General features: G+C 38.5%; 3 protein-coding genes across 8 annotated transcripts in view; 2 read left to right on the forward strand and 1 right to left on the reverse strand.

Moving 5' to 3' along the window:
• LOC137620459 (myelin transcription factor 1-like) overlaps positions 1 to 6,860 on the forward strand; it is a 131,823-nt gene extending 124,963 nt beyond the window's left edge. Inside the window, 1 exon segment of the mRNA XM_068350617.1 lies at positions 3,387 to 6,860. Within this exon segment, the coding sequence (XP_068206718.1) occupies positions 3,387 to 3,656 (270 nt within the window). The 3' untranslated portion in view covers positions 3,657 to 6,860.
• A 17,729-nt stretch (positions 6,861 to 24,589) lies between these two features.
• On the reverse strand, positions 24,590 to 60,406 carry LOC137620506 (glucoside xylosyltransferase 1-like). The gene is made up of 7 exons (XM_068350690.1): positions 59,949 to 60,406; positions 55,408 to 55,549; positions 51,991 to 52,125; positions 46,396 to 46,588; positions 45,590 to 45,739; positions 38,457 to 38,629; positions 24,590 to 31,292 (listed from the first exon to the last, which is right to left on the reverse strand). The coding sequence occupies exons 1-7, from the start codon at positions 60,314 to 60,316 to the stop codon at positions 31,155 to 31,157; spliced, it is 1,299 nt and encodes a 432-aa protein (XP_068206791.1). The 5' UTR covers positions 60,317 to 60,406; the 3' UTR covers positions 24,590 to 31,154.
• Positions 38,847 to 45,273, forward strand: LOC137620504 (uncharacterized). Of its 6 annotated transcripts, XR_011040068.1 has the most exons (6): positions 38,847 to 39,471; positions 39,577 to 39,655; positions 39,751 to 44,610; positions 44,781 to 44,842; positions 44,948 to 45,026; positions 45,122 to 45,272. XR_011040068.1 is itself a non-coding variant. In XM_068350688.1 (4 exons), the coding sequence occupies exon 4, from the start codon at positions 40,158 to 40,160 to the stop codon at positions 44,058 to 44,060; it is 3,903 nt and encodes a 1,300-aa protein (XP_068206789.1). In that variant the 5' UTR covers positions 38,847 to 39,239; positions 39,410 to 39,471; positions 39,577 to 39,655; positions 39,751 to 40,157; the 3' UTR covers positions 44,061 to 44,934. The 6 variants fall into 6 exon arrangements, 3 of the variants coding, with proteins under 3 accessions (XP_068206789.1, XP_068206788.1, XP_068206790.1); XR_011040067.1 differs by having other exon boundaries at positions 39,751 to 44,842; positions 45,122 to 45,273; XR_011040069.1 differs by lacking the exons at positions 44,781 to 44,842; positions 44,948 to 45,026.
• Positions 60,407 to 62,606: the final 2,200 nt, after the last annotated feature.

Consider the following 62,606-nt stretch of genomic DNA (forward strand, 5'->3'; position numbering starts at 1 on the left):
TACCTCATCTGATAATAGGGCAAACCTTGGGCAATATTGGAATGTAGACCTTTAACATTAATGGTGTGTGAAAGGGGAAGAGCGTGGTAATCGTCCCAAACAACTTAGCCAACCCATTCCCTGCTCCGTGTCAGTGTTGCATGCTCAACGTCTTGACCAGCATACTTCCACTCGTGGCAGCTGTTGGAAGGTAATGACAACTTTAGCTGCACCCTTTCCCTTTCCTTCCCAACTCTGTAGAGGAATTACCAATGGATTGAAGATCTGACTACTCAAAAGGCAGAATTGCTCATCACTTCTATCCCCTCAGAGAATGGAGAAGTACAAGGTGCTTCAGTTTCTGATGGGGAAACAAAAGAGCCGGGCACTGAGACAAGGCATGTGAAGTCCTGGTGTTGTTAAGGAGTTTTGCTCATGATAGAGCAAATATAATGTTGCGTTTTGATAATCCCAAACGTATAGCATTCATAGGAGTTACGGCTAAAACTTCTTGTGACGACGAGTAGTTGCTCATGTCGTGTACTGTACTTGTTTCGGTGCATTAAAGGATCTTGTGATGTGAACCAGCCTTGGAGTGTAGAAAGATCTTGATGCATGGAAGGATCTCTGTGTATAAGATCTTGATAAGTATCTAAGTGTTAAGAAGTAGCAGGTGACAGGTATCCTGTGATTTATGCGCTATGATAACAAAATAGTTGGCGAGAGGAGTCCAATAATGTTGTTCAAACATGAGAAGACCAATCACACAGCGATGGTACACATAGGAGACCAGAAGTGAGAACAATTGGCTTCTCTTATTCCTCTTGATGCATAACTCATGAGCGACACATTTATTTGTGATAGGCAATACTTGTGGAGAGCTGAGACGCTGGGGAGGTGGTCTGCTTATGTCTTCACGCTGCTTGCATGAGGTAGGATCTTGGTGAACATGACCGTATGAGTGCTCAGTCTCATACGATGTAGCGTGGTGTAAGTGAAGTCGGCATTCTGTCAATGGGTGGTCTGCGTGTTACGTCCAGCTGCAATCTGCAAACCAGAGGTGCTGGTAGCAGGTGCATGAATATCTTTACCGCATACTGATCAGTGCTAGGTGCATTCTAGGTATGCTAGGTTTGTACAGCTCTTGGAACGTACCATTCTCATGTATGCAGGGAGATATTGACTGAAGATACACAGCTATGTTGATCAGATAAGTAGTGGCATTGGGGCAAGGGCATTGCATTCAGTACACGACCAGGAATTGTGCATACCAACATTAAATCCCGCTACAGGATCATTTTTGGTACACAGTCCTTCCTGTACGAGACTGAACACAGGTAGCAGGAGCAGCAGGTACTAGTATTTTTTTTCTTCTCATTAAGGGACAAGTCTCGTCATGTACTATCAAACACTCTTCAGAGAGCAAGAAATGGTCCATGAAGGGGGAAATGCAGGCGGTACTTTCGTCCTAACCAGCAGTGCGTGTCGATGTTTCTTTCTACTTTGAAACAACTCTTGATACTTTCTCCTCCCGGTATAAGACTGAACACTGGTAATATCAAGTACCTAGATGCCTCCTCAGAGTTGAGAGTGCCTATATTTATTCCCACTATGGGACCACTTGGTACACACTACTGAAAAGGAGATTCCTGCTACCTCACCGTCCCTCCGACAGGGAGAGAAACAAAAAGAGTTGCACATATATACAAGTGCACTCAGTCTGTCTTCCTAGACTTCTTCGATGACATCATCTTTTTGATTTCTTCTAGAAGGTGCACTTGAGACTCGAGTGGTAAGACAAAGGAGAAGGAGCATTTGCCTTCTATAAGGTCGTACAGGCTGACTGTGACACTCGCAAGTTAACAGACCATAGGAATTATGCCATTGGAAAGAGCAAGCAGTGCAGGTGAGAAGTGAACAACCACCAGTTATGTAAGCAGCCAGTAACAATGAAGGGTCACTTAACCTGGCAGACCAGATGCTGTAGGCGAACCGCAGAAATCTCAAATAAAATAATGTTCTCTCTCCTTGCCTTCCCCAATTCTCATAGTGTAGTGAATCCACTGAATGATAACCAAGCCCAGTAGGTGTTGTAACTTCTGGCAGTGAATAGCACTGAGCTTTACTGATGCTCCACAAGTCAAAACCTGTAATGTTTGCTTAACATACACAAAGTAAAATACCACTTGAAACTTGTATCTAAATGATAATGGCAGCAAATTAAAGCATTAAACAAGTGGCATATAAATGGAATATAAGCAAAAAGCTTTTGCTTATATTATTGGAAAAAGGAAGAAAATATTGGATGCCAGAAAAGAATGGATATACAGTACTCAATAGTAAACTAAAATAATCTTACAGGAAAAGGGGTTTCTCTATAACATATTCATATTTGATACTCTTAAAACTATAAATTAAGGAGAACTGAAGTTCAAAATGTATAGAGATAAACACCAATAATATATAAATAATGCACTTCAAAAATAGACAAGGTAAATTTCATCATACAGTTCAAAAGAATATACAGTACAGAAAATTCCCACCATGCAAACCAGATGAGATCCAAGAGTATTTGGAAGCTGGAAAGTTCACTAGTATAACATCAAAAGGGTTAGGCATCTAACAACCCACCCTGCAACTTCCAACCTTTCACTTTTTCCATCAGCTGATCCTGCTTTCACTAGCTGACTAGGCTATGAACATGAAATTATTTCCTGCAATTAGATAGTAATTAAATTAATTATTTCCTGCAATTAGATAGTAATTAAATTAGTATTCTATATTCTATTTATTTTTTCAATTATATATTTCAAGTTTTCAATCAGCAGATTGCCTTTACATAGTAAACAAGAGGCATATCAAGAATTCCTCCAGGTATTTGTTCTTTGTACGTAGAATTATTTTATAAAAGGATTAATTTACACTGAATTACATTTCCCTTACCGTACTTTTACTATTCAAAAGGCTTTCCTTGCATTTTTAAAGTTTGTTTCAGTGGAGGTTCGTAAGTTCGATATTTGTATGTATAGGGGTTACTATATAAGGTGAGGATGCAGTCATTGGTGAGAAAAAAACCTGCAAATAGAGGCAGTTATTAATATATCTGGAAAAAATTCAAAATAGTTGATGAAAGACTTAAAATATAAATACATAAAGCCATATGAAAATATGTAAAGCCATAAAAAAAGTTAGTTATTTACTACTGATGAGTTAAAGGTACCTGTGCAAGAACAATCTTTTCTTAGCTATACTACAAATGAAGGCACTATATGATTGATGGATTTGCAATAACTTTTAAATGTACAATGTTAAGTCATGGTTTCTACAACCTGCCTTTGGAATATCATCAAATTTATAGCTTATATAATTTGTATACTTTATTTATTATATTTTTTTTTTCTATTCAGGAGGCGGCTGGTGCTGGTGAGAGGGGAGCGCAGCTAACCGAATACTATGAATCCTTGAGGAACAATGTAATGTCATTGCTAGAGCATGTGAAGCTGCCTGGAGGTGGAGGCACAGTGAATAATGACCGCATCGGTCCAGATAACTTTGATTCATATCTTTCAAAGATACATTCTTTGTGCACAGATAATTACTGTGAAGATAACAGACCCCTTTACGACAGTGTACGGTCTGCTCTCCATGATTTCACTGTGCCACCTACGCCCATCTGACATGACTAGGGGTACGCCGGGGCGGGTACAGCTCCCTCCATGGCTGCACCCACTGTCCCGCCCACCCATTCGTATTTTCCAACCTCCTTTACAACACCATTCTTTGGTGTTCCACCAGTGAATACCACCATGCCAAATAGCGCACATGTGGGTAACAATATGAGCAGTAACATCAGCAGCAGTAATGCTGCCACTTATACCACTTCCAGCAATAGTCATCATAACAGTGGTGGTCATCATACTAATGGATCTGTGGGTAGCAGTAGGTGACGGGTGCAGTTTCCTCCCCAGATTTCAACTGAATAGACTACAAACACTCTAGAATGTTACAAAAGGGAGAAGAATTATTAGCCTTGCTAAATAACCTTTCATACAAAAAAGCTTGTTGGCCCCAGATGGGTATTGATCAGTTTCCCAATGCCCTAGTACCCCTAAATGTGGCCTGATATTTACTGTCAGACCTCATGTCCCATGCTTGGCTCTATGGTCCCAGGCATTGCTCACCTTCTAGTGTTGCCATTCCCATCACGAGCTTTAAAGTCTGCGATGTTATTGTACATAATCTCCGAAGCATTCTGTAAAAGAAATGTTTCTTTAGGGCTAGTCATTTGTTGGTGTATTTATTATTATGTATAGGCAATTAGCTTGCAGTACATTGTCGATTCATAGTATTGTGTGTATCCAGAATATCGACATTCTTACAAGGTAATTGCCTATTGGGCCAAGCCAGTGTGATGACATAAGTGTTAGAGTAGAAGGCTTTTATTTCTTTGTATACATCTTTACTTTACTGTGAGAAGTGGTGTTCTCAGGTTAGGTTTGAATGGTAACTTATTGCATTGATGGTTTAGCAGCCATTAAGAAATTACAGTATTCAGATTCTTTTTTTTTTTAAGCAAGAATATTGTATTGTTCGTAAAAAAATGTTCTAGTCATCTAAGCTTTAACACATACATTTTATATATTATTTTGATTATCTTACTAAAACTTTCTTAATCAGTTGATAAAAAATCAACAATAATTGGGTCTATGTACATAAACTATTAATTTATGTTATTTAATTTTAGGTCACAATATTTTTTACTCACAGTTTTCAGCTGTAATCTGAAAAAGCAAGTCACATTAAACGAAAAGAATTTGGCCCATATTTTTACCCTTTATTGTTGGACAATCAAAATAACCAAACAAATATCCAGCTTCATTGTAAATCTTCTTGTAAGTTTGGATTTTGTAAAGGAATTCTGGATATATGAAATGTGGGAATTTTTCCATATTAAGTCCTGTCTTACACATAACTTGCATATTTATAGTACAGTAGACTGAATTATCGAGTGCTGGAAAAGGCATTTCAACAGGTAGGACAAGAAAGTTTATTTTATACTGTGAGTTACCTATTGTTATAAATAGATATTTTATATGTATGTTATGTTAATACTGAAGGAGCTCATGACAAGAATTACTGCCCTTTTTCATGAACAGTATTTTATTGTTAATCAATCACCCAAGCTTATATGGGATATAGGCTAAACACTTTTTTAGAAGTCTATTTTGATAGTACAGTACAAGTATTGTAAAATATTTTTTATTAAATTACATAATAAAATCCCAGATCTTCCCTTTGTATATTTTGCCATTCTAAGTAGCAAATTTGTTGAATGTTTTCAGTTAGTCAGTTTCAAGGGAAGGTTCCATGTTGTGAGCTCTTTGGGTTGTGTTATAAGTGGATGTTGTATATCCACATACCAGTGAAGCATTACAGGGAAATTTTATTGTGTTATATTGTTAGCTATGTTTGCTGCAATTAAGAATTAAGGCAGCGGAAATAATTATAATTAATGCCCTGATTACCTTTGTTAAATCAATTTATAAGTATCCAAAATTTTTTTTTACTCTGAACCTAAACACAAAAGAAGGTGAAACTTCTTGGACTTAGTGTGAACTCTACTTCAGAATAAAAATGAAAAGGATGTGGAGGGCAAGGAATCTATCAAGGAGTGTAACCCTCCTAAATCCTATGTGATAGAATATAAAAAAAAATGAAAAAAAAAAAACAATAGCATCCCGGTGTCTGTATATATGGTAATACCCCCCTTACACCTATCGCATAAACTTCTAAAGACCCTTTGCTAACCTTTCATTGGTTTATTTCCTTAGTCCCTCCACTACCATATACATTTAAAGTGAAAGAGACAAAAATTTGTCCTATAGATAGTAATCAGCTGGTTAGATTAAAGAATCTGATGGCATTAGTGTGGTGCAGTTCTTATTATTGAAAAACAAATGCGTAGGTCCCATACCTTTTGACTGAAAATACAAAAGGATCGGATAATTATTAGTGGTGCATTATTTACAAGATACAAAAAATATCTTGGCATGATTTTGTGCTGATTTTTTTTTTAATTTTATCTTCCGCATAATAAGTGGCACAAGCAAGGTTTGACTTGGGAAGCTAGAAAAAGCACAAATGCTTAGTTTTGACTGTGGAAATCCTGTGTCTGTGGGAAGAAACATTGACTGGATGTTTAAAAGGAAAATGTGTGTCAAGTTGTGTATTTTTGTAGATGGCCATGGAATGACCAAATTTTATAATATGTGTTGTCAATACATACTGCTGTGGTTGGACATCTTCAAGTCATGCTTTCTATCAGTGAATATTATGGTTTTCACGTACTAGATGTGATATATATACTTGGAGATTTCTAAAATCCTAAAATACTCAAAAAACACTAAGTGCAGTACAGTATATTTTATTTTCGAAAATGAAGAAAAGATTTTAAGTGAGTTATTGGTTTTGTTCTTGATATTCCAATTCAGTGTAAATTGGAGAAATCTTCAAGGATACACAAAAGTTTCTGCAAGGCAGTGGCATTAGATTTATTATTCTCAATCATGTTTTCTCATGAAAAATTAAAATGCTATACAGTACTTGATTGTTTCAAAAGTTCTGTAAATAGTAGTAAGGTTATTTTTTTCTTATAAATTTTGTTGAATTAGGCAAAATTGTTCATGGTTATTAGGTTTTGCCTGGTTTCTAAAGAATTTATGTCCATTGCCAGCAGTTAAAAAGATACTCAGTCAGTGGATGAAGCCGAACTATTTTGCGGCAGCTGTTTTAACTTGTGCCCATAATGTCAACTCTGCACCCTTGGGCCATATTTTTTGTATAAATGTACCTTATCACTGAATGTATTAAAATTGTCATTTTGAAAAAAAGAAGCATTGTAAATACCCTTGAATGTAATTTCTAAACATGTCGCATAGATACAGAATATACAAACCATAGTCTTACATGCAAGTTTGTACCATACATCATTCAAACATTAGTAATTTTCAAAGTAATTTGTATTTTCCCTAGATATAAAAATCAATAACTTGTAGAGGTGTAATTTTAGCATTAAAGCTGTAACATGGTCATTGAAGCTTGGTAACAGTTTTGTTGGTAATAAACTTGATTTTGCCCTAACTGCCTAATGTGACCCAGCACTTTTTCTTCAAGCATCAGAAGCACTTGGTGGTTAAGGATGAATTTGGCAAGATTCTGGTAAGTATATTCAGGCCATTTGATATAAAAAAAGGCTGGAAAATAGCTCTACTAGCACCCCCTTCTCAAATAAAAAACACAGGAAATCTACTTTTCTTACATAGCTCGCCTGTCCCCTACAACAACACATACTCACTACTAGCTGCTACCCCAATAAGGAAAAACAAAGTCCCACTCTACTCTATACAAGATGGTTCTACACCCAATGAGAGCTTTGGTTGTCCCACATGTTTTCCAGCCACAATAGTTCCTTAACTAGATATTCAAGAACTTCGAGGCCAACATCCCATAGGTAGGATGAGGTAAAGGAGGTCTGTTGATCCCCCGACCCTTACTCTAATTATGTAAGCAACAAAATTTCCTCCTAAATGGCCAGACTTTGTGAGCTCTTGCCTGGACAATGTACTTGACCTCATCACAGGATGACACATGAAGCCACAAACATATGGTGTTCTGGACATCACTTTCTTATGCTTGCTAGCACTAATTAAAAGATGTCAGATTCAATCCAGATAGTACCAATAGCTCCCTCTGAACATAGACAGGATCAGCCTAGTAAGCTTGGAAAAGGATCCTTGGGAGTAAAAGGAGCAACATTTCCCTGTACAATAAAGCTCTATGGTCTTCCTACTATTCTTACCCAACCTTTCCCATTTTCCACGTGCTAAAAGAAGAGAATTTGGGAGGGTCAATATTCTATAGACTGTATCACAGCCTATTAACAATCTTATTAATCAGCATCCAAAATTAAAGTCCACAATCTTCCTGAATTGTAAAGCTAAAATAAATTAGTTTATTCCTACGCAGATACAAACTCTAGTCATTTATATGGGGTTACTTCTAGTTTCATTTTCTACAGCGTGACAATAAAAAAGAAATGTTTGATTATGCCATCCTGCGTTGCTAGGCAACTGCTGCTCATGACGCTTAAGCTTGTTTCAAGCGCTTACTCACAACGCTTCTGGCTGGGAAGGAGGTCGGACGTGCCTTCCTTCTCTGCTATCAGACAACCGTATCGCCTACTCGATACCCTTATAGTGTGCTTAGTGCTTGTGTCTTTGACATTCTTAGTCACTTGCATGCTTTCATTTTTTATGAGTTATGAGAGTGTGCCTTTGGACATTATGTTGAATTTGATGCGTTCCTGCCCTGGCCAAGATGGTTGCCCCCGCGGTACATTTATGAGCTATGAAGTATTGGATCCACACCCGGTTTGTCCTTCATGTAGCGGTAAATGACCTATCAACAACCCCTCAAGTCTTCACCAAGATCTTTGTCCTTATCTCAGCCTGGGCACATGCCATGGACGCCTGGCTTCTCTTAGCAGAATCCCGATTTCTCCCGCTGAAACACAAAGACCTATTGCTGGATCTGAACAAGGAGTTAGAAATACAACTGAACCTGCGGAACTCCACCCTCATCCCTAAAATGTCCATTGAGTAACTAGGCATGGACATGAACTTAGTTCAAGCCAAAGCCTTTCCTCCAGCAGACAGAATAGCAAGGTTCAGGATATTAGCAACAACCTTTCTGAAAGGGGAGCTCCTTGCTTCTATGACTTGGCAGAAGCTGCTAGACCATCTCTCCTCATTAGAGAAACTTGTCCCTCTGGGGAAGTTGCATCTGTACTCGGTGCAGTGAGTTCTGAAGAACCAATGGTCACAGGCTTCAGACCACCCTGCAACCCTGCTGCAAGTACCTCTTAAAATGATAAAGGACCTCCTGTGGTGACTGGATGAGAATAACCTGTTAGCGGGAACCCCCTTTCAGGCTCCTCCTCCACCGCTCATGCTGCTCTCAGATGCATCTCGCCAGACGTGGGGTGCTTAACAGACGAAGAAGCAAATCATGGCCCTATGGTCAGAAGAAGACATAACCTTTCATATGAACTTCCTGTAAATAAAACCAGCACAACTAGCATTACTCTACTTCACAAAGATTGAAAGATCACTCCACGGTGTTGATGGACAACATCATCACAGTAGTGACATCTCCGAACAAGGCGGTGCAACCTCTCTCCTGCTATGCAATATAGCAGTAGAGATAATCAAGTGGACACAGTCTCAGGGGATCTCTCTCGGTGAGGTTTATTCCCGGGAAGAGGAACATCATTGCAGACCATCTGAGCCGTCGAGGGACAACATTGGTTCAGAATAGTCTTTACTTCCTTTAAACGGCGAGGACACAAGTTCTTTAGAGGCAAAGAGCCTTGAGACTTTGTGGGGTTCCCTATCTTCGGACATGTTCACAACCCACCTGAATCACAAACTCCATCACTGTGTTGGAAGATCCATTTCAACACCTGACTTTTACGTCTTCCTACCATTTTGTCTGATTCGTCAGACACTAAACAGGGTCAGAACATCCAAGGGAGTGAAAGAACACTAGTGGGCCCAGAAGTGGCCAGCAGCAGAGTGGTATTCAGAATTTCAGACCTGCTGGAACTTCTAGCGAAAGTACCAAGAGAACCTCAAGAATGGCCAAAGCTACTACGCCAACCCCACATCCGCTCAGCCTTGAGCCAAGTATTTAAACTGATAGGACTGGATCTCTCCAACTCTTAGGAACTCTCAGCTCTGGTTAGGAGTTTCAAGCAGTCTTGTCCACATTGAGAACTAAAACCCCCTTCCTGGGAAGTGACCAAGACCTTATAGACCCTGAAGGAAGCCCTGTGCGAACCTCTGCATAAAGCCTTAGACAGCGACCTCACCTCAAAGACTAGCTTCCTTATGAGAGCCTTTATATCCTCCACAGAAGTGTCTCCAAGGGCCCACATCGAGATATGATAAACGTGGGCTTGCTACAACCCTAGCGTTCCACAAGCAACATTCTGTAGCACAAGTTCTAAAAGCTGGAGTTTGGAAGAGACAAACCACTTTCATGGACCATTACCATAAGAGATTGCGCACAAAAGTCTTTGGACACCTTTTCTATAGGCCTCATGGTTGCTGCACAACAAATAGTTCACAAATAATTCACTTTGATCTCTTTCTATTACTATAGTAATTGTATCTTGCGAGAGTTGCAGACCTCCTATCTTCACCGAGACTTCCTCCCACCGAAGGAAGATTCCCCCATTTAAATGACTCATTAATTTGTATCCGCGTAAGAATAAACTACAAATTTCATAAAATTTACATTTTTCCTACCTATACAAACCCCGAGTCATTTACCAAAGGTCCCGCCTCTAAATCTTTGACCAGAAGAGCGTTGTGAGTAAGTGCTTGAAAAGCGTAGCGCAGCAGTTGCCTAACAACGCATCATGACGTAATCAAACCGATTTCTTTTTGATTGTCTGGCCGTAGAAAACTAAACTATAAGTAACCCCATATAAATGACTCTGGTTTTTATAGCTAGGAAAAACATAAATTATATAAAATTTGTAGTTTTCAAGTTAACAATGTGAGGCCGAGCATCAGAAGATGCAGTATATCACTCTCAATGGCGCCCAAAAGAAAAAGTGCGAAATGATACTGCACAAGTAGATGGAACCGACCACTACATCTGGCTGATTACCACTGACTACCTTGTTACCTAGCTTCAATGACAGTATTCCAGTTTTCACAAGGATTGCTCCCCCAATAAAAGGTGATGGTTTGTATTTTAAAGGAAGAAATATTTAAAATATTCTATAAAATTATTTCAATACTTGCCAAAGTTTGTTGCTGTTTTTTCTGTGGAAGGAATATACTTAACCGCCTATTCGGAATAAAGAATCCTTATTAAGTACAACTCTTACTTGCGGCCATTGTCTCTGACTAGTGGTAACTTGGTTAAACATATGACTCCCTTTGAACTTGTCTGTGAATTGTACAAGGAATGATAATGAACTTCAGCAAGTATTGGAAAAAAAATTATGAAAACTGTTTTTCAATTATTCATCCCTTAGTTCATCATTTAGTCACACACATCTAGAAGATGGGCTGGCGATGACATGATAATCAAGCAAATCTAACACAAAAACATCGCGTGTTGTTTTACTAAACATAAAAATATCCTAAAATGCATGTCTTGGCAATAAGAAACACCATTAGCATTTCTTTTGAAACCTCATCCCTTCACTAGGGTTCAAACGTAAACACTGTTTGGAAGGAGCCTCATGTGGGGTGGATGCTTTCAGTATAATGCTGTTAATTTCCTACTCTGATGAAAAAAATTGCACAAAGCGTGGTGAAAACCACTGCATTTCAAATTGGACACTATCCTTATCCTTTTCAAATGGCAAAATGACTGGAAAAGTAGCTGTGTTAGAACACTGGCAAATTAATAGGTCCGTGAATGGTCCGTGAATGCCTGAAGTAGTTGTGAACTAGTCCGTGATAATGCGACTTCAGACTTTTCCAAGGGGGACATTATCCCCAGAAGGGACTTCCAACTGTGAATTGAGAGTGCATTTACCTCCCTGAAACCATTGGTGATTTTCAAGAAGAATTTAACACTCTTGCTGGACAGGGATACCAGAAAAGAACAGAGGATCTAATCATTCCAAAAAATTGGATTCTATTGAAAACCAATGGTTCAGATTACGTAACACATTCAGCAGTAATTGTTGAGACCTCATAAGGTCTCTTACATGAGCTCAGAATTAGCCATTCCTCCAGATACAACATGACTGATACTTGAACAGTATAACTATCTGGCAACTGGAGCCATGAATCTGCAAAACAGTGATTAAGCAGAGGGACCTAAACTGAAATAATACTACCCTCACACGCGAATCTTACAAATTTCCATGGATTCGGGTGTAGAGGAACTTGAAATTACACATTGATAAGTTGATTGAGTTCATCAAGACTGTAGCTAAAACCCATGATGGGGTTTCCATCAAGAACCTTGTCACAACCATGAACTTGAACCTCAAAACATCAAGCCACAGGCACCAACCTCTTGAAGACTTGGGGACAAGGGACAGACGATGGTAGAAACCCAGGGATGAACCTTTGATTTGTTAGTAATTCTAGGGTCTTGTCATGGCTGCCTCAACAGGACTGTAACAGGATCAGAAAACTGGATAAGGAAGCAAGGACCTGAATGGTAAAAGGTACCCTTGCCACAAGACTTGCAGAACCTAAAGATCAAACTGAAGCAGGGTCCGACTGTGTAAGAAAGGAGAGCCAGCCCCTACTGGAAGATGGGAGTCAATACCATTACTTGTAGAACTTGCTAACTGAAGGTCTACCATGATATCCTAGTTTAAAGGCTGCTCATGAATGGCAGAGCCAAGGAACAGTGACATAGCCCTAGAGACTGACCTTATATACATATGATCAATGCCCAACCCCCTCTCCACCCAAACTAGGACCAAGGGGGCCCAGGCAATGGCTGCTGATAACTCAGCAGATAGACCTATAGGCTTCCCCAAATCCCCCATCCTTAGATCACATGGATGGTGAGATTGCAACGACCAAAGAAAGTAATGAGTTTGGCGAGATTTGAACCTGTATAGCAATCCCAGGCAAGGACATTACCAACAAGCCACCACTATGTACTAATCTGCCTAAATAATCCAGGCTATCCCATCGGTTGTGGATGTAAATGGAGCCAACGTAAAAGGCCTATTTGCTTGAAAAGCACATGGATATCATGTTTAACTAGTTCTATGATAATACCTGCTCTGTCACCTTAGCTAGCTTATGCATCTCAAGTAGGGAGCCTAACACCAGAAAGATCATGAGAACATGGTTTGGCATCCCTAAGACAAAATTAATACTGTATATTAAAAAACAAAGAGCATTCACGGTCCCTTCCCTTCAAGATGCAATAACCACAGACTTTTGCCAATTCTGCAGTATACAACAAGGCAAGACCTATGACCTTAAGATACTATAACAGACAGGTAATATCAAAGTCATTCTCAAACTGTTGCCTCTGTTGCCTCGATTCCTCCAAGGCCAAGGTAAGGTAGACAATTTTGAGGACTGAATCTGTAAATTGATCTACAAAGCTCACCCCAGACCAACGGCTAAAGCTTCGAACTCCTTTCAGGCATATAGATAGATGTACCATCCTCCTAGAAGGGTTCAACTACATATCCAAGTAGGAATTCTAATTTTCATCCATATTAAAATCAAAGATTCCCTGTTTGATACACTGCAAACCTCTTCAACATGACAGATAACAAAAAAAAAGGAAGGAGGGGGAATTACCCTTTTCCAACATTGTCTCCACATTCTTCATAGTCACCAGTGACATTTTAGGCCGAAACACACTCTTGAGCAAAGCTACCCGAGCCATATCCATAAATAGGGACGACATCAACTGATGTCTCTATACCTCATTTCAAAATCTCTACAATTTTTCTAAAAATGGCCTGAAAGTGGATTCCAACTTTCTTTCATCTTCTTAATTACTCTACTGATCTTGCTAGGTGCTCTTACTGCCATTGTCCACACCTATATCAAGCCAAATTCAGTCTTCATTACTCTACTTCCTGAAAGAATTCTGACTATGGTGTGGAGGATGGACTGGCCTTACCCATGTTCTTTATAAAGTCATGCATTACTTTTAACATACTGGGCATAATCTGACAACTAGCATCTCGGTGCTCACCATTGCTAGTTCCTCCTATGGCAATCTGATTCACCGTGTGCAAAATGCCAGGTATCAACCATTACATAATGCCCCTCAAAAGTGCCTTGACCTCTAATGAGCCTGTCAGGGTTTGCCAACTGCATGTAGTGTGCAAAAATGTTTTAGGTTGCATGGCAGAACCTGGTATGAGAGCGGGAATGTCTGTTGTATGATGAGCATGAAGAATCCTTGTCCCCAACTCCAAAATATTACTGGCTATATGTCATGTGAGCTATAGTTTGAGACTTCCATGTTACTCCTCTTGTTCACTTCCAGATGGAAAGCCACATTCAAAACATGATCACTTACACTGATATCCCCAAAAGAATTTCCATAAGCTCCCTGGTTTGAATGACCTAGGATTTCTAAGACTTCTCCCAACTCAGATTGGGCAGATTTACAAATATTATGGACTATGAAATTGGCTTCTAACTTAATCAATAAACTGTCTACCCTAGTATCCACTAAAATGGTCACATCACTCCTTATTTTCTCCTTAATACTATCCACAACCATCATCAAGGCAGGATTTAATTTCTACTAATTTGCAAGCCTTTCTTAACTCCACAGAAACTTTCAGGGATGACCAATGGAAGTTACTAGACTTTTCTACACTAGGAGATGCCTTGCCCATCCTCTTACACTTAACATCACTAACTATTTCTTGATTCAACATATGTTAAATAGTACACCTCGTATAAGGATCAAATTCAATCTTTTTCATATTGTATTCTGTGCAAATACATGCTTTATCGAAAGTAGGAGACTTCTGACCATTCAGCAGAGAAACTGCAATACCATACCAAAAAATGTAAGGAAAAATCCAATATTAACAGGACACAAACTAAGGTGTGTTTGATGGCTTAGACCGGAAAAGAATTACTAGGATAAAGGAAGCCATAAAGGTAAGGGTGGGAGCACGAGGGAATACTGAAGTATCGTTAGAGGGGAAGGAAAAATAATTACCTTTTTCTTTTAGAATAGGAGGTTAAATTTATTACTTACAGAAAAGCAACAGCGATGAAGTTTAGAAAGATTACTTACAATAATACAGTATACTGGTATATGAAATCCACAGTAATAAAACAAAATTAAGATGATCTTTAGTTTACCAAACATGATATACAGTACTTTTATATTTTCAAATTGGGTGGCTATTTGAAAGAGTGTACTGTATTAAAACAAATACGTCTAGCAATCTTACAGACTTAATAAAATAAACAATCTAAATACTTGGACTATTTTATAAAACATATACATTACTAAAAACATTTTTGAACTATAAAAGTTGTTATAGTTTCTACTTGCATTCACTTATGAGAAGGAGCCATAAATAGTTTTAATATATAGTTCAAGTCGAGACAGCATTTTTAGCTTGTCTTGAATGTAACATTGTCTTAGAGAGAGGAAATCATAAATGGCAATCCCCTTATGTTAGAAATATTTAAGTGATAAGTGAAATAAATTGACATGGCAACCACTTACTTCAGATTCAAACGAGATCCGTAATTGACACCAAGAAGAAATTCTTATAACGAGCTCCCCCTTCCACAAGTCGAAGACACTGTTGGAGTCTGGACTCTGGTCAGTATTTGTTTAAGAAAAAAAAGCAATCTTATCCTAAACCATGAGCTGTTTGATTGCCAAGAACTTGCACAAGCTACAGTATAATATCTTCCTCAGGCTAGGCAATACGTTAAGTCTAGAGATGTAACTGAAAGGATGATTTAATATTATTCCTACAAGTTAGAGAGATGGTCATTTCTAATATAAAATATGTTGTAAATAGTACATTACTATAGTTCATTTCTTTTAGCGAGTCATATTTGCACCGACTCCCAGCGGTGCCCTTTTAGCTCGGAAAAGTTTCCTGATGGCTGATTGGTTGGACAAGATAATTCTAACCAATCAGCGACCAGGAAACTTTTCCGAGCTAAATGGGCACCGTTGCGAGTCGGTGCAAATATGACTCGCTAAAAGAAATGGACTATAGATACCCTACTTCTGATATGGATATATCTTCATATAAACATCATCAATTAACAAGAATATACAAGATAATGGAGCTCATAGTATCGAATTAAATTTGCAAAATGAATTGTCAAACTGACTCTATACAGTACACAAAAATACACTTTTATTAAAAGATAGAACAAATTTTAAAAGTAATTTGTATCCAAGTTACGCAAACCAGAGCTCTTTGAAATAAGGATAAATCTTCAGCAGTGCTGGAACAGCCATTGCATCACTTTCAAAAGGGTTGGTTACAACAGGCGGTTGTCACAGACAGCATAGCCACTTCTGTCCTGAGACCTATGAATAAGAAGGGTGATTGAGGGGGAAAATGTTTGTCTTTTAGAATAGGGAGACTAATTGATGGGAGAGTTCCCTACACCCAAACTGAAAGCTTCTTTCTACTCTGTAAATGTCATCCTTCCGAGGCAAGGAAAGTGACAAACCACATTCTAACTGCTAATCATAGGTAGAGTACCAGCATAAAAGAATGCCAGTACTAGCATACTGAAACACTATTCCCACACAGGGAGGTAGTATCGGCAGTGTAAAACAAGGATCATCGAGAGAAATATTTTGTTCGTTCGTTTACGATTGCCACACCTCATGCGAGATATTGTTTGGTAAGACATTAACCAGTTCTCCCCCTTGCCAGGAGGAGTTGCTTCTAGGCAAGCCTAGTCTGCGAAAAAGGTCTCAATCGTGCATCTTAGCAGCATCAGAAGTCCAACCAGCGTGTAACGGTCATTCTACCTCCTAGAGACTTATACCAAATTAAGTACCTTAGAGGGAACTTTAGGTACTACGCAACTAATGAGCAGCCACCTCAATACCAAAGGAAAAAAAAGAGTGAGGGTCTGTGAGAAACTTCCTGGAGTTAAAAGAGAGGCAAAAGTAGTCTAACACATTCAGAACCACCTCCAGCCCCAAGTAGGCCGACAGGTAAACCAAAAGAGTACTGACAGGACTGTTTGCGAGCTTTTACTTGAGATAGAGATACACACTGACCATGTTGCACCTGTACGTAAGCAGCTTAAACAAGCTAGAAAGAACAATGTTGACACTTCCTCCTTGCTCCTGTTGGTGTTAATGAGAAATTTTGCAAAACTTGCATGTAAGTTATCAAGTTTTCTTCAAGTAACACTGCAGTGCCCTGATGTGACACCAAGTAACTTTCTGTCAACTTACATGCACAGATAGGATTGAGAAGGTCCTGTTTGAGACAGACTTTTACATAGTTTATATCAAACAGTCTTTGAGAAAAAGAAGGAGACAGAACTCCCATCCCTCAAAAGTTTGACATAATAAAGAGCCTGGAAATCTCCCATTCACTTGTTAATGCAGAGAAGAAAGACAGTCTCTTGGGAAAGATCCCTATGAAGCCCTCTACAGATTAGCAGTACTGTACACACACAAAGACCCTTCCACCCCCGGACCTCTTGATCTGCAAATCACACTGCACTCTCACTCCACTGGACAAATTCTGAAGAAACTAGTCAGCAGGGGAGCTCCATTACAACCTCCTGATGGAAGAAATAGGCCCTTTAAGAGCAAGGATACTCTTCCTATAGAATTAGTGTTGGGTCCCGAACAAGACCATTTACCTGCAAGCAGTCCTAGAAAAAAACCATCATTTTGGACTCATACCTGTTTGACCAACCCTGAAGGTACCAGGATAAGGATACGCCCTCTGGAAGAGGGAGAGCAGCTTCCTAAGGGCTACAGCATTTCTTTTGTCCCGAAAGGAATGATGAATGTACAAACAAAAATTCACCTTCACCTGGCCCATAGATCCACCTGACCAAACCCTTAAGGTAAACGGAAAGTGGATAAGACCTGTCACATCCTCCCGAAGAAGAGCACACGCTAGAATTACCAAGGAACTTTCTGCGGAAAGCCTGCACGATTGCTACCGATTTTTCTTCTTTCTAAGAAGTATCTGAAGGAGAGAATATGAAGGGGAAGGAGTTGGTAGAGGAGAAAGAGGGAGTAAACTAATTTCTCCCCCCTTGACAGCAATTATTCCTTGATACCATGAGTAGTTCAGCGATTCCTACTGATCAGAAACAGGTAATACTTCTCTTGAGTGTCCTACTACAAGTACAAGGCAAAATTCCCAGTCAAAGCAAATTCCCAGGTATTCATCCTTTGCCTGAGCGTGAGAACAGACTCACCTCAAACACAATCCCAAGGTCTTTAAGAGGGAGGTGTAATTTAAATTTTATTCTGGAAAGACAATGAAGAGGTCATTTCAAGTAGCACAAGCTTAACACTCAGCTAAAACTTGCCTCTTGAGTAACCAAAAGCATGAAGTCTTCCTCTGGAAATCTAGTATGGTGCAAAAGTTCCAATTGAAAACTTCCTGTCAAGTACCAGTTAACTTGAGAGGAGTATGGGCTCGTGCTCCATTCCTGCGAAGAGCCGACCAAAAAGTACAGAGAAGGTAATACAAGACTTCCAGCACAAAAATCCAGTATCATTCCACCTCTGTCGCATGTACAGAGATGGAACCGGGAAGGTATGGAAAGGACTGGGATGTTAAAGGGAGAAAATAGCCAAGACATCCCTCTACGAACAGCAGGAGGACACAGCTGTGTTGCTCCCATCCCTTCTTCCTCCTAACACCTCTCATGGAATGAGCCTGGGAGAAGCAAGGATGGGTGTAGCAAGGACCAACCCATTCTAGAGGAGGCTGCTGCTGACAGTCATTGTTGGGACTTGGAGAAGGCCAGGATCTTTCTCACACCCAAGCCTAATGGCATAGTTGCACATGAAAATTTGGTCACAGTCTCCCTCAGAAGATCAGAGCCCCTGAGAGGTGCTCCACGGTGGATGAAGGAGTACTGATACACAGTATCCCCTTCTACCACTACCTCATTACATTACCCTCCTGAGAGGTAGAGGAGTAGTCCAACCCAGCATCTATCCAGACCATAGAGCAACTGTTGTATGTGCCTTAAAGGTGCTACCATGACAACCATCAATCAGTTGATAGTATTTAAAGGCCAGAGATATGCGCTTGCCAACCAGTATTGGTTTTGTTTACTCTCCTTAAAACACAAATACTCAAATCAGAATGAGCCCTAGTACCTACAATCGGGAGGCAGACCACGAATTGGAACAAGAATGATCTAGTTCCATGTCTGTTAACAATCCCTGGCATGAGAGCATAAGAGAGGTAGTGTACCCTCCCTCTGATGAACGGGTATGATCGGCCTGGTTCTACGCTAAGAACCTCAGAGCAGAGACCAGTCATTGACGGACACAGCAAAATTGGCAGCGCACAGGACCTATACCAAGCGGTACAATCTCCTCTTTGGAATGACAAATAATTTTTACCATCAGGCCCCAAAGTGCAAGCGATACTCAGTCCTAAAGGATAACTCCCTCCCAAGACAGAAAAACTACCACAAGCAAGACAAGCTACACTGTGCATTGTATGGCTGATTGAGAGTAACACTTCAAAGGGGGTATGGGGCTCGTAACAGTCACACCATTAAGGTACACAACACATGGGGTTTCGAAACTTCGTATCCTCATAGGAACAAATTTCACTTCAGAACTTTACCTTTTCACACACTTCCGCTTAAAAGAAAAAGTGCTCACAAAAATAAAAAAGCCTACACTTACCAAAACAAAAGTAAGAGAAGATCCAACACAAGAAAGAAGATCGCAAAAGTGCATGTGGACCTATTGCTGTCAAAGAAAGTGGCTATTTTGTGACAAGTGGGGGGATGGGGCTTCCCTCCATGCCACCTGTTTTTAACCAACTAACTTTTTAACGATTCAATGGGTGTAAAAGGATGAGATGTTTGTATAATTATAGGAACAAATATGCGAGGGTCAACCCACACAATATTTAGCTTGATTGATTTGCATATCTATCTATTAAACATAGTCATTTAGTAAATTACAAACCTTTTTCTTGGCAAGATTCTCAACACTGACATCACTTGTGTAGTCTGCAGTCTCATTAGTAGGCTTTCAGCAATCTGTTGAAAAAACTAGAGCAGCCATACTTTACAAATATATTTGATAGTAAAAATAGATTAGGACTGGATTAAAAAGTAAAAACATTGTGATCCCTTTCAGTTATACAGTAAAATCTATACTTTAATCTTTAATACATATTTGAGCAAAGATGCATTAAATCTGATAAAATAAGTCACACACAACACTGGGAAGTGGCATTCAGTATACAAAGCAACTTTCCTTACTGCTTTACACTGTGGAAAGAAAATTTATGTATCAGCACCTATGCAGTATTAAATTGGATCAAATTCTCTGCACTAGATAACTCAGTTAGTCTCCAAATAAAAAAATCCCATCAAAAGTGACCTTTAAAAGCAATATTTTTATAAACAACAATCCACTACTACCCTTTTTACCTAGACCTAACAACATTTTTACTAATAAATTGAAAATATAACACTCAAACTCTAGAATTTCTCTACTTGAATTATGGATAAACTATGTCTATACAAATTTTTAATATCTATACAAATACCTGTACATGCATTTACCAATGACCACAATAAGAAACATACAAAAGAACATACGACTTAAGATCCACATTACACTATACATTCAGAAGTATCCAAATCTTCATTTACTGCAATGTAACAAAACCAGTTTTCATCATTATGTGATGCCTGACATTTACCTAATATGGTGAATTTTAGGTAGTAATCACTGCTGATAGGAACAAGTACTTTTTTATCTAGATATAGCAATTGTAGCTTTAGCTTTGGCTGCTTCAATAGTATTCTCTTTTGTTCAATGCCTACATAGTCATCTAACATATTCAAATTTTTGCATAATTCGTGCATTTAACCAAACTAAGCTCACTCTCCTAATGCCTGCCCAGCTGTACGAGTCAGAAATCCAGACTCTATAGTCTGGTTAAACTACTGTACCTAATATTATGATGATAATCATTATTACCAAGAGGCGAGATTATCCAGCCATACAGTAATGTTGAATATTCATTACCTTAAGTGATCTTTTTACAAATCATGTAAGACAATGCAATAAAAAATGGTTTATCCCAAGATAAATTTATAACAATAGTCTGATAAAAAAAAAAGAATTTATTAAAATAACAATTTCAAAAGTAATTTGCATTTCCTAGATATACAAATCTAAGTCCTTTAGGAGGGGTAGATTCTGGTGACAGCGGTTGACAGCCAAGGAAGAATTATCGAGATTCTGACAACTGCCACCCAGTATCACTGGTGGTCCGGATCTGACAACGTTCTGAGCCTCCATTCCAATTTTGCCCAGACTTGTGGGGTGAATGTGGCCGGAAGTGAAACCTAAACGACTTTGTACAGCTCAGAAAAATATAATTACTTTTTGAATTTTGTAATTTGTTCCTACTCAAATAAAACCCTTGTCCTTTAGTAGGGAAGTCACCCTTAGGAGGGAGAAAGTCCTGTTCTACCAACTGGCTAGTTAACAACCCAAGATCACAATGCTCAGTCTGGAGAGAACATCAGACCAAAGGATCCTTTCATCGTGTGACCCAAGGTTCATTGACCTGGGTTTAGTTTTTTCATACAAGAACCTACCTTTAATGGGAACAAAGTTCTTGTTAAGGCTCACTGGGTTTACCTTATGTCACACTCTTTCTTGATAGGGGTGAGAGGATTCTACACTTTTACTTTAGTAAATCGACTACCCGTCAGTAGTATGCTCACCTGCATCAGTGTCTATTCCAGCTCCAAATAACGTTTCACCTACCGATCCCAAGAGAGGGAAAGAAGCGAAGACAAAAAAAGGCTAGTCATTTTAACTCTTGAACCTAAAATACATGATGTAAATGCTATCTTAGACACTGCTTCAATGTCCTGATAAGGAGCGGGCTCGCTACACCACTTGCTGGGCAGCCCACACAGGGCATATGGAAAATGTATCCCGAGACGTGCATGCACAACCCTAAGATAGTGCCGTGAAGGTGGTCTGTCTCTTCCAGACACCAGCCTTCGATACTTGGACATAATGGTTCTTTCTGAAGGCTAACGTAGTGCCAATTCCTCTCACTAAATGACCTCTAGGAGCAAGTAAGGCTCCTTGTTGTCTGTAGCCTCTACTAATGTCCTCACAAAGACACAAGATGGTGTTTCTTGAGAATTATTGTCCTCCCTATGCTAACAAAGAGATTATGTAAGTGTGGTCTGCATGATCGCATTCATTCTATGTAGAGCCTCACTGCCCTTATAGGACACAGAGGCAGGTCGTCAGCATTATCGGTCATTTTCCTTAGCAGTGATACCTAAAAAAAAAAAAAAAAAGGATGACATACCTGAGCAGTCTCTGACAGATCTGTGCTGCGAGAGATTCCTGTATCAAGAGGAGCATTGGGACTTTCCTCAACCTCTGCAATCTGTCCTGTGATGGGAACACTTTTCCTTGGATCGTATTCTTTCTGGGGAGACAACCTATGGCGTTCCTAGTGTCCAGAAAGAGTAGAAGATTGGCACTCTTCATCTTGAACGACAGTAAGCATGCTCCATCCGATTCAAGTCCAAGGAGTTCTGTACTGTGTTCCAATTCACCTTCCCTGGCAGAGTTGGTTCTCAATACCGCACCATATCTCTTGTGTATGAGGAGAAAAATTGGTCAGATTCTCACAAGACTCCTACCGATTGGTCTTTTTGGACATCTTCAAAGAGTTCATTATTTCTAAGCATCAGCAGTGTCAGAACACTGACAAAAATGAAGACTATGAAGAACTGGAAGAGGAGGAAGATTACACATGCTGCTGCTTCTTGCTGGCCTTCTTCAGGGTCAAGGTTTAGGGGATCAACAAAGAGCTCCAACAGAGGAACAGGCCACTAGATCTTCTCCTACAGCGGTCGAAAGCACATCACCAGGTACCACCTCCTCCAGCACCTCCATAGGTGTACTGTACAGTATTAGGAGTCTGGATTGTTACCACAGGGCAGTCTCAGTCTTGATGGTGGCCAAAACCTCAGGCAGTTCCCCCCAAAGCTGGAACACCTGCAATGCCCAAGGAAGGCTGCAACTTTCTCAGGTTCAGGTCATTGTTGTTACTTGGCACAATAACTAGAGGACAAGACGGAGAAGTATTCCCTTTCCTAGGGGAATACTTCAGCTTTTGCCATGGACAGTCACGAGGGCAAGCCAAAATACCTTTCCCCGTATAAATTCCTTCCGAGGACCCAGCCCGAGAGGAACTCATAGGAAGATGCAGGAGGTCGACTCACCAGAAGAAAATAATGAGCTATTGCGTCTTTTCAGCATCAGTCCTTCTTAGCTTCTATTTCTTCTTGGTAAACTCTTCCCACTGCAGAGGCAGCCATGACTTGCACTCATCACAAATTCATGCTTACTTAAAAAAGCACAAGAAGATGGATATCAATTGCAGGTTTTGACGTAATCTACCACATTTTCTTCCGGCTTTTCCTTGGTACAATCACATTTCTGTTTTCATCTCAATTTACACTCTGGAAAGAGAAAAAATTAATAGCCAAAAGAAACTGCCAAAGGCAACAACGCTACGTCAGTATTCATTACAGCCAAATTCAAAATTGCTACCTTTGCTGAATAACAGGATGGTGGGGCTTTTCCCTGAACCGACTGTTAACAGTTACAACTACTTCATTAAATTTTAGAGGCTGTTCTAATTTCAGGAAGGGGATAAAAGACTTCCTATATCAAGTGTGGCCCACTTTAATTTTTGGTCAAGGTAAATAAAACAAAGATCAAATCCTTCCTTTAATCATAAATTACAATTTAAAGAAGTAACCATATAATTTAGAAATAGGAGTACTGTACCACTTTGTTTTGTAAATATATAAATGAGCAGCACCCTATGAAACAATTTAAAAAAAAATAAAACCAAAAGTCTGACAATGAAAAGAAATACACATGGGATTGCGATTCATTGCAACTTGCACCGAAATGACTAGACCTGATAAAAATAGTAAAACACCTCTCCTACCAACTAAAAAATAAAAAATTTCAGCCCATAAGGAAATAATGTTGGGTATACATATTTTAACTACAATCAAATGAAATATAAGAGGTAGCCCAAAATAACCCAAAAGCTGACTTAGTAAGAGATGAATTTATATACAAAAAATAAAATAAAAAATTATATCAACACAACCAAGGTTTCAACTTAAATTCTTATAGCAACCTTTATTATGCCTTCTTTCTTACTTCTAACAACACTTTCATAACATTCTTCATATCATCAGTTTCTTTGAAAATATGTTTATTCTTATCATTGTACTGTATTTCCTTTACTTGTTTTTTTCTAAATTCTAATGACCACAGCTTCTTATAGTACTTTGGAAGAAGGCTATAACATTCCTTGCACATTTACCACAAAGTCTAAACCGTTAATTATATGATTGTACACAACATATTCATGTCAGTGTACCTAATACCTAATGGGTAATGACCTAGACAAGAGGCGCTTAAACGTACGTATTATGGCAGCAAAAAATGTCTTATCTCTAATTAAAAATAATATTCATACATAAATTATTTTGCTCACTAAAAAAAATAAACAACTCACTCATCTAAAAAGAACAACCCAACTTTCAGCTACATAAACACAATAGTACCTCGGTTAATTAGTTTAAATTGTTCTGGGAGGAAGACCACAAACTAAAAGAAAATTATCCACAAGATCCATAAGAAATAAAGGAAATCCAGTCGATACATTTTACAACTTCATAATAAACTTATATACTCATTTTTAAAAGTTTGTATTTATAAATGATTGAATGTTTGTAATGCTAATTATTGAACAATTTACAACCTTTCCATCAGAATTGAAAAATATAATACCCTACATCAGAATTAAACAGTTTATAACCATTACATCAGAATTGAACAACTTATAACCCTGAACATTAGAAATTAATAAAACTAGTAATTCACAAGTACTGTATTCACAAATCAATTTGCCCTTCAACTTTGAGGGCAGTCATGACTTGTATGAGGGAGACAAGAGGAGAGGGAGACGAGAGAGGAATAAGAGGGGGGTGGGGTTACTGCTTGATGGGAGACCCTCCCTCCGTGAGAATTTTACCGGGAATATTTCTCTTGAACATTTATCATCGCTACCTGAATAAATTAATTCACGCTTTCTGGACATTTGTTCATCTTTTTTGTGAAGGAATCTATCTCGGGATGACAGATTTTCTTTTTCTTTAAAATGGCAAGCCAAAGCCTTTTCCTATGCACCCTAATATTCCAATAGCATCACTTTTTCCTAACGTGTTTGGTAATTGTATTACCAAATTATTGCTTCTAATCAACCCAGATAAGCAGGAATGTTTCACCGTTAAAAACATGTGGTCATTGATTAATTAGTATAAATGGCTACAAAGGACCATTTAACCACATTAAGAAAGTTGGTTATTCTGAATAAAATTCTTTCTAAAATAAAACCTTTCCCTAATTCAAAATAAAAAATAAATTTCCCATGGGATAAAAAATATAGCTGAAGAGCATTAATCATAACTAATTTCAAAATCATCATAAATTTGGAATCTGTATGGAAGAAAAATACTCTCGGATTGGAATGCATTTTTCACCAACTTGGAATGTTTATATCATAAGTTTGAAATGTTAAAATTGCAGATATCTTCCCATCAATGATAAAAATTATTGTGAACCTTCGAAAACTTCATCTTACCCGAAGTTTAACATCGTTCATCCACCATTGTGAAAAGTCAACAAAATAATCCCATAATAGGTCAAGAGTTTTCACAGGACCAGGCAATTTACCTTTCTTGGACAGGATAAAAGCTAATAAGAACAAAAAATCAAAATACTACAACAGCATGAAGGCTTCAGATGCCAATTTTGTCAATATGATTGGCCTTCAAGGGAAAAAAAAACTTTCAAATACCTAACGATACATGTATGCTAAGTATAGTATATATTGTTGTAAGCAAAGTATAGTATATATTGTTTTTAAACTTCTCTTGAGTTTATTTCCTTATTTCCTTTCCTCACTGGGCTATTTTTCCCTGTTGGAGCCCTTGGGCTTATAGCATCATGCTATAAGGGTTGTAACTTAGCAAGAAATGATAATACGAAACTTCTTTAAGAAAATTACTTAACTATAACTAGTTAGTTCAAAAGTGCTAGTGAGTTTTACTTAACAGTAGATAATAGTAAAGGTTCTTTGCAGAATTCCTTTGATCCCAACAATATCATTTCTGCTTTTATTCATTCCCTCATTTTGGTCTCTTCATATATATCAGTCTAACATCTTTCAAATTCTCATCCAAAAGTAAATAAAAGATGAGCTCTGGGGTATAACATTGAGACACTGTAGTCGATGGTACTCCCTCTTCAAGAGGAGTGATTAGCAAAACAGAATACCTCCTACAAGGGGAAGTTAAAGGTTAAAGGTGTCTGGTTTCAGTTCCAGTTCCATCAGAATAGATGCTCACCAGAACGTCAGCCGGGCAAGCTCAACCCCCAACTGTCGTGCCCTACCACAGCAGTAGCCTCCCCAGTAAACAGCTTAAACTCACGGCCCTGGGCGGGGATCGATCTCTTGCCAGGCGAATGCGAGGCAAACACGTTACCACTGTACTAGCCATCTTTTACAAAATATTCTCGCAGTCTTACCTAAATGCTACGATAATACACTTACAATATTCTTTTACAAATATGAAAAATATACTTTTACAATACTGCAACTCTAAACCAATGAGATAACCTGTGAAAGTTCTTCAATTATGAAAATATATTATGAACAATATTAAACTCCCATTATATATTCCTTACAGCATAACCTTATAACACCACCTGCAGCATTAAAATCAAATCTTTACATCACAAAGATGCTTATCAATATATAAAACATACATGTTACCTAATCCCCATTGCATTAATTACCTTTTGGGAACATACACTCATAGAAAAGTAAGGAATTAATAGCTGCCCAGTCATCATAAAATAATGAAAGCATTAGTAACAGGATAAAGCTTTCAGAAAGTTCAATGCAGTACTAGTATATTAAATAGTTTGCAAATTTGTACAAAGTACTTAGTTTACATGACTTGTCGTTGTTCAATATATCACCTTTACATAAAACTCTTATACCTGACAAATATGGCACTTTTATGTAAAGAGGAACTAATTGTATGTTAAATGTTTTAAAATTAATACAGTACACATATATAAATAATTAATGACAATATGCTTTACGAAACCTAAATCATTAGCATAAATTCTACACCTCCATAAAGAAGGGGAGTTAAAACAGTTACTGTACCCTACAGGGGAAATCAATGTATCTCAGAAAAATCTGCAATATACATTTTACCATATAACCTTCAAGAAGGCTTTAAGCAAAAGCATTTGGGAATTTGTTGTATTTGAGATGGAATCATATTGACCCTTTTACCCCAAAAGGACGTACTGGTACGTTTCACAAAACTCATCCCTTTAACCCCCCCCCCTGAACGTACCGGTACGTCCATGCAAAAAACTGCCATTTAAATTTTGTTTGCATATTTTTGACAATTTTTTGAGAAACTTCAGGCATTTTCCAAGAGAATGAGACCAACCTGACCTCTCTATGATGAAAATTAAGGCTGTTAGAGCAATTTAAAAAAAATATAATCCAAAATGTGCTTGAAAAAAAATAACCCCTGGGGGTTAAGGGTTGGAAATTTCCAAATAGCCTGAGGGTAAAAGGGTTAATACCAATGAAGTGAAAATGGGTTGACCATTAGTAAGAGAAAACACTCGCATGTTTACATAGAAAAGGCAACCTTTCAAGAGAATGTCTTATAAAGGAAGTTATATATTCCTAGTGCTATCCTCTATGCATTGCAGCCCACATACAAAATTTAACAATCGCCTAACAGTTCCCTGGATAAACAAGAGCGAACAAGTCAAAAGTGTTTCATACCTATCTCAAAGAGACCACAGCTAAAATCCGAGTGTCCAATTTTAAGAAATAAACTGATGTGTGCTCATTACTAACAAAAAACTAAAACTATAGTTCCCACAATGTTTCTTGTACAATTATATTGTAAGTTAAAATCTTACACTATTACATATTGTGATAATTTCTTTTAAACTTTAGCTGTGACCTTTTTTTCCATGTTTTAGCTCCCCTACAATTGACACTTTAAAGGGACAAAATGAATTACCTTCAGAAGACACAGATGGCTGCGAATGGGAAAATAAACTAAAGTGTTAGGATTTATTTGATCCAGACTAAACTTCTACTCTCTAGGGAGTAATCCGTTACAACCCTGCTATTTAACATGTTCTTGCTCCAAACCTATCTTTACCAAGTGGCTTTCAAAATTGAAAGATACCGAGTGATTTTACAAAGCAAATTATGCTTTGCTAATGAAAAAACCTACATAATTATTGCTTAAACTAAATACCTTGAGTTCTAACAACTTATCTAAAGTAAATGGGTATAGATTATTGTGACAATGGAAATATGAGACACCTTACTCACAGTAAAAGACAAAATAGATTTTTTTCATAACAAACTCATTCCTTATAGTTAGACAACCGACATTGGCTTTAAAATTCCTAGACAATCCCTTCCCATTCAAATGATCATCATCAGCTAGCCAGCAGAATTGCACATGCACCTCACAGTCTCAGGGATTCCAAGCAGAAACAAATCTCTTTCCACATTTCTGGTATATTGGTAAAAGGCTTTTGAATTTCATAAAACTTTTGGCTCATCATTTCACCAGAAAAATATTATTATACTCATTAAATCCTACCCGTGTAAAAAGATTGTGGAATTTGTCCGAGGATACTTTCACTAATTTTGTATAGCTGGCATAGGATTTTCCGCTTCTCCAGTGCTTTTTGTATTTACTTGATGTACATAAGTGATACTGTACTGAGTTAAAGTCTGATATAATAGGATGTTAAGGGTAGGCATAACATTATAGAGAAAAATTCAGGAAGGTAATTTTTAAATATTTTTATAAGTCGAGGATCAAAGCTGCTGAACAGTATCAAATTCGAGACAGAATTTGATAACAAACTAAAACCGTGATTGATTTTAATATGATGATGAGTATGGACTACACCAAAGAAAAGTATAGCACTGAGATCACAGGTGATGCTTGGTTAACAACTTAAAATTGCTGCATGTCAATCTAATCGTGAAGGGATGGAAATAAAAAAAACAAGCTAAGTTTAAATCTAGGCTGAAATGACAAACTGAAAAATTAAAGCAGTCAAACTGGACTATAATAAAAAGGATCAGCAAATATAGCATTAAACAGAGGTAGGTGAAAAACACTTCTCTTTAAACTCAAGTTTAATACCCTTAAGTAGCTAGGTTAACCAAGGGCGTCAGCTACCCGTTGAGATACTACCACTAAGAGTTATTGGGACCTTTATCTGGCAAGACAGGACAACAGTGGATCCTTCTCTCTGGTTACAGATCATTTTCCCTTTGCCTACACATCCACCATGACGTGTCTAACCATTCACAAAGATTTCAGTTGAAATTAACACTAAACAATGATCTCTGAAAAACAAATCCATATTCTTATAACAAAAGTTTCGACCTCCCACCACCCTCCATATCCCAAGCCAACTGTTCAGAGTACGTGAAAAGCAAGACTCCTGACTGTCTGGATGACCTGGGTCCATGAGGGGCACGGGGAGTGCTGCCAGCGAGCTGATTAAGCATTTTAGAACCCGGAATGGAGTTTTTAAGAATGTGCTATGAACAGGAACAGAGCTAATCGTAAATAATTGGTGTATAAAAAATACATTTTGTTCTTAAAAATTAGATACCTACTCTTTAGACTACCTATGACACATGATTTATGATTTTTTACTAGAAAAGTACCTACAAATGACTAATAAGGTAACTTAACCTTACTATGAAAGTTTCTCCTTTAAGACTCTGGTTCCCTAAGAAGTACACTGTATTGCTTGCAAAGGACTAGGATGAGCTGCATATAAACTATTTCCATAAAAATTTTAAAACCTTTTTCTCTCTCTCCTCTACATTCCAATTGTAATAGTTATTGTATCTATTACTTCACATTTCATATGCAAATCACAAAAATCAGTGGACCTTCAATATCCTTGGATATTCTATGGATGAAATACAGTATATTACAAAGATTATATCTGAACTTTGCCATTAAATTAACACCATACCTAAATGGTAGTTGGTATAAACAAAAATCACTCCTGTGAAATATATACCTAACAATATAGCAAGAGAAATTATCCAACAATTAAATTTCTTTTATAAATTATTCCAACCATCATGCATCCATATCTCTCAAATATTGATATTACTCCATAGATATCTTCAAACTAGTTTACCGTTACTCATATATAAAGCAACTACAAACATCCAAAGTAATCAGCCATATAAAGTTTTACTCAATACTACCTTCTTTAAGAATTCTGGATTTTATTTTTTAGCAAAAGCTAACTTGAAAGCATGTGCATTAAGAACTGCACTTTATCCATAATTCGAATCTTAAGTGTCAAAGGTAAACCTTTTGGACCAGCCCTACAGGAGTCAAGTGTTTCAAGATTATGGTTCATCTGAACCACCTATTAATTGTTTTTTTTAAAGGGCATACCTAATCCTTTAACTTTTTTAGTGGAATAAAATTAAATTATGGACACATATCCTTAAACAAAACATAGAATCCTGGCATTAAAATATAGCAGTGCGGACCAATCAAAAAGGAGAATGGAAAGATTCCTTAAGACTTCATAGGAAAATTTCATACGAGCACAATAATTGCAACAAAGCTAAAAACTGATAACCCACACAACAAACGTTATTTCAAATTTCTTAAATAATGGGATTATTCAGGTCATTATAAAAAACCTTGACATTGTAAATCAGACTGCCATATCTAATCTAACAAACCCTTGAGAATAGCAAAAGTCCCAGAATGAGATCACATCCTAAAACTAATGAGGTAGTCTAGGTCTGACAAATACCTCAAAATTCTTAGTCAAACTTAGATGTCCATTTCCTACAGCGCAGCAACCAGGTTAATAAACTGAGATAAGATATAGTTTTAAAAAGAAACAAATATTACAAAAACATATTAGTATTTGCTTGATAATCAAAAAAGTTGAGAGAATATCTAAACCTTAAAGGAAAATGGTCTCGGAAGACAGAAAAGATGGCCAGATGGTTTTAAAGTGATTACCATTTAGTATTCAGAATATAAATCGTTCAGATTATAAGTAATAATATTGTCCCCTCCAGACAAAAAATGTTTAGTTTTGATCTCTATAAACGCAAGAATATAAAAGGTCACACTGGAAGCACACTAGATTTGCATATTCTTTACCAAAATATATCTATATAAAACTTTGGAAAGATTCTAATTCTATCCCTGTCATCTTAACCTTACTCTCGATCCAATGTTCTTTAAAAACGCATTATAAATTTTACCACACGTGGTATTGGAGACCTTGAGGAGATAACGTTGCATGGGGTAGTACAATTCCTGCCTCAAGTCTTCTCCAAGATGGTACTGCAAAGCAAACAGGCATTCAGAATTCAATTCTTTAGAGTTGAATTAGATTACCTTAATATTAATCATGCCTTTACCTCATATGAGAACTACTTTGCAACATTATTTCAATAAAGCGGGGTGTCAGTCAACTAGAATAATTGCTACTTCAGCAAAATCCAGATCACAACCAATCATTGCAATAAGCAGAACTGCCGCCTAAGGAATTCTTACATATTTCACCAATAGAAATTTTACATATTTCAAAAAGCCATTTTTTACTGGGACATGTCATTATTAGTTTTAATGTAAATCACAAATTTTTAAGTAACTTGTATTTTTCCTAACATACTTACCTCGAACTACTTTCTTAGGAGTATCAGGGAGACTCCTCCCAACCGACCAGAATTTTGTGTAGTTTACCCTATTCCCATTTTCTATGGGGTTAACCTCAGGCGGAGTGATACGCGCCCTGAGGCAACCCGGGGTCGGAGAGCATGCTTGCTTAGGTCGTGCTCCTCAGTAAGTTTCGTCGGAAAGGTTCTCCTCAGCCCTGCAGAGCCCTCGGGGTAGGATGGGCAGGCCATAACCCGAAAGTAGTTCAAGGTAAGTATGTTAGGAATAATACAAATTACTTAAAAATTTGTGATTTGTTCCAACACGGAGTACTTACCTCGAACTACTTTCTTAGGAGACTTAAACTTTAGGAGGTGGGAGTGTCCTGCAGGGACCAGAGACCGGAATGCTGGAAGCAACAAGGGGGGGAACCTAGATAGGAGGCTAGGTTCCGTTGACCACTGATAGAAAACGCACGAGATAGGGAAAACTACCCAAAAAACTAACTTAGTATCTAAGTGGCTTACCTCTGTAAAACCGCCTCGGAGACGCATTCCTTGCTGATGCCGTATCCCATGGTAGTTAAGGTCTTCTGAGTCATTCCAGGGAAGGTAATCAGGGACCAGGGGAAGGTAGAAAGGGGGGAAAAAGGTAAGGAAGGAACTTGTGTCTCTTGGACTTACTGCCCATGGCTTCCCCGGGGCTATGACCTTAGATCTTATGAAGTGCAGAAATGACAGGACCAAGGGCAAAACCGTCCAAAGATTTTCTCGAACAATCCTTCAGGTAGTGCTCCGTGAAAGTGGATTGTCTGGACCAAGTGCCTGCCTTCAGGATTTGGCCCACTGCCATGTTCTTCTCGAAGGCTAACGAGGTGCTAAGGCCCCTAATATCATGAGGCCTAGGCTTGCCTGAGAGAGGGGTTCCTGAGGTGTCGTAGGCCCTCTTGATCACTTGACGCAGCCAGAAGGAGATCGAACTCTTGGAAACTGGCTTCTTCACTCGTCCTGTCGAGACGAACAAACTCTTGATCGCAGGGCGGAGACTGGATGTCCTCTCCAAGTACTTCCTTACTGCTCTAACTGGGCACAAAAGCAAGTCCCTTGGGTTGTCTGAACGAGGGATCGCTGGCACCGAGAATCCCTCGAATCTAGGATCCCAACATGACGGGTTCCGAGTCTTGGCCACAAAACTAGGCACGAACTTAAAGGAAGCTTCTCGCCACCCCTTCAAGTGTGAGACTTCGTATGACAGCCCGTGCAACTCACTAACTCTCTTCGCCGAAGCCAGGGCTAATAGGAAGACCGTTTTGAGGGTGAGTTCTTTGTCCAGGATGTCTTTGAGGGGCTCGAAGGGCAGTTCTGACAGGGCTTTGAGTACTCTAGCTACATCCCACTGTGGCACCCTCGTTGCCTGGGGGGGACATGACTGCTCAAAACTCCTGATGAGCATTGAAATCTGTCTGGAGGCCCCTAAGTCAATGCCTTTTAGGAGGAAGACCTGCCCTAATGCTGCACGCACCCCTTTGATAGCCGGGATAGAAGTACCTACGTCATCCCTAAGATACACCAGGAAATCGGCTAACTCGTGAATAGAAGCCCTCAGGGGCTTGATGTTCCGGGCAGTGCACCATTTTGAAAAGACAGCCCACTTTGCTTGGTAAACTGTGACTGAGGAACGCCTTAGGTAACCCGACATCCTCGTTGTGGTCCTCGACGAGTACCCTTCCTTCTTCAGGAGCCGCTCGATAACCTCCACGCGTGTAGGCGGAGGGACCGGGGATTTCGTGAAACCTCTGGAAGTGAGGTTGACGGAGGAGGTCTGGCTTGTCTGGAAGGGGCCAAGGGGGAAGGAGAGCTAGTTCCTTTAAGTCTGCGAACCATTCTCTCTCCGGCCACAAAGGCGCTACCAAAGTCATCTGTAGGTTGGTTGCCCTCCTCACTCTGCTGAGCACTTGCCTGAGCATTCCGAAGGGTGGGAAGGCGTACACGTCAAGGTTGTCCCAAGGATGTTGGAAGGCATCCTCGAACACTGCTGCTGGATCTGGAACTGGAGAACAGAACACGGGAAGTTGTGTATTCAGACGAGTGGCAAAGAGGTCTACCACTGGTGAGCCCCACTTCAGGATGACTGTCTGAGCTACTCCTGGGTGTAGCGTCCACTCCGAGCCTATCACTTGGCCTATCCTGCTGAGGCCGTCTGCTAGAACGTTCTTTCCTGGGATGAACCTGGCCGTAATTTCGATCCCTTACTTTGCCACCCATTCCAGCAGTTCTGTCGATAGAGTGCATAACTCCTTTGACTTTAGTCCTCCTTGTTTCTTTACGTAGGCCACAACCGTGGCGTTGTCGCACATCAACGCCAGTGTTTCCTCGGAGGAGATGTACGAATTCTTAACATGCTCTCTGGACGGCTATCATCTCCAGAATGTTTATGTGTAGGGTCCCTTCCTCGAGGGACAACTTTCCTTTTGTTGATTCGTCGAGGAGGTGCGCACCCCAACCCTCCTTCGACGCGTCGGTGAATAACAACATCTCCGGAGGATCGAGTGTGAAGGGCATCCCCTTCAAGGTGTTCGCTCTGTCGTGCCACCACTGTAGGACTTCCATCTTTCCTGGGCAAACTGGAACTATCCTGTGCGGGGGCTCCTCTGGGGACCACAGTTCCTTCAAGTTCCATTGAACATCCCTGAGCTAGAGTTTCCCCTGAGGGACTAGCTTCTCTAGCGACACCAGATGGCCCAATAACTTCTGCCAATCCTTGGCTCTCCTGGGTTGGCTCGTTAGATCTTTATGACCCTCTCCATCGTCTCTTCGACCGACTTGAGGGGAAACACCAACTCTTCCCACACCGAGGAGTTTCTCAGAAACCTTGCTTCTCGGTCGGGTAACTTCCTTACTAACTTGCTTAGGATGGTGTGTCTCTTCCGCAGGACCCAGTTGGCGGCTTGGGAGAGAGAATGGTAAGAAAGGAACTTCAGTGCTTTTCCCCCTGAACTGATTAACTCTCTCAGCAAGGACTGGTTCTCAGGCAGGGAGAGATCATATGAGGACTGGAAGCCCACCAGAGTGCAAGCCCACCAGTCTAACCAAGAACACACGTAGACTAGATCCTGGGCCATGTCTTCCATCATCGAGGTCTCCGTTGGGGAAAAACAAACTGGGGCCGAGGATGCCCTGTCCTTCGCCGCCCCTTGGTTCAATGTGGTGACCGCCGACTCTGTGCGGGGTCCCCCACGACGTAAAAATGTTTCTGGGTCTTGAGGCCAGGAAGAAGCTTCGAGGCACTCTGACTCCTAGGGGCGTCTGCTTGGCTGGCTAAGAACTTGTCTATGTGCTCCATACCTAGTTTTACGTCTCGTGCTAGGGGGAGCGCCCAGGAAGGTCTCTGTTGAACCTGATTGTCCACGAGCCTGCTGAGTCCTGAGAGCCAGGCTTGTTCCGCTGAGGGCTTGGGCTCATCCAACCTATGGTGCCGTCTGATGAGGGCCAAGACCTTTCCATAAGAGGAGATGTCATCTGATGAGCACTCTCCTCCTTCTACCAAGGCATCCGCTAACAACTCCTCCGCCCGAGAAGACTCGTCGATGGCGGGAGGAGAAGACTCGTCGATGGTGGGAGGGGGAGCGCGGGAAGGGAGTAGCTTCTTCTCCTGCCTCGCAACTGACAGGCCTGCCGCAGGATGGGCGAATCTGCTGGGACGAAGGTATCCGTCATGGGTTTACCTTGTCCCGCGGGGGGCCCCGTGGCCGTGGGCTCCTCTTAAGCACAAAGGGCGCCCCTGGTGCTCGCTGAAGATCGCCGAGGTGGCCGCGGATGATGCCAAGCCTTCCGTCCGGAGAAGCGCCTCCCTCCGTTGGGCTTAAGGAGCGGGAGCCTTCGTGGCCTTAGAGTCGTCTAGGGAGGCTTGATGCGACGTCCCCTGACGGAGATCTGGTCTGCTGGAGGAGTAGGGTCACGAGGGTGAAGATGAGGCTCTAGGGAGCCAACCGGAAGTGGCCGCAGCTGAGGTAGCCTTAAACAGCTCACTCCGGGCTACTGTAATTCTCACCCACTTATCATTCGAAGAGCGACTCCTCTTGGACTTCTTCTTTGAGGTCTTGGATCTCTTTCTGCTGTGCCTGGAACGAGAACGGAACTTCTCCCGCTTTCTCTTTGAGGACTTTGGACCTTCGTCCTCCGACGAAGACGAATCCGAGGAAGAGGATGACGATGAGGAGTAGAGGGAGTCCGCCGAATCTCCCGAGTCGGCCAAATTCGCAGGGGGAACTCCGCGTCGGTTCTCTGGCGAAGAGGGCTGAAGAAAGAGGGGCAGGAGCGTTGACGAGGGCGCCGGGGGAGACCGTGGAACCTTCTTTCGGTCGAACCAAGCATCAAACTCTTCTAACCTCATGGGGGACCTGAAGGGCGTCCTTGGTGGATCCCATGCGGCGGGGTCCGAATTAGATGAGCCTGCCTTCTCGGCGTCTCCCCCGGTCGCTGAAGCACCTGAAACACACATCCAGGATGCAGGGGAAGAGGCTGCACCCGTCTTCCCCCACACAGGATCTTCCGCAGAGACGGGCCCTGTAGGCACCAGGACTTCGTCTCCTGAACACACTCCCGCCCCTCCCTCAGGCCCCACACATGCCTGAACTGATCTAATATCATCCCCCACAGACATCTCAGACTCTTGGGGAAGGGCAATGGGCCGCTTCCCCGCAACGGACTTACCTTGTCCCCTACTCTGGGTAGGGGAAGGTGGAAGGGAGCCCCGTTCCGACGAGGCATCCGGCGAAACCAACGACGAAGAAACGTTGGCCCTCTTGGGCGATTTCTTGGCAGCTTTCTTCTTTTTAGTGCCGTAGAGGACCCACTGAATCTCGGTCCAAGACTCGCACTCCGGACACGTAGTTGTAGGGGAACATACCTTGCCCCTACACGACTAACACAGGGAGTGGGAATCGACTTCGGGCTTGGAAAGAAACGCACCACAAGATTTTCCGGCCACAGGCCCAGGGCAACGGCGAGGATGCTCCATTACGCAACACTAGGACACCAAGAGACACAGGGACACAGAGGAAAAGGATAGGGAATGAACACGTGGGTAACGTGTGGTAGACACAAAGGGTCGGGGGACACAAAGGGACGCACTGGGAGAGGAGAGCGCGGCGAGATGGTAATTACGTCGCGACCAGAAACTTACTGAGGAGCACGACCTAAGCAAGCATGCTCTCCGACCCCGGGGCGCCTCAGGGCGCGTATCACTCCGCCTGAGGTTAACCCCATAGAAAACAGGAATAGGGTAAACTACACAAAATTCTGGTCGGTTGGGAGGAGTCTCCCAGATACTCCTAAGAAAGTAGTTCGAGGTAAGTACTCCGTGTTGGAACAAATAAGTATTAAGTACAGTAAAAATAGTAACTAAAAACTCACAATATACATCTGTTCAATCTGGACAAGATCTAGAGACTCAAAACAAATCTTCATAGTCTAAACCACTAGTCATCTAAATTTCATATTCAAGGCATATTCTCGTTGCAGGAACAGCAACAAAATTTCATACGATGTAGGTGCTTTGCAGGCAGCAATAAACATTCTTGGTATCATCCCTTATGCTTACACCAATGCTTTATTTTCTATTTTCTTAGTTCTATTCGAACTTGATAATCAAACTATTCAAATTGTCTTGTCCTTCACTTATTACCCCTCAAGTCACAGTAAACCTTGTAATCCTACCCTACGTGAGTCTACAGATTCATATTGATAGTTCCGCTACACATATGCATAAGAAAAATTACAATACTTTCAACAAAAAATTCAAGAGAGTAAACTTCAACAATGCTCTCAACATTAGACTTACCTGCTATCCAAATTAATCAAAATCTGGTTATCACTTTCCATGATAAAAAATTAAGGCAGTTGGTATAATGAAAGATCAATATTTCGGTGTTCTTTTGGGGTATCACGTGTTTCGTTTTGGTTTGCCAAATCCTTCAGTGTGAGAGGGAGAGCAAGTGAGAGAAAGGTTAGAGTAACGATTGTTTGTAGAGTAACACTGTTGGTTTAACTGAAGGTTGGTTTGTTTACATTTTTTTTATTGACTGCATTTAGTTGAGGACTAAAGCCAAAGCCTTGAGCAATTTCTTTTCATGAGTGACTTGTAGTGGAAGAGTTAAGAGCATCTTGGCAGCATATTGACATCACCTTTGTCTTTCTACTGTGACTGTGTGGAATTTGAAAATTAATGGAACCAAGTAAATGAACCATTCACTGCGAACGCCCTCCATCTACGTTTCCCAAATCACTTAAACCTGCTTTCTCTCAAGAAGTACATGTGTTGCCACACAGATAAGAAAACTTGTTCAGGTTCTTACCAGGATTTTCTTCTATCTACACTGCTTTAATGCCTTACATTTTGTATCAGTGCTATTGATAATCTATATTTGTCAAAAAGCAATCAGTATCATTTATAATGTTCAATCTACTATAGCCCCATGATCTGAGGCAGCGAAAGGAACCAATAATGCCTCATTATCCAATAACAAAAATTACAATACTGTACACAGTAGAGAACAGACAAATCTAATGATATAAACAACCGCATAAGAACAGTGTGCTTTTCTTAATTATAGAGATGAGAAACAGATGAAAATCTTTGTTGTGAAAGATTCAAACCCACAAATCCCTGGATTAAAACTACCTTCGGCATCTAACATAACCAAACCCGGTAACAAAATGGTACCCTTAAATATTTCTTATATCTATACTGTATTCCAATCTTTTCATAAACAGAAACTTCAACAAGAAAAAAATTGCTAAAATCTAAGATATACTTACTTATGTGAAGATAACTAATGGTTGACCTTACCTCTTCCCATGCCCTGTACACTGCTCTGAAGGCAGGCTGCTTATCACTGTGGAATGTGCCTCTGTTTCCATGTAGTACATATATTCCTCTCTTCTCTGCCGCTTTACAAACACTCATATACATGCAGTGATCAGGACGGAGGTTATATTCACAACCATAAACATAGAGTTTATCTGAAATATAAGCATTCTTTTATCATTTCAACAGAAATTTTACATGCAAATAATGTTATACATTAAATTGAAATTACAAAAAACTATTAATTGTAGAGTAGTATTAATGAATAGTACTGAAACTGAGCTAAAGTAAAAAAACTACAGTATAATAATAAGAAATTTTTTTTAAACCACCAAATCATATAGAATATCTACTGTATGTGGTGTACAAGACATTTCATATTTTCACATGGCGACAGGAAAGACTAGTAATTATTAAGAATTTGGTATTTTCAATTGCCCTACTCTTGGTACCATCAAACTGTCTTTCCTGCCGTCCAGTCTTTAAAGATGGGTAGTTTGCTAACTCCTCCTCCTTCCATATGCTTTACTGGAGCGAAAACGCCGACGAGGAGGCAGGCAGCCCGGCCATCCGACAGTGTCAGAAAGAGAGACACAGAGAAGAGAGCTTAGACCTCACTCACCTGGGAAGGTTCCTGCAATTTTGACTCTTCCGACATGCCTGTTTTAGGCTAAAGGCCTTTATTGGGATCCCTGGTCTACGTCACCCTCTTGTGAAAATCTGCCAAAATCCATCGGCAACGCCTTTGTGCATGGTTCGACAATGGTGAGTACCAAGAATATATAGGGCTTATTTTTAAGGTTATCATTGCGAACTCTCATTGCCTTGTGTTGCCTATTTCAAGTTTTTCCTGTCTGTCATTTTTAACCTTATGAAGATTAGTAATAGATTTTTGTGGTCAATGTTTTATATATCGTATTCTCTTGTCCTTTCAGGTGATTTAGCTCTCGGACTAGTAACTCTAGCTTATTTATAAATTCACGTTCTTAACACTTGGGTAAGAGAATCGTCAAATACATTGTTTCGAATGGTTATATTTATGACTAATTGTCTCCCATATTACGACCGAGCAAATTTATATTAGGTTTATCGTTCATTTCAGGATGGTGTTCGGTTTCGATGTATCGGCCCTTTTATTTCCTTCCTGATACTAATGTAAACCTCAGTTGCTCAATTGTAAGGTAATTTTAAGTGGGTTATTATTCCAATGGGTATATTCTTCTATATAAATGACCATGACTTTTAGATGCTAATCTTCCTAAATATATCTTTACAGACAGCGAGCGAAGCAGAACGAAGGAAACGCCCTACGATTTACGTGAATTGCCTTGTTCTCCAACCAATTGTTTGTAACTCCGTTACTACGTTATTTTAAAGGCTTATTTATGTAATAAATATCATATTTAATTACATTTTTCCTTCCAACCTTTATTTCAAATCACAGATTTTTATGGTGTTCTGCTTATGGCGCCCAACGTGGGGCAACACAATGAAAGGTACTTAATGATGGTGCAGATGATCCAGTAGAGAATTGACCACGACCGGGGCTCCCAGTAGTCTCATATTTCTATTTGCAGGACATTGACATTTTCCTTTCCAGGATATTAACATTTTTATAAATATTATTTTCCTTTTCAGAAAATTTACATTATATTATTTTGCATTTGTTATACGTTTGTTATAATGGCTAACTTACAGGTACTGATTGGACAACGAAAAGTCATTCGGAGAAAAGTCACCGAACAATTCAATAGGTCTGACACCTATTCTGCCCTTACACAAGAAGAAAAGTTAGCTATTAAAGGTCTTCTTGTTAATTATAGAAACAAGTTGTCAGAGCTAGATGATCATATCCTCTTGAAGAAATTTCCTGACGTATCTGATGAAGCAGAGTTAGAGCCAGAATTAACAAGTTGCCAGGATTATTTAGATAAAATTGAGTATTGTTTACCATTACTTGAGATTTCCAGGGGTAATAATGGTTCTAATATTCCCGACGTGGCCCGCAGTTTACTGAAACAGCCAACAGCTCCTCTTCCTAAGTTTACAAGTAAAGAAGGAGAAGATTTATTGAAATTTATAGCAGAGTTTGAGGCTACAACTAATGTATTTCAGTATCCTGATAGAGATTTACTTTTATTGCTGAAGCAACAGATAGACGGTCGAGCAAAGACTTTATTATGTTCTCTGGAAGCTGACAAACAGCGTTATGTAGATGCCAAAGAATTATTGATTTCCGCCTTTGCTTCTAAGGAGGTTTGTAAAAACAATGCAATTAGGAAAATTACGGAGTTAAGTCTAAGAGAGGGTGATGACCCCTTCACATTTATTTCCATCCTCCGATCAGTATGTGAAGCAGTCAAGACTTTTAACATTGGAGCGGATGAATTTGTCAGATATTTTGCTTGGCACGGCTTAAATGGTCGCTTTCAGCGTCATTTTATTAATATTACAGGAAAAACTCATCCTTCCTTAAATGACATTATTTCACATTTCTTTGCAGCTTGCGAAAGGTACGAAAGTGACGGGAAAGGTGTTGAAAGTTTGAAATGTAAAGCTTCACGTGTCAAAACATTAACACTCCCTCTTCCTAAAGAGAGTACTACCAGCATGGCTGCGGAAGCAATAACATATGATAAAGACAGGTCTTCGCCTCAGTGTTCCTTGTGTTCTACGGTTGGAAATAGTGATAAATTTCACTTTATTCATAAGTGCCCTAATTTTCTTTCTCCTACAGATAAAGTGCATATTTTAAAATCTAAAAATGGATGTGTAAAATGCGGCCAGTTTAATCATGTCTCCGGTAAGTGTCGTTTTAAATTCAAGAGACGCTGTTCAAATTGTAACAGCTGGCATATGACTTACCTATGTGATAGGAGTCTGTCACCAGACAGAGACTCTAACAATATTAATAACTGCAAATCCAAGGTGGAAACTTCTCAAATAAGCAGCGGTGTTGCCGTCCTTCCTACTTGTCATGGTGATTCCATTTTACCCACCTTTTCATTTAAAGTTGGGGGGACTGTTTACAGAGGACTGAAGGACAGTGGTTCGCAGAGCACGTTTGTCACTAAGAAATTGGCGGAGGAGAATAATCTTAAAATCATTAACTCTAAAGTAAAGCTAACAGTTAATGGGTTTAATGGTAACAAAGAGTATTTTACTGAAATTGTTGAAGTTCCTGTTACGATCGGAGATAAATCCTTTATAATTTATTGCTTGGTTGTACCAAACATTAATGTAGCATTGAAATTACCTCTGCTTGGTAGATTAGTTGATAAATTTCAGGCACAAGGTGTTAAATTAGCTGATCAATTCCTTAATAAATTTTCTCATGAAATTGATAATGTTCAGCTCATTTTAGGTACAGACTTCGCTTATTGTATTGCAGGTACAGATACAGTTTTTGGAGGAATAAATTCATCGATGTATACCTTGTGTCATGCAGGTATTTTGCTGTCTGGTAGCATTGATTTAATGATTAAGAATATTGACAATTTAGCTGATACGAGAGTGCAAACATCGGTTGTTAGTAACCCATTTGAGTATAGTTCTTCTATTCATATCCAGAGTAGTTCCTTTTTGCTGAACTCTAAAGTTGATATTTTTGTCGATGATGACGTTAATAATAACTTTGAGGTAAACTGTTCATTTTCTGTAATAAATGAAAGAGGTATGCTTATGGAGAAACCACTGCAACAGGCCACTGATCAACTTCTAGAGTCTGAATGTAATTATTATTTAAATTACGATCAGAATTTCTACAATGATGAAAGTATTGAACTTAACAACCAGTTGCAAACTTCTTGCTTTTTTTCAGGACCAAATTTAAGTATAAATGAAGTTCCAGAATTGTCAACTACCATACCAGCATTTGAGATGCCCACTGAGGTTCAAGCAACTCCTTCCACAGCTCAGGTTATTGAAGTTGCTAACAATCTTATTGATATTAATAATTATTCCAATTTCAGGAAACTTGTATTGATTTTTCGCAGAATTTTCATAGTGGTGCACAAGTGGAAGCTGAAAGCGAAAATTGCTTGCTCACCAGTCGCTAATTACTTTGCCCAGGCTATAAATTACTTGTTAAACAATGAACAAAGGAAGCATTATCCTGAGGTATATTCTTACCTACAGCATGGTCTTAATTCCAGAAAAGACATTCCTCCTATTATAACGCAACTTAATGTATTTTTAGATTCACAGGGTCTTCTGAGAGTTAAGAGTAAATTCAAAAAATGGAATTATGGCTTAAGTGGAAATTACCCTTTATTATTGCACCCAGACAGTCATTTGACCAAACTAATTATTTGGGATGCACACCTCAAATTATTACATTCAGGATGTTATTCTGTATTAACAGAGCTCAGAAAGCATTATTACATCCCTAAACATTTCTCAGTTGTGAAAAAGGCTCTTAAACAATGTGTTCATTGTCGTAGGTTTAATAATCGTTACATAAGGTTAAATCAGAACTTTTACAGAGACTTCAGAGCAGATCCTCCTACGGTTCCTTTTTCTAACATATTTATGGATTATCTAGGACCCTTCTATACGAAGGATGGAAAAGAGACCCGTAAGGTTTGGTTACTATGTATCACCTGTACTTGGTCTAGGGCAGTTAACCTCAAAATTTGCAGGAGTTTGAATGTTGCAGAATTTTTAAGAGCATTTCAGCTACACTGCTTTGAGTACGGGATTCCTCAACTTTGTATTAGTGATCTTGGGACTCAGTTGGTGGCAGGAGGTAATACCATAACTTCCTTCATTAGTGACCCTCAGACGCAATTATATTTTGAGGAAAATAATGTAAAACTCCTCTCCTTTCAGCAATATTTCAAAGGCTGCAGTAAATTGGGATCATTAGTAGAAGTCTGTGTAAAAATGGTCAAAAGATTAATGTTTGGAGCAATTAAGAATTTTATATTGACGTATGTAGACTTTGAATTTCTTGTCTGTAATATTGTGCATCTCATTAATCGACGACCTATAGCCTTCAAAGAAGCTGTTCGTGCTGAGACTGACAATGTGCCCGAACCAATAACGCCGGAACAGCTCGTGCGAGGCTATGAATTGACTTCTCTAAACCTTATCCCTAATCTTCAACCTCTTTCAGTTGAAGATCCAGAATTTGACCCTGATAATAAAGCTATTTCTCAGAATTACGTAAAGTTGTGTAAAATTAGGCAGACTTTAATAGAGACCTATCATAATGAATTTCTAGGTACTCTGATTCAGCAAGCAGTTGATAGGAAGGGGCGGTATCGACCCGTTACTCATAAATTACTGAAGGTTGGCGATGTTGTATTAATTAAGGAGGAACGTACCAAAAGGAATAATTATCCTCTAGGCATAATTTTGGAAGTTTTTAAGAATGATTTGGGTGAAGTTACCCATGCTGTTATTAAGAAGGGAAAAACAGGCCAGACATCAAGGTTGCATGTAAATAATATTATTCCAATACTAGAAAACACAGGAAGTATCAATTTAGCTACTCCTGATGTTTTTAATTCTGTTACTTCGTCCTTAAGGCCCAAAAGAAAGGCTGCTATATTAAGCCAAGAAAGGACAAGACAGATGCCTTAATCTTTATTCAGTATTTGTATTTTCTTGTATTTAATTTAATTATTTTTACATTTCTTAAATGTATTTTTTCTTACAATTGTCCTTGTTACATATGTTTCAGGATGGAATTTTTTCATTTCTGAAAAAATTCCATCTTCGCCCCTGGACTGTACAAGACATTTCATATTTTCACATGGCGACAGGAAAGACTAGTAATTATTAAGAATTTGGTATTTTCAATTGCCCTACTCTTGGTACCATCAAACTGTCTTTCCTGCCGTCCAGTCTTTAAAGATGGGTAGTTTGCTAACTCCTCCTCCTTCCATATGCTTTACTGGAGCGAAAACGCCGACGAGGAGGCAGGCAGCCCGGCCATCCGACAGTGTCAGAAAGAGAGACACAGAGAAGAGAGCTTAGACCTCACTCACCTGGGAAGGTTCCTGCAATTTTGACTCTTCCGACATGCCTGTTTTAGGCTAAAGGCCTTTATTGGGATCCCTGGTCTACGTCACCCTCTTGTGAAAATCTGCCAAAATCCATCGGCAACGCCTTTGTGCATGGTTCGACAATGGTGAGTACCAAGAATATATAGGGCTTATTTTTAAGGTTATCATTGCGAACTCTCATTGCCTTGTGTTGCCTATTTCAAGTTTTTCCTGTCTGTCATTTTTAACCTTATGAAGATTAGTAATAGATTTTTGTGGTCAATGTTTTATATATCGTATTCTCTTGTCCTTTCAGGTGATTTAGCTCTCGGACTAGTAACTCTAGCTTATTTATAAATTCACGTTCTTAACACTTGGGTAAGAGAATCGTCAAATACATTGTTTCGAATGGTTATATTTATGACTAATTGTCTCCCATATTACGACCGAGCAAATTTATATTAGGTTTATCGTTCATTTCAGGATGGTGTTCGGTTTCGATGTATCGGCCCTTTTATTTCCTTCCTGATACTAATGTAAACCTCAGTTGCTCAATTGTAAGGTAATTTTAAGTGGGTTATTATTCCAATGGGTATATTCTTCTATATAAATGACCATGACTTTTAGATGCTAATCTTCCTAAATATATCTTTACAGACAGCGAGCGAAGCAGAACGAAGGAAACGCCCTACGATTTACGTGAATTGCCTTGTTCTCCAACCAATTGTTTGTAACTCCGTTACTACGTTATTTTAAAGGCTTATTTATGTAATAAATATCATATTTAATTACATTTTTCCTTCCAACCTTTATTTCAAATCACAGATTTTTATGGTGTTCTGCTTATGTGGTGTATATCCTATTTGGAAAAACTTAATACCACAAGGGACTTGCTACATTAATCGTACAATACAGTTATTGGTATTGGAGTCGCGGATGACCAACTAATATCTTCACTTCAAATATGAGACCTAAAGATTAATCCAATAATAAAGTGCTGGTACATCATAAGCTGATTAATGAATTGAGAAACTATGATCAATAAACATCTTTTTCTAAAGACTTTCTACCTTCATAAAAAAAGTTGCAATCAACTATTAAGTTCAAAACATCCAAAACACTAACCAGGATGATAGTGAAAGATTATGTTGATGATATCCTGATCTCCCCACGTGATGGAAAGCTTGTAGTGTTTGTATATGGGAATTACATAATCCTCCCAGCCAAATTTACGAAGACGAGTTAAATTCATCAGCATCACGCCTGAGTTAACACCTGCAATATAATAAATGATTAAATTTTGTAGTATATTTAATGTTTTTCCTATTTCACAACTTATATAATAATTCTATAGAGTGACATGTTTTGCAAAAACAAAAACTACTAATTCAATTTTATTTGTCTGAGAATCTAACTAACTGTCCTCTACAGGTAAAAGGTAGAGGGGATACAAGATTTCAAAGGCATTAGATTATTACTGCAAATTACATTAGGTTAAAATTCTTCATACTTGAGGATATTGCACAGAATTATACATAAGTTTAATATCACAGAGCACAGAGCACTTAAATCTGTGGTTTAATCATTAAAATTTTATATTTCCCTTTAATATGGACCACGAAGAGATTACTATCAATAAAAACATGAACAAACAGAAATTGAACTCTACAACTAGTATAAATTATTGAAAGAGAAGAATTAAACAGCATTTGGCAAGGGGAATTTGAAGAGGAGCAGCTTAACAACTACTCGCTTTGCAGCCAAAGACAAGAGGGTTGAACGTGTCTTGAAGGCGGGTAAGTGGAACCTAACTACCTTATTAAATTCAATGGAAATTCCATCTTGTGCTAGACAATACTGTCAACTAAAAGGATGAATGTTAGTAAGCAAGCAAAAACAAAGAGTGACACTATCAAGGTTTTTGCCCTTACCTAATCTACCATAGTAAGGATGTTTAGCAAATCTATTGTACCATCCAGTCGCCAAGTCTTCATGCTCTGGGGCCATAGCAGCCATCTGGGATGAATTCATAGCAGAAAAATGTTTCCACAGCTCTTCAAGTGGTGCCAAGAACAATACATCAGTATCAACGTAAATCAGAGAATCGATATCTTCAAGAAGAGACTGAAAAGTAAAGCATCAATTAATACAGCTGAAAACATGACCATTAAAGCGTGTACAAAAAAATTTATCCCTACGCAGATACAAACTTCCGAGTTATTTATATTGGAGCCATCCTTAGGAGGGAGGAAGTCTCCATGAAGTTAAGAGGTATACCCTTCCTCCCTGAAAGATGCAGTTACTATAGGTAATAGAGATCAAAGAGAATTGTAAGTGAATAGTGTAGGCAGCTCGTAAAGAGGCAAAGCCATACTTTCAATTCTAAGAATAAAATACTTTTCCAGGAATGAAGTTTCCGTGAAGTTAAGAGGTACAGTATACCTTTCCTCTCTGATACAAATAATAAATTAATAGTAAGAGATCAAAGTGAACCCTCAAGAATCGAGTAGCCAGATCGTAGAGAGAAGCAATTCGATTCCAAGAATAAACTTCTTTCTCTGGGGTGAAGATGTATGAACATAAAGTGTTAAGACAATAAAAATGAAATTTTAATATATCACCTAATACAAAAGAAATTCCAAACATTCTTTCTTGCATTAGGGTGAAAACCAATGGAAGGCTTCATCCAAAAGAGATAAAAAATTCCTCCCTCTCATACTTCAATAGGAGGGGTTGTTCTCCTTTGAGACAGGTCTACCCTCTAGAAACCTCTGTAACAAGTGCACCAAGAGTTCTCCCACGGGGATAAGTTTTTGCTATCTCAAATGAGGACCTACTTCAAGACCAGAATTAGATCTAAACTTCCAAGACTGATAAGAAATCTGTTTCTAAATATTGTCAGAGTCCGTATTCAAGGAGAAGCAGTCTTAGAAAAGTTCCAAACTCTTGAATAACCCCAAGTGTTAAGAGTTCTATTTGTCCAGAATAGTCCTCATTCTGTTCGACTAAATTCTTCCCAGGGAAGACACTTGTTAGACTCCTATTGGGGCATGTCAAGCAAAATTACTGCAACTTAGTCTAAGAGTGACTGCTTACAGCACTCTTTATTCGTTCCGGAGGTCTTCTCAGGTTTACCGTGAGAAGTTTCTATACCATTCTCTAATACATTAGAAATTGAATATCCTTGTCTTCTACTCTACATCAAAGTCAGGAGAGGTCGCAGGAGTCCAGACTTCCTCCTGGATACAGTATTCTCGGGGAAGGAAGCGTTCCCAATATGTAACAACTACTGTACATACAAGGATAGTCTTCCCGAGTAGATACAGATTAACCAAGGGAGGTTCCTTTAGCTCAGTTGAGCAAAAGGAACAATCTGAAGACTCTCCAACTCTGGCTGATTCCTTCTGGGCAGCTTATGTTAGCTGTACGTGTGGCGATAGTGTCACTGAAGTATCTAGGGGAAAGTCCTCCTCGACAGGAGCCAAGTTCAAAGGTTCGGTATTCACGTCTAAAACTCTGTAACAGGAGCAGAGGCAATCAGCAGCATTGTCTACCAATATTTCTTTGGTATGCACCGCATTTCCCCCTCTCAACACGGGAAGATTCTCTAGTAAGGGGATAAAAGTGCAGAGTGCTTGATCTGGTAAGAAAATGAGGACAATGGTTTGTATTCATGTAGGAACAAAGAGATTATTATTATTATTATTATTATTATTATTATTACTGTCCAAGCTACAACCCTAGTTGGAAAAGCAAAGTGCTATAAGCCCAGGGGCTCCAACAGGGAAAAATAGCCCAGTGAGGAAAAGAAATAAGGAAATAAATAAATGAAGAGAATAAATTAACAATAAATCAATCGAAAAAAAAGTAACAACGTCAAAACAGATATGTCATATACTGTATAAACTATTAACAACGTTAAAAACAAATATGTCATATATAAACTATAAAAAGACTCATGTCCGCCTGGTCAACAAAAAAGCATTTGCTCCAACTTTGAACTTTTGAAGTTCTACTGATTCAACTACCCGATTAGGAAGATCATTCCACAACTTGGTAACAGCTGGAATAAAACTTCTAGAGTACTGCGTAGTATTGAGCCTCATGATGGAGAAGGCCTGGCTATTAGAATTAACTGCCTGCCTAGTATTACGAACAGGATGGAATTGTCCAGGGAGATCTGAATGTAAAGGATGGTCAGAGTTATGAAAAATCTTATGCAACATGCATAATGAACTAATTGAACGACGGTGCCAGAGATTAATATCTAGATCAGGAATAAGAAATTGAATAGACCGTCCGTAAGTTTCTGTCCAACAAATTAAGATGAGAATCAGCAGCTGAAGACCAGACAGGAGAACAATACTCAAAACAAGGTAGAATGAAAGAATTAAAACACTTCTTCAGAATAGATTGATCACCGAAAATCTTAAAAGACTTTCTCAATAAGCCAATTTTTTTTGCAATTGAAGAAGACACCGACCTTATATGTTTCTCAAAAGTAAATTTGCTGTCGAGGATCACACCTAAAATTTGAAAGTGTCATACAAATTTAAAGAAACATTATCAATATTGAGATCCGGATGTTGAGGAGCCACCGTCCTTGACCTACTTACAATCATACTTTGAGTTTTGTTAGGATTCAACTTCATACCCCATAATTTGCACCATGCACTAATTTTAGCTAAATCTCTATTAACGGATTCACCAACCCCAGATCTACATTCAGGGGATGGAATTGATGCAAAGAGAGTAGCATCATCTGCATATGCAACAAGCTTGTTTTCTAGGCCAAACCACATGTCATTTGTATATAGTATGAAAAGTAATGGGCCAAGAACACTACCCTGAGGAACACCGGATATGGCATCCCTATACTCACTATGGTGCCCGTCAACAAAAACTCTTTGAGATCTATTACAGTACTTAAAAAATCAATAATAATGCTAAGAAACGACCCACCCACTCCCAACTGTTTCAGTTTGAAAACAAGGGCCTCATGATTAACACGGTCAAAGGCAGCACTAAAATCAAGGCCAATCATACGAACTTCCTGACCACAATCAAGGGATTTCTGTACAGCCTTGGAGATTGTAAGAAGGGCATCACATGCTCCAAGGCCTTTACGAAAACCAAATTGCAAACTAGGGAGTAGAAGATTACCTTCAACAAACCTATTAAGACGTTTTGCCAGAAGACGTTCAAAAACTTTAGATAATATGGGAGTTATGGAAATTGGGCGGTAATCAGTGGGACTTGAGCTACCACAAACACATTTACATAGAGGAGTAACATTACCAATTCTCCAACAAGTGCTAAAAGCTCCTCTTCTTGCTAACTTGCGCAAAATAACATAACTTTGGGGCTAAGAAATCTGCTGTCTTTATTAAAAACAAAGGAAAAATACCATCTGGGTCTACACCTCCATAAGCATCAAGGTCCATCAACAGAGCTTTAATCTCACGAGATCGAAAAGCTAAACTAGTTAGTTTAGCCTCAGGAAAACAGGAAGGAGGAACTTCAAGTTTTTCATTACTCTGTTTACTGTCAAAAACATCAGACAAAAGGGTTGCCTTTTCCTTTGGACAGTGAGTGACAGAGCCATCTGGTTTAAGTAAAGGAGGAACTGTTGCATCTACACCAAAGAGTGCAGATTTAAGGGTAGACCACCATTTATGTTCCAGAGTTGTACCAGAAAGGGTTTCTTTTATGGTTAAATTGTACTCCTTTTCAGTTGAGGCATAAACTCTCTGAGCAAAAGCTCGAAGTTGAGTATAGTTGTTCCAGGTCAAATCTGATCTGTTACCCTTCCAAAGGTGATAAGCCTCCTGCTTCTCCAAATAAGCACATCTACAATCATCACTGAACCACGGTTTGTCCTTCACTCGGTACCTTAGCACATGAGAAGGGATACGCCTATCTACACTATTATATACATTAGCTATTTACTTGACATTACTGTATCTCAATATATTCTATACTTTGCTAATTCTCTTCTAATGTCTACAGTATAGTATTTTTTACTTGCACTACTTTCCCTATTAAGAGTTCTTGGGATTGTAGCCATGCGCTTTTACTATTCTAATATTCAGGGTGTTTTGCAATGCTAGTTTGTTAGTTTCCAGTTGTTTTGTTCTGAAGCTAGTGTATAGCAATGTTCAATATTGGTACTATATCTCAATATATTCAGCTTTTTCATATATCAACGCTTCTTAGACTACTGAACTAGTGGAATTTTTGCTTCCTAATACTATAATGCTTGTTTAACAAATCATTCTACATTGTTGGCTCTTTAAATCCAGGCCAAATTGAATGATTACTGAAAATAAGACAAGGGGTGGCCAAAGTGGTAACGTTCCTGACTGGTGAATGCCAGACTGGGGTTAGACTCCAGCTCAAACTCGTTAGTTTCTTTTGTCACTGCAATCTCACCATCCTTGTGAGCTCAGGGTGAGGGGTTTAGGAGAGCCTATAGGTCTATAGAGTCATCAGCAGTCATTGCCTGGCCTTCCTTGGTCCTAGCTTGGGTGCTGATCACATGTATATATGATCAGTATCTATGGGCATTGTCCTACTGGCTGGGGCAATGTTGCAGCAATCAAAGTCACTTCCCCCAATAGATCACATGAAAAATTAACATGGTCATAGAATAATCCATGGTAATGTAAGCAAACCATTAATGTCAAAATTAAACAACAGAACACTGTATAAATAACCTTACACCATGGCATTAGCATATAACACCAAGAGAACAGCAAGATAGGTTAAGAGAGTGCATACAGAATTACAGAATACACAAAGAAAAGATGAACAACAAAGTGTGACAATAGTGTCAAAACAAACTGAGATCACAAAGAATATTCATAACTCATTTATACAACTCCAAAAGATAAAAATATCCAAAGTTGATGCAAACAATTACAATTTGTCATTACTAAAATAATGACTTGCTATATATATATACATATTTGTACCTTTTCAATATTATTGTACCTGAAACTTTCCCTTCACAGCAATTTCTTTGATAAAAGATGGCTTTAAATTACAAATGATCCTATTACGGCCTGCAAAATAAAGGTATTCTTACAAACAAGAACAACTTCACGCAGAAAATAAGAAACTGAAAATACATCAACAGCATGAATTCCAAAGATAAATAACTGCAAAATACTTTACTGTGGTCGCGGGGGCATATAAAAATTAGAATAGCGCCAACGTTATCCCTGCGTGTCGTAAGAGGCGACTAAAAGGGACGGGACGAGGGGGCTGGGAACCCCCTCTCCTGTATCTACATCCTGTGAGACAGCAACAAAAAGATGGAGCTGGGGGGAGAGTGACTGCTCCCCGCACTCTAGTTTTGGAGTTTCATTTGTTGATGTCGGCTACCCCCCAAAATTGGGGGAAGTGCCTTGGTATATGTATGTATGTATGTACTTTACTTCGCAAGACCAAACATCCACATTATGTGCATACGCATTGGCACCAAATCACATTTACTCGTTAATAAATCTATATAAGCCACCTACCGGCATAAATAGTCTCTGGGATGCACACGGCTTGAAAAGTTTTCTCCACGTTTTAGAATCTTGTCCAGGAGGATATGTTATACTGTGCAATGTCAAGGTAACTCGTTCGCGTATGTCAGAGGGCCATGAAGCATGCTGAAATAAAGATTAAAAATTATTTAAAGATCTCTGGAACACATTCTATGAACATTTTACCCCAAAAACCAATCAACCTGTATAATAAAATAGCATATTCTCTTAACCCTTTTACCCCCAGGCTATTTGGAAATTTCCAACCCTTAACCCCCAAGGGTTATTTTTTATTCAAACACATTTTGCAGTAGGCTATATATTTTTCAAATTGCTCTAACAGCATTAATTTTTGTCATAGAGAGGTCAAGGTTGGTCTCTTTCTCTTGGAAAATGCCTGAATTTTCTCAAAAAATTATCAAAAGGATAAAAAAAAAATTGTAAATAGCATTTTTTTGCAGGGACGTACCGGTACGTCCATGGGGGTAAAAGGATGTGTTTTGTGAAACGTACCAGTACGTCCTTTGGGGGTGAAAGGGTTAAATTCATACGGGTAGCATCTACAAGTTTATTATTTAACAATACTGTACAGGATCGCAAGAGGTTATCTTGATATGTAAACAATATTCAACTAGAAGGGCACTCAGTAGAGTGCAGACCTCCGCCTCGACAGCTTATTTCTCGACCTTGACCTTTGACCTTAACCCTTTTACCCCCAAAGGACGTACTGGTACGTTTCACAAAAGCCATCCCTTTACCCCCATGGACGTACCGGTGCGTCCTTGCAAAAAAATGCTATAAAAATTTTTTTTCAGATTTTTGAAATATTTTTGAGAAAATTCAGGCATTTTCCAAGAGAATGAGACCAACCTGACCTCTCTATGACAAAAATTAAGGCTGTTAGAGCAATTTAAAAAAAATATACTGCAAAATGTGCTGGGAAAAAATAACCCCCTGGGGGTTAAGGGTTGAAAATTTCCAAATAGTCTGGGGGTAAAAGGGTTAACATGTATTAATTAGCATAGATTTTCAAACACTCAAAAATGAACCCAGTTTGAAGTCCATACACTTAGAAGTTATGTTCTTCATAAGAATTTAGGAGAGAAAGAGAAAACTAACACATTTAAGACTTCTCTGGTAAAGCTAATCCAAACCCAGGTAAGATCCTTGGAGACTTGCAAGGTATACTCTTGGTAAGCAGTCTTATGGCTTCTTTAAATTTCATTTTCCTATATGGCATGATCATTTATTTCTTTTAATACACAGTATATTGAAACTCTATGTACAGTCAAGACAACTGATTTGCTTTACAATTACTCTATATCATGCATTTATATAAGTTTAATATAATACGTGATGATGAAGTTAATGTGAAGGGGCGCAGTTTTTCCCGTTACTACACAGCTTACATTGACTTGAACTCTCGTGTTTAATATACTCAACACAACTTAGTGTTTAGGCTATAATGTTCTATTAACTACTATTCATAATTTAAATTCCTCCACTTAGAGTCAAGCTATATTTACTGCTTAGATGTAATTGTATATACAAAATAAACAGTGTTTAGCAATAAAGTACACGGGGATTTGAACTGTACAAGACAACAAATTTTAATAAAAATAATTTGTTGTTTATCTGGATAGTTCTTTGTCAAATCCTTCCCTTCTTATACAAGCGCACACACAAGCAGAATAAACAGGTAACAAAGCTATTATTTCTCAGAAAATCAATATGAAAGGAATGATCTCTACTGTAAACCAAAATGAATTACTGCATACGATACAATAAGTCACAGTTCAAGATACAACCTACTATCTGGTAGGGTAAGGACTCCGAACCTAAGATTCGAAACAGCCCTGTTCTGTACTTTATCAAGATAAAAAATCTGTCATGACTTGAAGTGTATGCTAGCTAAACAAACACAGCTCTGGACCAGACACCACAAGGTAATGTGATCCCTAAACAAGAGACCTCTGTGAATATCACTGGTCCCTCTACCATAGGATTACCTATCAATGAATACTGTGAGCTTTATACTATACATAAATTCATAAACATTTTAACAAATAATTGAAAAATAAATTAATGTCACTATTTCAAGAAAAACAATACATGTATTCATATCCTACAGTATGACTTCACTCATTAAATCTGAACCTTATATTGAAAAATAAGTTATCCATTTCATTATGACTTGTCACAGACAATTATCACTTTAATTAATGTATACACACACTCATGCCAGCCAAAACCATGGCTGGAATTAATTGCAAGTATTTAATCTTGAGCTTTAATCACAATATCATTTTGATTTATTTCATCAAGAAAGTTTACTGTATATGAATTCTAATAAGTCATCAGTAAATAGCAGCAAGAAATACGCATAAATTTTGACATGGACATATCATGAAAGTGTTAATCACACAAGTAATCTGGTTCTATTCTCAAGGAAAAAACATAGCAGCAACCTCCCTATTGGTTTGGGAATTTAAATCTGTTTTGTTTTCTAACAAAACCAAAGTTGTTTATGATTTCCCTTGTGACTGACACAGTGTTACATGGATATATTTGTGACTGGAAAACAAATCAATGACAACAATCCTGAGATGGTAAAGATATTATTAATGGATGAGGATTCATAATATACAGCAGGCTACAAATTACAATAGACTGAGCTGTTCAGTATGTATGCACATTCGTGATGTGAAAATAAAAGAGAGAGAGAGAGAGAGAGAGAGAGAGAGAGAGAGAGAGAGAGAGAGAGAGAGAGAGAGAGAGAGAGAGAGAGAGAGAATGGTATTTAGTTAATCATTTTCGTTGCTGCATTGACATGTAACTATTCCTTAACTATGCCTTTGTGCATCCATAGTCAGATTTACACCAACTTACCATATTATTATTATTACTAGCCAAGCTACAACCCTAGTTGGAAAAGCAAGATGCTATAAGTCCAAGGGCTCCAATAGGAAAAAATAGCCCAGTGAGGAAAGGAAATAAGGAAATAAATAAATGATGAGAACAAGTTAACAACAAATCATTCTAAAACAGTAACAACATCAAAACAGATATGCCCTATATAAACTATTAACGTCAAAAACAGATATGCCATATATAAACTAGAAAAAGACTCATGTCAGCCTGGTCAACATAAAAACATTTGCTCCAACTTTGAAATTTTGAAGTTCTACTGATTCAACTACCCGATTAGGAAGATCATTCCACAACTTGGTAACAGCTGGAATAAAACTTCTAGAATACTGTGTAGTATTGAGCCTCATGATGGAGAAGGCCTGGCTATTAGAATTACCTGCCTGCCTAGTATTACGAACAGGATAGAATTGTCCAGGGAACAAATATAATACACCTGGAATAGTAAAAAAGGAAAATCATCCAAGAGAAATCACTTACCATTTGCACAAATACAGGTTTTTGAGAATCTTCTGTAAATACTATGACTGTTAATGGAGAATGAGATAGAGCTGCTGCAGACTTCAGCATGATAAGAGTTTCATTTATTCGGCTGCCACAGCATACTACTGCCAATACCAGTCTGTAAGGATACAGAATGCTAATTTTACTCATGATAAGGATTGCATTAAAGAAATATCAAAATCTCTAGTGAAAATTTCCGACGACTGTGCTATCTAATTTCTAAAACCAAAAATAACACAAATGTTAATTGTACCTGATATCATGTTTACAGTAGTAAAGTATCTATAAGGCTAAAACCATAGCACAAGATAACTGTGCAAAAGAACATGCTGTCAGTACCTTTATTTCTACTTACACCCAATGTATATGGTCACAATGCTTATAAAAAATCATCAATTCCTTAACAAATTCTAGGTTTCTCACTTGGATTATAAAATAGAAAACACTAAGGTAGCATGACCTTACAGCCCATTGTAAATTACAGTATGGTATCATCCTAAAATAGCTCTACACTACTTTTATCATAAGTAAAAGACTATATCAGCCATCCACAATTAATGTTCCTCTTAGATTTCAAGTTCACTACCTAAACTCGTATGTGTAAACAAAATGCTGCAGATCTACTTCCTTAATTTAAATATCGTACAATACAGTACTTACTATGTCTTAATCACGGAAACTTTATAATTATAGCAATGACTTTGCGTAAATCAATCATTTACTTGGGAAACTGAAATTTTGGCATAAAAAACGACTTAATCAGCTACTAATAACGAAACTACAATTTGATTGTTTTTCGGTGTCAGCTTATAACAAGAAAGGAGATGGCGATCTAAGTTAGGTTAGGTGGGCTTGGTTACCTTAGGCTATGACACATCCCCAAGATTTTCTTACAACTCTAGCATCCAGGCAAACAGGAGCAGTATAGCCATAGAAAACAAAATTGAAACTCATTTTCTATGCAACTAATAGTGGCCTTGAGAGTTTCGATAAGCGACTGCTTGAAACTATTAAAGAAAATACAGTTTATACATTTCCCTTTTTACATTTTCTATTAATTTACAGAATTACAGTACTGTACTGCAGCACATGTAAGCAGAGCCTGTGACAAGTTAATTATTTCAATGCCATTAATTACAAAACCAGGACTCTAGCTACTATACATCCATTAAGAAGGAATACTTTCCACAAATAAATGGCTCCCACCCCCAATATTAAATTCACTCAACATTAAATACTCAGGCAGGCTTTCTTGAAGACAAGACAGACACGTGCCTTCTAGTTGAACGTCCCAAACTATGGATGTGGAATATGTAAACTTGAAAATTAAATAAGACATGTCGAATACAATGTTTACCGTTATCTTAACGGGTTAATGTATGATACTTTTAATACTAACAAAACTGGAATTCACTATAGGAAATGGACGAGTGCTGGCTATTTTAGCATTTTTCTCTGTATGTTTAATGTGGGCTGGGGCATAATAACTTGCGTATCGGTTGATTAAAATATGAAGTCCATTTCTCTAACTTCATTAGTTACTTTTGGGAGACTGATGGCTTGTTATTGTGCATGTGATGCTTGCACCAGCTTTCCCGTTTTTTTGTATGTCGTAATCATTAGCTGAGTTTTTATCAATTACGAGCTTCCCGGATATTGTCCTACAGCAGCTATTTTTTTTTTACCACCCTCCCTTAAAGTTTTAGCTTCACTACCATCACAAAAGGGCATCTCCAAGAGGGAAGTATAATCTTTTTTTTTAAATTTAGTGTAATTTTGTTCAAATTTTAGTGTAATTTCATATATGTTGCCAATTGATTATGATGAATACACACTGTTCAGTGTATAGTTAATGTTGCTCTTGCCTAAGTAAAAATTAAGCCCGAAATAACGACTCACAGGGCTTGCGAGTGCAGCTCAACATGTAATGCTTGCCAGAACATCCGGCATTGATATCTTTTGTTTTAGTGAGCAAAGCAAGTACCATTAGAAGGACTTTTAGTGAATCATAGATAATTATAATAATTTTCAGCCACTTACATGAACCATATATTTTCTCAACTGCTTATCTTGTCTAATTTGCATTTCTGATCATTATTATAATTGCAAATCACTCGTTTTTGACATCTCCCCACCCAAAGAACCCCGGTTTCCCACTGATATCCCCCATAATTGTCTTTATATAAGGGGGTACAAAAACTCACAAACATGTGGTTTGCTCCAATAATCATGGTCAGAATGATTATGGTTATGTATTTGGGTAGAAATTAGAGTATCATATTTACCTTAAGTTTTGTGTTTTATGCATTTCTGATCATGATTATTGGGGAAAAACCACCTGTTTACGAGTTTTTGGACCCCCTTATATAAAGACAATTTTGGGAACCCAGGGATTTTTGGGTGGGGAAATACCAAAGATGGGTGATTTGCAGCAATATTAAGTCAGAGATGCAAAATAAACACAAGATAACCAGTTGGAAAAATATATGGTACATATAAGTGGCTGGAAATTAAACTATCAATTATCTACGATTCACTAAACGTCCATCTAATGGTTTTTGCTCCGCCGGTGTTCGCTTTGCACGCAAATATACATAATCTCGCTACTCCTATGTTTTGGCAAGCGGTACATGCTATCCCACCCCATTGGTCATTATTTCAGGGTTATTTTTTACTTCCACATGAGTATTAATTGCTATATACTTTACGTGAAGCATTTTCATTTGAATCAATTGCCGACATGGATGAAATTACAATAAATTTTGAAATAGATTGTACTTTGCTTAGGTTCCCTCTTGGACATATCTTTACGTGGCAGTGGTGAAGCTCAAACTGAAGGGGAAGGTGGGAAAAAAAAAATGGCTGTTGTAGATCAACATCCGGAAACTTGTTCATGAATATTTGGAACAACATCTGGAAACTTGTTCATAAATATTTGGAAGCTTGTAATTGGTTAAAAAGGCCAGGTAATGATTATGTCATACAAAAAAAAAAAAAAAAAAAAAATCTTGGCAAAAAGAGTGCAAGCAATGCATGAGCAGTAACTCGCCGTCAAGTCTCCCAAATGTAAACAACAGACTTAGAGTTAAAGATGGACTTCAGATTTGAATCAGCAGATACATAAGTTATTATGCCCCAGCCCCTATTAAACATATAGAAAAAATAGCAAACTAGCCAACACTTGTCCATTTCTTCTAGCAAATTTCATTTTCGCTTATAATTAAAGCATCTTACATTAACTGCATATTATATATAATTGCAGTTTTATTACTGATAAATTGTAATTTATGTACACCTATATATATATATATATATATATATATATATATATATATATATATATATATAATATATATATATATATATATATATATATATATATATATATATATATATATATTATATATTATATATATATATATATATATATATATATATATATATATATCTATATCTATATTCATTGATTCTGATAACAACATTTAAAGGGGTTAAATTTTACTGGGTAGGGTAACAATTTTTTGTCCACCAAATACTCGCCCACTTGGCTAATGTGCATAGCGCAGCATGTACCCCTTGCTAGAACAGGGGAGTCATAAAATGTTTAATTGCGAGCGTCGTGAACCCTGGCGGAGTGAAGACCAACAAGTGAATAATTAGTGTGTTCATAAAACAACATACTTGTAGATACAATAAAAGGAGTATTTGTATATCAGCGGCCAGTTCCTCCCGCATAGATTAAAAATGGACATCAACTAAGCCAAACTTTCCCCCCTAACCTACAAGTCATGTCCTTACCTATTTACCTAACGGGAGGCTAACGGCCCCCTGCGACCCCCCTTACACTGCCACATTCTAAGTTAGATATAATAATACATATAGGTGGCCAGTATCATACATACACCCCTAATAAAATATGGATGACCATGATAGGAAGGATTCTTGTCATAGGCCTGGTAACTCAACGATCTACACACGTACCCTTTTCCCAATGTGATCCCAACATGGTGTATTAACTGGTTTCCAGCCATAATAATGGTCAGAAATGCATGTAACACTAATTAAGGATAATTTAATATGGCGATAAATTAAAAGCTTCATACGATTTACACGCATGAACATAGCCATTCTCTTACCATACACCTAGCTTAGCCAGGGTGTATGTACGATAGCGGCCACCTGTACGTAAAATGTCCAACTTTGAATACGGCAGTGTAAGGGGGGTTGCAGGGGGGTGTTAGCCCCCTCATTAGGTAAGTAGGTAAAGACACAGCTTGTATGTTAGGTTAAGAGGGAAAGTTTAGGTTAGTTGATCCATTTTTAATGAACGCGTGAGGAACTGGCCGCTGACATACAAAGGCTCCGCTTAGCCTAACCAACCTAGTTTTGACCATAATTTACTAAAAAAACATTGATGTTTATTAACCCTGAGTTACTCTTGGGCCATAAAGGAGCCCAGACACCTTATTAATCAAACTACAATTAGTTCACAGCTGGAATTCTGTATGGAATTTCACCTGTCATACGAAGCCTCCAACGATGGGATAAGACTGGATCTCCTCTTCGATGATGCCACAGCATCTTTCAATTTAGATCCTCTGCCGAGCCGCTGCCCAATTCCATAGCTCTTAGACAGGGCGTCTGGTGTCAGCTTAACAAGGCTTTCATTATTCGATAGAGAAGGGCGCCGTTTGTTGGCATCGCTGAACAACAAAGTGCCATTGAGAAAGTCGCCTTTGCCCTCTGACCTCAAACTGCCAGATTCTGACTGTGGCGATGGTGCCCTTATTTCGAGAATTCTAGGGAGGTCTCCGTTGATTCCCAGCATCAAAAGCACGCCTATTGTTATTCCAATAAGCATCAACACCCGATAGGTACACTTCATTTTTTTCAATTTTCCCGAAAATCACGTCATGTTTACTACACTAGCACGACGCCGCGCGTACACACGTCTATTCACTTCAAAAGGTCACGCTCCTCTGAGAATGCAGAGTTGCCATTTTAGATGTTGAATATGCGCTACATAAACTTCCAAAACGCGCCAGAAAAGTGGTAAATATTTTTATGAGATTTAACAATGATGTCAAGAATAGCACAAATGTGGCTGCCTTCAAGAAAAACCTGAAGACTTATCTTTTTAGAAAGTGTTATAATAGTGACCTGAAAACTATTAAGCCTGAATACAAATGCTAGCGAAATAACTGATAACGATACAGAGCAAAATATTAACTGGAAGGAAATTATTTTTTTTCACACACCAAGGCCCGCCTGAACAGACCTTTAGTGTTTGATGGAGGGCGAGAAATAAACCCGTAAAAGTAAAAGTAAGCAGATAAAACAGAGATTGTTTCAATATTCCAAATTGGGAAGAGAGACTTTGGAAAGCAGCCAGTTTATCATATTGTACACTATCAACGGGAAAAGCACATTTCATGCTGGCGTAAAATAGCGATAGTGTGCCATATGGTAGACACCAAAGACAAAAAAAGCGCTAAATTCGCCAGAAACGCGCTAGATCTAGCGCGAAGGGCGCTGAAATGGCAACTCTAGAACGCCTACCACTTTTCACGTTGGATTTTAATAAAAATTTCACCAAGAACGCGTTGCCAGTGACCAATGGCATCAGATTATAAATTTTATTTATCTATTTTTATGTCTAGAATAATTGTCTAACTCTGTATTAGACGAGTAAAGAAGACATTGGCAAAGGTCGTAAGCATGGCGTGCAGGATAATTTAATTTGATTATCCCTTTTATGAGTTGCCTTTGTACTCGTTGGCAGACGTACGATGTTTTCAATAATACTATGTCTTGTAGAATGATGTAACTGTATCTAAATAGTTTCATGCAATAAATAGCGTCGTTAATTGTGTAATCATAATGTATATGATCACTATTTGAAAAGAGAAAACTATGATTTCCTGACCAGTTTTTGTTAGCCAAAGAGCAAATCATCATATCGTACTATAACAGGTTCCCCCCATATGGCGTAGATTTGCATATGACGTGCATAAGAAAGTTTGTAAAAAAAAAAAAAAAAAAAAAAAAAACAGGCTTACTAATGCTAATGGGAAGACAGACAATACAAAGGCTTATTATGAATGTTCTGTTATTAGCGAACGATAGACGAATGAAACTGTGTTTTAATTTAAGAACATCAATGAGTGGTGTTACAGGAACAGCTGATTTAACAATCAGCGACTAGCCATTACAGTATGCTTTTTGCAATAGGGAGGGCTTTCTTTATTAATATCAGCATATATCGCCACCAAGTAACAGCGTAATGTGAAGTTATGTTAACTAAACCTATAGGAATTGGCAACGGTAACTGTGTAACCACAGACGCAGATTAAAACATGATTTTTTGTTTAAAGTATTTAACTTTATCATAAGAACTACCAGTGCCATGGCGTTCCTAATGCACGAAACGGAATTTACCACTATAATCTGAGCCTTTATTTTTATAAGAGCTTGGTGCCAACGTACTTTACGAGGAATTGTGTATTATTTAATTGGTTTAATGGCTTGTTAACCCACCACTCCCAACCCAAACTGTTAGAATGAGGTACTCCACTGTTATTCAGTATTGCAACAGTTGAAAATTATACAAAAATGTTTAACATCGTGGTTTATCATACATGAACTCAAGAACTCTAGACTTTGCATGAACTTACTATGGATGTTCGACACAAATTAAAACAGTAAATGAACAAAAGGTAGGCCTATTAGAGGAAAATGTCTATTAGGCCTACCTTCTAATTAGATAAACAATAGAAATACAATTGTAAAACAAACAGAGCAAATTAAACGTCAAATAATAAAAATATATCGATTAAAACGTAGGGCAAAAATTATAATTATTGAAGTACACTTCGCAAAAGATCATGAGAGAGAGAGAGAGAGAGAGAGAGAGAGAGAGAGAGAGAGAGAGAGAGAGAGAGAGAGAGAGAGAGAGATTCATATGTATTACTGACAGGTAATCTTTGAATATTCAGAAAATAAATTACCTACATATAACGAACAAAAGTATGTCCCCGGACTGATACTATAAGAAAGACTTATGTAGCTCATTGCGACATCTGACATAAAGAATTATTCATCCGATGTCGGCATGGGTCCAACTCTTTGTGGGTTTCCTCTCCTTGTGAGGAAAGCTTTAACATATACACAGTAAG

Source organism: Palaemon carinicauda, chromosome 27 (genome assembly GCF_036898095.1).
Source record: "Palaemon carinicauda isolate YSFRI2023 chromosome 27, ASM3689809v2, whole genome shotgun sequence".
Taxonomy (NCBI): Eukaryota; Metazoa; Arthropoda; class Malacostraca; order Decapoda; family Palaemonidae; genus Palaemon; species Palaemon carinicauda.

Bases quoted from the DNA above. Each gene is read 5' to 3' on its own strand.
- LOC137620504 (XM_068350687.1), top strand. From the start codon at position 40,158: ATGGCTAACTTACAGGTACTGATTGGACAACGAAAAGTCATTCGGAGA.
- LOC137620506 (XM_068350690.1), bottom strand. From the start codon at position 60,316: ATGAAGTGTACCTATCGGGTGTTGATGCTTATTGGAATAACAATAGGC. The intron at 52,126-55,407 runs GTAAGTGATTTC...TCTTTATTTCAG, and splicing joins AACCTGTATTTGTGCAAATG to CATGCTTCATGGCCCTCTGA. The intron at 46,589-51,990 runs GTAGGTGGCTTA...TTTACTTTTCAG, and splicing joins CCCAGAGACTATTTATGCCG to TCTCTTCTTGAAGATATCGA.